General features: G+C 42.6%; 3 protein-coding genes across 10 annotated transcripts in view; 1 reads left to right on the top strand and 2 right to left on the bottom strand.

Moving 5' to 3' along the window:
* The window catches only part of LOC103105655 (L-threonine dehydratase catabolic TdcB-like), a 46654-nt gene extending 38134 nt beyond the window's left edge, over positions 1 to 8520 (bottom strand). Inside the window, exons 1-2 of one of the 4 annotated variants that reach the window (XM_056799870.1) lie at positions 8329 to 8520; positions 5257 to 5283 (exon numbers count right to left, since the gene is read on the bottom strand). In XM_056799870.1, the coding sequence (XP_056655848.1) occupies positions 5257 to 5283; positions 8329 to 8519 (218 nt within the window). In that variant the 5' untranslated portion in view covers position 8520. Of the gene's footprint in view, positions 1 to 5256; positions 5284 to 8105 lie in introns of all 4 variants that reach the window. The other 3 variants (XM_056799879.1, XM_007478470.2, XM_056799884.1) reach the window with 3 other exon arrangements.
* A 14933-nt stretch (positions 8521 to 23453) lies between these two features.
* PLAC9 (placenta associated 9) lies at positions 23454 to 51473 on the top strand. 4 transcript variants are annotated; one of them, XR_001626691.2, is made up of 5 exons: positions 23552 to 23812; positions 45681 to 45781; positions 48809 to 48929; positions 50403 to 50548; positions 51320 to 51473. XR_001626691.2 is itself a non-coding variant. In XM_007478463.3 (5 exons), coding segments are annotated over exons 1-5 (369 nt in total). In that variant the 5' UTR covers positions 23552 to 23757; the 3' UTR covers positions 51321 to 51473. The 4 variants fall into 4 exon arrangements, 3 of the variants coding, with proteins under 3 accessions (XP_007478528.1, XP_007478525.1, XP_007478526.1); XM_007478463.3 differs by having other exon boundaries at positions 50458 to 50548; XM_007478464.3 differs by lacking the exon at positions 23552 to 23812 and adding an exon at positions 43397 to 43541 and having other exon boundaries at positions 50458 to 50548.
* Positions 51474 to 58799: 7326 nt separating this feature from the next.
* ANXA11 (annexin A11) overlaps positions 58800 to 71009 on the bottom strand; it is a 33551-nt gene continuing 21341 nt past the window's right edge. For both annotated transcript variants that reach the window (XM_056799849.1, XM_056799851.1), the window contains exons 3-15: positions 70826 to 70938; positions 69998 to 70402; positions 69143 to 69230; positions 68181 to 68275; positions 66140 to 66253; positions 64742 to 64832; positions 64026 to 64105; positions 63614 to 63670; positions 63095 to 63188; positions 62734 to 62829; positions 61431 to 61489; positions 61057 to 61179; positions 58800 to 59544 (exon numbers count right to left, since the gene is read on the bottom strand). In XM_056799849.1, the coding sequence (XP_056655827.1) occupies positions 59485 to 59544; positions 61057 to 61179; positions 61431 to 61489; positions 62734 to 62829; positions 63095 to 63188; positions 63614 to 63670; positions 64026 to 64105; positions 64742 to 64832; positions 66140 to 66253; positions 68181 to 68275; positions 69143 to 69230; positions 69998 to 70402; positions 70826 to 70938 (1475 nt within the window). In that variant the 3' untranslated portion in view covers positions 58800 to 59484. The remainder of the gene's footprint in view (positions 59545 to 61056; positions 61180 to 61430; positions 61490 to 62733; positions 62830 to 63094; positions 63189 to 63613; positions 63671 to 64025; positions 64106 to 64741; positions 64833 to 66139; positions 66254 to 68180; positions 68276 to 69142; positions 69231 to 69997; positions 70403 to 70825; positions 70939 to 71009) is intronic.

Genomic DNA, 71009 nt, shown 5'->3' with positions numbered 1-71009 from the left:
AAACAAATAAACAATCTATTTTGTTCCAACTCACTCTTCCCTTGCACAGACAAACCTCATTTAAAATAAAAAAAAAACTCTATCTACTTTATTTCCTCTCATTTATGCCTCAGCCCCTTGCTATCTGACTTCCCATTCCATTAGAAGTTCACATTTTAGGATGTTGAATTTGAGATGCTATTTGATTTAAATTTCTCTCTTTTCTTTTTTTTTAATTTTCTTTTTTAAAATTTCTCTCTTTTATTTATCAAATATGATGACCTTTTCTTTTTAAAAAATTTTTAATTTAATTAAATTTTTTATTATTTAATTTTTAATTTAATTTGATTAAAATTTTTTTTTACATTTCTCTCTTTTATTTATCAAATATGATGACCTTTTCTCAGTAATCATCTCTCTGGGCCTCTCTGGGCCATCTGATAGTTTTGACCACCCTTTCCTGGTAGATAATCTCTTTTCTCTGAGTTTTCATGACAGTGTTTTCTTGGCATTTGTTTTATTTATTGGTCTCTTTTTTTTTCTCATTTTTCTTTTCTGAAACACTAATCATACTGTACTCCCTAACTATAGGTGTCATCTATGGCTTTATCTTGGCTCCCCTTTCTCTTTACACTGTCTCAATTGATCATGTCCTCAGCTTCTATAGGTCCAAGTCTCATCTCTGTGTAGGCAACTCTCAAATCTTATTAATTCAGCCCCATTATCTCCTTAGAAATCTGAGATCACCATCTGCCTACTGGACACTTCCATTTGGATGTCCTTTGGTAGCATCTCAAATTCAACAAGCTCAAAGCTGAACTTACAACTCTCTCCTACCTTTCTTTTTATGCCACTCATCTTTCAAAAAAAAAAAAAAGAAAACAACTTTTACTGCATATTATCAGTGCTCTGCAATATAACTTATTTTACACGAATCAGTATGAGATGACAAGATTTTGACAGAGATTCTTTAATCCTCTTTTCATTACTGAAACCACATATCACATGAGTTATCAAGTTAATCTTTAATGGCTAATCCATTTGTTCACATCTAGCCTTAATTATATTCTAACCATTAAAATTTTTTTAACATTCTTTTCTTTTTAAATGATGAGTTCCAGATTCTTTCTCTAACTCTCTCCCTGTCTCCCACTCTTTGAGAGGGCAGGCAACAGATCAGTTATACAAGGGAAATCGTGCAAAATCCATTTCCATATTGACCATTTTTTTCCAAAGTGAGAAGAATAAAGAATGGGAGGAAAATTATACTTCCCAACTGGCACTCAGAATTCATCAGTTCTCTCTCTGGAGGTGGATTTTTTTTTTCCATCATGAATCTTTTGTCTTGGACCACTGTATAATCAGAGTAGCCAAGTCTTTCATCATTATAACATTATAACATTGCTATATATATAACATTCTATATAACTATATAACACTCACTTCACTCTGCATCAGTTCACCTAAGATTTGAAGTGTTTTTTTAAAAAATCACTTCTCTCTCTCTCTCTCTCTCTCTCTCTCCCCCCCCCCCCCTTTCCCTCCCTCCCTCTCTTCCTTCCTTCCTTTCCTTCCTTCGGTCTTAGAATCAATATGAAGTATTAGTTCAAAGGCATAAAAGTAGTAAAGGCTAGGCAATTGGGTTTAAATGACTTGCCCAGGGTCCCACAGCTCAGAAGTATCTGAGGTCAGATTTGAACCCACAGTCTTCCATATCCAGGTTTGGCTCTGTATCCACTGAGCAATCTAGCTGCCCCCTTTATCATTTCTTACATATAATCCAATAGTATTTCTTCATTATCATATTTCATACCCTGTTCAGTCACTGCCCAATTAATGATCATCTTCTCAACTTTCAATTCTTTGCCACCACAAAAAAACATGTGATATATATATTTTTTTTTTCCTTCCTTACTCTGATGCTCAAAAATTTGATTTGAGGTATTTTTAAAGTTGTCAAAATTGTTTGAAGGGGAATGTTGAGAGAGTTCATATGGGTAGCTGCCTCTAATCTGTAATCTTGGTTTTGTCCCACCCCCTCACTTTTCTTTCAAACTGGCTAAATTCTGTTGAAGGTATCACCATCCTTATAGTCACCCATATTTGAAATCTCAAGGTCATCTTCCATAACATTTCTTAAATCTTTTTCTCCATTCACAGAACTACTATTATAGCTTAAGTTTTTATTATCTCCTATTATTATAACTTTCTTTCTTTCTTTTTTAACCTTTACCTTTTGTCTTGGAATCAATATTGGGTATTGGTTCCAAGGCAGAAGTGCAATAAGGACTAGGCAGTGAGAACTAAATGACTTGCCCAGGGTCACAGAGCTGGGAACTATTTAAGTCTAGATTTGAACCCAGAGTCTCCTCTCTCTAGGCTTGACTCTCAATCCACTGAGTCACCTAGCTGCTCCCTATTCTCTTCTCCCTGCTTTCTAATTAGTTTCTTTGCTTCCTTTCTCTCTCTTATCTAAGTAATGAGAGATTTAGAAGAAAGAATTAGAAAAGGAATTAGACAAGAAAAAGAAAAGGAACTTGAACCAAGATGTTCAGAATCTTGCCCAAGTAACAAGCTCTCTGAAAATTAGAATGGACTAAAAAGAAGCCAGTAACTTCATGAGGCAACAAAAAAATTTAAAACAAACTCAAAAAGTTGAAAAAAAAGGGAAAAAAAGGAAAGGCATTTCATAGTAAAAACAAATTACTTGGAAAACAGATTGAGGAGAAAAACTATTCAAGAATCACTAGACTATTTAAATGGCATGACCAGCCAGAATTCCAGAAGACTAATGATGAAACACATTACCTACCTCCTGATAGAGAGATAAAAAACTCAGAATGAAGAAGAAAAATAACCTTTAGGTCATGGCCAGTATGGAAATTTGTTTTGATTTACTATACATATTCAAGTGGTTAAGAAGGCACATCTGGGCAGATGAGAGAGACAGACAGACAGACAAAGCCAGAGACAGACAGAGACAGAGAGTATAGATTCTAAGGTGGAAGGTAAGGGTTTAAAAAAATTATCAAGGAGGCTTCAGTTATATCTAGAATGCCTTCTGGCTCTCACACCAAGGGCAGGCAGTCTCATATTTCTCCTGTGCCCTCAATGCACCTAGATCTAAGTGATGGAGGTGGCAGTGATAGAAGCGGGACCCTCATGTTCTGGAATCTTGTATCTTTTCCCAATTAGCACTAGTTAAGCATAAATCACAAAATCTGTATTTCTAAACTTTTAATGGATGTGTATTATTAATCATTTCTACTGGTCTTATACTGTTTTGTATTTACCTTAGCTTTGTACTGTTGTGCATTCTTAATGAACTCTGATGGTCTTATAGAATTCTGAAGTTACATTAGTTCTGTACAGTTGTGTATCATCGTCTAGCTGTCTCCCTGAGGGTGAGGGCTCGCTCTGTCTAAATGTGATGATCCAGTCAAGTAATGGAGATGAGAGACACCATGTGCTCAGACCCACATGCATAGGTGTCACACAGTGTTCTGCCATAGCATGGAGGTTCATTTCTTATATAGGGTTTCAAGTACATACTTCTTTGGCACACAATTTACTACATATGTCCAAAGTACTTAAAACAGATGTGTAGCCTAAGGAGATAGTTAACAAAACATTGTTCCTATGGATGAAAGACATAAACAGGGTGATCTAGAATTTAGTTCTCCCCGTCCTAGGAGAATCATTGTTATTTTTGGTCAGCTTTCACAATCAATCACAATTACTTAGGAGATAGGTAACAAAACATTTCATAGCTAAGTACAAGGTTAGAGGGCAATTTAATAACAAACCAGATTTGGAGTTTTTCTCAATTTACAAGTTCTATTTTTCTTATGTTACTTTAAAGCACTTGGCAATGTTGCCTGGTTTCTGTCCATAAACAAAATTCAGTGGAGTGTGTCTGGCTTGTAATGGGAGTGAATGTAACTCTGTGTTTGAATTCTGTGAATGTAATATTTTAGGGTAATAATCTGGGGGGATTAAGGTGTGATATATGTTTATTCTATGTCTTTGCTTTTATATTATTTCTTTTGTGTTGGAGAGAGAACAATAATCATCCATTATTGAAGGAAGTTAAAGAGAAAGAAGTCACAGAGGGGGATTAGTGGGGGCCTCATTCTCTTGGCGCTGCCTTGCAGACCCCATTTCCCCAGACTGTGATCTTGTCAGCTAGTGAGGGTATGATGGCCTCCAGCAATAATCACCTATAGTGGTCTCTTAAGGCTCTGTACCCTCCCTACATACTCCACCTATGTAAGGGCATTGCAGGAAGGTAGAGAGACCTCTGCTATGCTGACAAATGATGGCAAGTGGGACAATGGAGGGCACATAAGACATGTATACTAAGGATTCTGGCAGTCCAAGGGAACCCCTCAAACCTGTGCATGCCCCTTATTCATTTTTTGGTGTCCTTACGTTGTCAGCTCCAAAAGCATACCTCTTCTTGGATTTGGACCTTCCTCCTCTATGTCCATTTTCTAGGCTTTTCTACCTGGCATGCCAGGAGTGAACTCTTCTGGGAAAAGGTAGAGAATTGCATGGAATAGGGGTGACAAGCCCCCCATGCTCCCAATAAATATGCAAATCTTGATCCACAGCTTAGACCATCCCATCAGCCTAGGTTATTTCACCCCAAGTGCTAGGGTACAAGGAAAGTAAAAACCATATATGGTCCCTGCCCTCCAGGAACTCCCATTCCAACATTCTAATGAGGGAGACAAAAACCTCAGTGCCTGTGTTTATGTTCCCAACACTTAGCTCTGTGTCTTACACAAAGTAAATGCTTAATAAATGTATGTATATATGATCTATTTTTTTTCTATATATGTCATATATCTTTCTATCTATCTTTTCTTTCTCTTATCTATCTAATCTATCTCTCTATCTGTTATCTACTTATCTCTAGATTATATATCTAATCCATTTGTTATTTATCTATCCAAGCACCCTCTCTGTTCTCTAGAAAAATCTCTTTGTTATCTATCTATTTGTTATGTATCTCTGTTATATAGCTACCTCTCTATCTGTCAAATCTATTTGTTATCTATCAGTCCAGTCTCTCTACCTGTTATCTAGCAAATCTATTTGCTCTTTATCTATCCAATCAATCTGTTATTTATTGCTCTATTTCTATGCCCTTCCAGATAACTATCTTCTATGTCCTTCACACCCACTCAGTTGGTTTTCAAGGATCTCGCAGTTTTGTTAGTTACCCATATCCATGCACAAGAAGGGATGTCCGTTGTGATTCAAGAAACCTACCTCCTGGAAATCAGCTCCTCAGCATAACTGCAAAAATAGCAAAATGAGATCAGAAATGCACAGTGAGACACACTCCAGGGACTGAGGGGAAAATTTGTCAACTTGCCCCAGGGGAATAAAAGCTAGACCTGCTAAACTGTACAATAGAGTTGTCAGTTTTCATTATTACACTTATTACACTTACCAACAATTTCAGATCCTCTGTGTGTGTGTGTGTGTGTGAGAGAGAGAGAGAGAGAGACAGAGAGAGACAGAGAGACAGGGAGACAGAGACAGAGAGAGAGACAGAGAGAAAGAGAGAGGGGGAGGGAGAGAGACAGAGAAAGAGAGAGAGACAGAGAGACAGAGAGAGAGACAGAGACAGAGAGAGAGACAGGGGGGAGGAGGAGAGGGAGAGAGACAGAGACAGAGAAAGAGAGAGAGACAGAGACAGAGACAGAGAGAGAGAGAGAGAGAAAGAGAGAAAGAGGGGGGGGAGAGGGAGAGAGACAGACAGAGAGACAGAGAGAGAGAGAGAGAGAGAGAGAGAGAGAGAGAGAGAGAGAGAGAGAGAGAGAGAGGGAGAGAGATTGTACTTGATTTAGAAACATTGATATTCCCACTCACAGGGTCTTAGGGGAAACAGAACTCTTGACACACAACATTAGGACAGAAGCAGCTAATGGTTCAGTGGATAGAATGTCAAACTTGTCTGCTTGAGTTTGAATTTGACCTCAGGTATTTACTAGCTGTGTGACCCTGGGCAAATCACTTAATCCTGTTTGCCTCAGTTTCCTCATCTTCAAAATGAGCTGGAAAAGGAAATGGCAGTATTTCTTTCATGGAAACTCCAAATGGGATCATGAAGAGTTGGACACAACGGAACAATATTGTATACAGAGAACCAGCCTTGGGGCTCTGAGACCTTGCTTGCTAGTCATGCCACATCCAAACTTGCAGCAGACTGGTCAAATCACTTAGCATTTCCAAACCTCAGATTCTTCCTCTGTACAATAGGGATAATAATATTTATGCCAGCTACCCCACAGGGGTATTGTAAGGATCAAATTAGATAATGCATATAAAGGCTACAATCATGTGAGTTGCCTCTCTTTGCAATGAGAACTCAGGAAAACTCTTTTGAGCTTTAAATTGTAGATTTTAAGAAATCTCCTTCTGTACGTGCATATGAATTTAAAGGGGATTTAAGAATCGTCCTCGTGGGACTGGACCATCTCCTAAGATGACACAGATATCCTTAATCTAGTCTACCTACCCTGTGAGGACAAAACTTTTAAAATGCATGCCTTAACCAGAGTAAGCTGGTGAATGTTTAACAAAGCACTCTCTGCTAGACACACTTTGAGTTTAATATGCAGTATTAACATTTTTTCCATCACTTTTTTTAACTCTAGAAGAGGTGTCTGCCCAGTGGGTCAAATCCAGCCTAAATCTAGCCTTCTATCTGTTTTTCTTATGGCCAATGAGCTAATAATTTTTGTTTGTTTGTTTACATTTTAAAATAAAGTTTTGTTGGAACCTAAAGCATGTATACCTTAAAATATATTAAAGATTGCATTAGCCTGCCTAATGGAAAATCAGAAACAGGATATTGATGCCAGCAATTTTTATCATTATAAAAATAAATGTAATACATAAAAATATAATATATATATTATATATTTGTGTTTTTGTAAAGTGAAATACTACCTCAAAGTCAAGAAGACCTGGGTTCAAATTTAGCCTGACATTTACTATCTATGAGACCTCCCAGTACCTTCTCTGGTACCCATTTCACAGGGCTATGTTAGAGTGCAAAAAATACAATGTGCACATTTTAAATGTTTAATATGCAAACTTTAAAATTCTATTTAAGAAGGGCAGCTAGGTGACTTAATAGATAGAGAGACAGGTCTGAAAAATGGGAAGTCTTGGGTTCAAATGTGGCCTTGGACACTTCCTATCTGTGCAATCCGGGGCAAGTCACTTAACCCCCATTGCCTAGCCCCTATCTCTCTTCTCCTTTGGAACCCACACTTCATATTGATTCCAAGATGGAAGGTAAGAGTTAAAAAAAGCCCAAACCATCACCTCTAGATAAGAGCCGATTGGTGGTATATAGAGATCACAAAATTTCAGATTTGGAGGGGTCTTCGGAGTCCATCTAGTCCATTCCTTCTGGATGTACCCCAGTCTCAGAGTGATCATCTACTCCACGCTGGGAGTCCTCTAAGAACCAAAAACTCGGCAGAAAAAGCTGGAGGTTATTACAAAGATTTACCCCCCAGCTGGAGAAACACACTTCCTTCCTTCATTGCCACTTGACCTTGCTGGTGAATAGCCTCAGAATCTTGTAGAGTTTGGGGTGTATAAACCCATTATTTTCACAACAATCCTGTGGAACAGGCAGTGTAAATACTATTATTCCCAATTTATAGATGAGGAAACCAAGCATTCAATGACACAGCAAGTAACAGAGCCCAGACAAGGAGCTAGACCTGTTCCAATGCAGGAAAAGGCTAATTGGGACAAAACTGATATGTAGGAGCAATAAAGAAAGCATAGAGTCCCTCTCCCAAGCTTGTGGGCAACCAAGAAAAATAACATGAGATCCCTTTCCCCCTATTGCCCTTTGTCCCCAATCTGGTGTTTCTATGGCTTTAATTACAATATTTCTTGGCTCATAAAAGCCCCAGGAAGTCCCGAATCAAGACTGGGTGATGTCCCATAGTGGGCATTCCCAAAAGCCAGGCCACTGACAGTTTCCTGGGGTGACAGTTTGCATCCATCATTCTCCCCTTCCCACCCCTACAAACCCATCCCCTATCACACCTCCCCTGTCCAAAGTAAGGTAAAAGCTGTAGCATTACCTAAACAAAACAACAGCCACATAGACAAAGAGTTGAAGCAGGAACTTAACCCCAGCGGTGTAAGGAGGCAACCAGGGTGACCAGATTTCTGGGCGGTCGGTTCCCCTGGGTCTATTGGGTCTGTTCCTAACTGGGGGACGATCCATGAGACCCTAAAGGAAGTCAGAGGTGGGCAGGGGTGGACCCAATTCTAGTTCTAACTTAGATCCCAGCGTTCTCCAACCTTGGCCAGAAAAGGTCATAGTCTTCTTCGCCTCCAAAGGGAGCCCCAGAAGTTCGGTCCAGTGGTTCCTTCAAGTAAAGCAACCGGGCCACAAAATTCATAGTTCTGAATGCTTTCCTGTCCTCCCCACTCAGCACCAGCCCCTGTCCTTTGCTAAAGCCTCCCAGAGAGCCAGCTGACCTCCAGCACATGTCCTGGGTGACTCCAGGAGTATTTGCTGCTATTTAAAGAGCTTACTTCACTGGCCCAGGCTGTCCCCTTTGGTTTGAGGATTAGCAGTCCTCAGAGAGTTAGGGCTTTAGATATTTACAGCTTAGCCTTCAGTCTTGGAAGTCTGGGAGCAGAGAGGGGAAAGAAGGGGAATTTTTCATGTGAAAATGACAAAGGAGGACCCAGAGCATCCTTAAGGAAAAGGGTAGGCTTTAAAGCTGGAAGGGTTGGTTTTTGTTTTTGTTTTTTTAACCCTTACTTTTTGGTAACAATTTTATTATATATATATATTATATATTCAAAAGAAAAAATTCTTTGTAACAATTTTAAGACAGAAGGCAAACAAGTGACTTGCCCAGGGTCACACAGCTAGAAAATATTTAAGGTCAGATAGGGATCATATAATCTTTAAAAACAATGACAAAAAATCCTTACTTTTTGTCTTAGAATCAATATTAAATATTGGTTCCAAGGGAGAAGAGCAATAGGGCTAGGCAATGGGGGTTAAGGGACTTGCCCAGGGTCACATAGTTAGAAAGTGTCTCAGATCAGATAGGAATCAAATAAGCTTTTTTTTTTTTTAAACCCTTCCCTGTTGTCTTAGAATTAATATTAAGTATTGGTTCCAAGGCAGAAGAAAGGTAAAAGCTAGGCATTGGTGGTTAAGGAACTTGCCCAGAGTCACACAGCTGAGGCCAAATTTGAACTGAGATCTCCCATCTCCAGATCTGGTTCCCAATTCACTGAGCCATACAGCTCCTCCTAGAATCCTATAATCTTGATACAGACAGTATAGTGGAAAGAATGAAAACATCCAGATACTACTTGTTAATTGTGTGACTTCAAATAAATTACCCCCCTCTCTCAACTTCAGTTTTCTCCTTTGTAAACTATGTTATGTCTCCAGAGCTTTATTACAATTCTCTGGGGCAACACACAGATATTATTCCCATTTGACTTGTAAAAAAAACTGAGGTCCAGGGAGATAAAGAGATTTTCTTAAAATCACCCAGATAACAAGCTTTAACTTTTAACTTTACTTTGTTTATTTTTCATGTTCTTACCATCTTTGCTAGTCAATCAATCTTCAACAAGAATTTACTAAGGATAAGGAATACAAAGAAAAGCCAAAAAGAAAAGTCCCAAAGTCCCTGCCTTCGAGACATTTGCATTCTGATGAAAGAGATAACAGAAGAGATTATATTATATAGATTTTACCCACTAAATCTCATGAGCTTGCATCCTGCCTCATTGGTCTCATTATTTCAAGAAAGCTTTTCTTTACCTCCTATTCTGCAACTTTTTAATAACCTTAAAAGGTCTCCACCCATTCCTCTCTCTTTTCCCCCTGAAACTATGACTGCTTTAATTCAGCCTTTGTTCCAATCAATCTATTCCTGTTTGTCACCATTTTCCATCAGCAGCAGCTGGATGCTGGAATAGACCCAGCTAGACCTGAGTTCAAATCTTTCTTTAGATACTACTTAGCTGTGTGCCCCTGGGCAAATCACTAAACCACTGCCTGCCTCAGTTTCCTCATCTGTAAATTGGGGATTAAGAATACCTATCTCTCAGTGTGGATGTGAGGCTCAAATGAGATAGTTTGTAAAGGCAGTCAGTCATGACTATTTATCAAGTGCTTATTTTGTGTGAGGCACTATGCTTAAGGTGATATAAAAATGCTATTTATTATTTTTTTAAAATGCTAGCACTTATTATCCTTGTAATCATTCTCTCTTAGTACAGAAACTCCATTGAGGAAAGAAACTCTCCCTGGTTTTGCATTTCTTATCATCTGAATTTAGCACAAGACTAAACCTGCTTTTTCATTCATTCATTCATTCATAGCCTGGACCTTTCCTGTCTTTCTGATCATCTTGTACATTTCCCTCTGTACACTCTATGACCTATTTTCTAGTTTTCATACATTAACATCTCTCTCTTCTCTCTTGTCTTTTTTTTAAACAATATATTATTACCCCATTACATGTAAAAATAATTTTTAACATTAAGTTTTTAAAGTGTTGAGTTCCAAATTCTGTCCTTTCTTCTGATCCTCTCTTCCTCCATGCCCTACCTTCTCCCTGAAATGGTAAGAAAACTCGTATAGATTTTACATATGTAATCATGTAAATCATTTCCCAATATTAGTCATTTGTGGGAGAGATATCAAATGAAAAAAAAAGAAGAAAGAAAAGAAAGTATATTTCAGTCTGCATTCAGACACCACCAGTTCTTTCTTGAAGAGGAGAAGGTATTTTTCATTATGAGTCTCTGGGACTGTTTTGGATCACTGCAATTCTGAGTATAATTAGGACATTCACAGTAGTTCTTCAAGAAGTATTGCTGTCACTGTGAACAATGTACCTCTGGTTCTGCACATTTCACTTTGCATTAGTTCATGTAAGTCCAGATTTTTCTGAAATCATACTGCTTCTCATTTCTTACAGCACAATAGATTTCATATTTCATATTCATATAACTCTCATATGCCATGACTTGTTTTGTCATCTCTCAATTATTGGACAACCCCTTAATTTCTTATTCTTTGCTTCCACAAAAAAGAGCTGCAGCAAATATTTTTTTAATGAATAGGTCTTTTCCCCTTTAAAAAAAAATCTCTTTGGGATACAGATCAGATCTAGAATATTAGATGGATCAAAGGGTATGAACAATTTTAAAGTCTCTTGAGCATAGTTCCAAATTGTTCTCCAGAATGGTTGGATCAGATCACAACTCCACCAAAGGTGTATCAATATCCCAATTTTCCCTGCATCCCCTCCAACATTTATCATTTTCCTTTTCTGTCATATTATCCAATCTGATAGGTGTGGGGTGATACTGCAGAATTGTTGTAATTTGCATCTCTCTAATTGGGAGTGATTAAGGGCATTTTTTCATGTAACTATAGATGACTTTGATTTCATCCTCTGAAAACTGCCTGTTCACATCTTTTGACTATTTATCAACTGGAGAATGATTTTTATTTTTATAAAATTGACTTACTTCTACATATTTGAGAAATTAGTCCTTTACCAGTCTCTCCTGTCTTTGTATCTTTTTACTGGCTCTTTCTCCATCCTTGGAATGCTCTCCCTTTTCATCTGACTTATTTAGGATTGCTGGGTTCCTGAGTCTCTCTATCTTGCTTAGGCTGGATGTATATTCATCACTTCTAACACCTCCGCTGTCAGAGCTTGCCCAACTCTTTCCAGGGCTTCTCATCTACCCCTGGCAGGCATCCACCTTTCAGCCAGTTTACCTGCAACTCCAAGAAGCTGTAGCATGGACAGCAGCCATATTCTGGTAAAACTGTCTCAGCAGATGAGCTAAAGCTGGTGGAGGATAACTAATGAACCTCCCACTTGTAGGTGACTTAAGGGGTGTTGACCCCAAGCACATGAAGACTTCTAGTGGCAGAATGGGCAGATCTGTGAAGTGCTTTGAAGACTTCTAGGTCATTCACTGCATCTTGACTCATCACCTATTGCCCTGACTTTTGTCTTGCCAAGAGATTTTGATGACTGGAAGAAGAGCTTACATTTTTTTTGAAACTTTTTTTATTCACCAAACTTTAAAGAGTTTTAAAGATCAGCTTCTATATCCATATCTTATTTAAAAAAAAAAACACCCTAGAAAATATGGTGATTTTTCTCTCTGTGTCTTGTGAAAAAAGAGTAAAGCAGCTCTGGCAATTTCGCCAATGATTTAAAAAATATTGTAGTTTTTGCTTTTGCCTCCTTATTTTTTTTATTGATTAAGAAAACTTTTCCATGGTTACATGAAACACATTCTTTCCCTCCCCTCCTCCCACCCTCTCCCATAGCCAGTACTCAATTCCACTGGGTTTTACATGTGTCCTTGATCAAGACTTATTTCCATATTATTGATATTTGCACCAGGGTGATCATTTAGAGTCTACATCCCCAATCTTATCCCCATTGAATCATGTGATGAAGCAGTTGTTTTACTTCTCTGTTTCTGAGGAGCTCACATTCTAATGGGGAAGACAGTATAGAAAGAGATCTGAAAAGCAGGGGCGCCTTGGAGACAAGAAGGATAGCTGCCCTGGGTTCTTCCTCAGTATGGAGGTTCCAAGAACTCACTGGTGGAAGAAAAGGGCCGGCAGAGATGAGCCATGATGGTGAAATCTGGACATTCACCATCTCACCACATTGCCTGTCTTCTAAGAATATATGTCTGATCATTTTTGTTCCACTCAAAAGCTCCCAGGTGCTCTCCATTGCTTTGCTGAATGACATTCCACTTATCCTGGCATTCAGGGTCCTCCATAATCTGGCTTTCATCTACCTTTCCAGGTTTATCTCATAGTTTGTTTTTTTTTACACCCTTACCTTTTGTCTTAGAGTCAATACTGTGTATTGGTTCCAAGGCAGAAGAGTGGTAAGGGCTGGGCAATGGGGGTTAAGTGACTTGCCCAGGGTCACACACCTGGAAAGTGTCTGAGGTTAGATTTAAACCCAGGACCTCCCATCTCTAGGCTTGGCTCTCCATCCACTGAGCTACCCAGCTGCCCCCTTATCTCATAGTATTCTATTTTAAATATTTACTTGTCCAACTAAACTTGAATACTCCTCAAACCTTGGTGTGATCTTGCCTTTCTTATTTCTTGGTGAAAGAGGTTCTCTCTACTTTGCAGAGACAAAGTAGCATAGTAGGTAGAATTTTGGATATGGAGTCAGAAACACTTCCGTTTCAATCCCACCTAAAATATTAGCTAGTGGTGTGACATTGGACAAGTCATTTCACCCCTCTGGATCAAAGCTGCTTCACTTTAAAATGAATAGGCTGGACGAAATGGTCTCTGTGATTTTTATGAAATGATGCTGTCAGCCTAGGAAATTCTTTTCTTGCTCAAGGCGTGATTTTAGTGTCCCACCTCTATGGACGCCCCTCGGTTTCTTGTTAAAAACCCGTTTCTTCTGTCCAATCACCACATTCTCCAATGATGTCTTGTTGTACAGAAGCCTTGACTTTCTACTTGATGTCGAAGCCTCTTGACGGTAGAATTGTACATTTTCTCTAAGTTCTGTTCAGGAAGACTTAAGCCCAAACCTGGCCTCCAAACACTAGCTGGGTGACCCTGACCAGATCCTTAACCTCTGCCTGCCTCGGGTTGTTCATGGGTCAAATAGGGATACAAATAGCATCCACCTTCCAGGATTATTGTGAGCATAAAATAATCCTTGTCAAGCGACTCGTAAGCATTCAGGAACTACCCAAACGCCAGCTAGGATTATTCGATGAAATTCCGATTGAATGCCTACTATGTGAGAGGGGTGCTAAGGGTTCTGCTGCCCTCTATTGACTAACGCAGGGCTAGCACCACCCCATGGAAGTACTTCCGGTCACTTTCCATCTTTTTTTCCATCACTTTCCATCTCGTTTCCTTGGTGCTCGTATCTCCTGTGCCTTGAAACCTACTGAAGGTCTGGAGACGTTGGGTTTGAGATGTCTGTGAGGGCAGATACAAGAGTGGAAACATGGGTAGGATGTAAGATAGTCTGAGAGGGAAGAAAAAATGTCGCTATTCCTCTAGAGCCTGCCACCAGGCAGAGGACAGGCTCCCTCTGCATAGCCCCATGGCTATTGTCATTTGTATTTGAAGAAGACCAACATGACATCAAGAAGACCAACATGACCTCACTGGTGATCTTTTTTGTTTTTTTAAACCCTTACCTTCCATCTTGGAATCAATACTGTGTATTGGCTCCAAGGCAGAAGAGCGGTAAGGGCTAGCCAATGGGAGTTAAGTGGCTTGCCCAGGGTCACACAGCTGGGCAGTGTCTGAGGCCAAATTTGAACCCAGGACCACCTGTCTCTAGACCTGGCTCTCCATCCACTGACTGAGCCACCCAGCTGCCCCCCTCAACATTTCTTTTTTTTTTTAATTTATGTTATTGATGCTTTTTTGTCTATCCTAGTGATCCTTTCCTAGCTTGAACCATTCCTTGTGACAAAGAAACAACAACAAAAGCAAAAACATGGAACAAAAGACCACATTTGGCAATCTAGACAATATTCTATTTTACTTGTCCCCGAGGCAGAGTGGCACAAAGTCATCAGCCTCACTCTCTTCCAGAGTCATTAAAGTCCAGTGGCCAGACACAAGTCAGCTGGTGATGGATGGTCCAGGATGCAGTGGGTGACTTTGGCTCTAAGGGCTCCAGAGCGCCTGCTTTGGCTGCCTTTCATGGCTGCTGGGACAAATTGTTCTCCTCTGAGCCTTCTGCCAGAAACAGCCTTCCCACTCTTGGGGCAGACACCCCTCTCTCTACCTCACGGACAGGTCTGAGCACTGTTGGTTTGCCTCAATGCTGTTCAGCCCTTCTGCTAGGCAGTTTTACAGGGATGTGGCCCTGGCTTCTTGGAGCCCTAGGTGAGAGCTGGGTGGCAAGTGGACACCAAAGGAAGAAAGCAGCCCTGAAAAAGACTGGCACTGGAAAGGGGTGGACAGCATTCCTCAAGCCTTAAACTGCTTACAAGATTGCATTTGTAAAATGCAAGGATGCTTTGCCTGGATATAAGAAGGCTTTAAACATTGAGTTAACATTTACTATGCACCAGACACTGTGCTAAGCAATTTACAGATAGTAGATCCTAGAGTCAGGCCTAGAGACAGGAGGTCCTGGGTTCAAATTTGACCTCAGACACTTCCCAGCTGTGTGACCCTGGGCAAGTCACTTGACCCTCATTGCCTAGCCCTTACCTCTCTTCTGCCTTGGAACCAATACACAGTATTGATTCCAAGATGGAAGGTGAGGGTTTAAAAAAAAATACTAGATCCTCATAAACAAAGTGGTGGTGGCAGTGAGACACAGGGGAATACACTGATATTATACCCATTTTACAATCAAGGAAACTGAGGCAGCAGAGATAAAATGGCTTGCTCAGGGTCACAGAGCTAGTGCATTTCAGAAGCAGGATATAAACCCTAGTTTTCCTGATTCAAAGTCCAGCATTTTTGCCACAACTCCCCACTGGCTCCCTTTTTTTATTTATAGAAGTAAAAAAGAGAAAGCTTAACTCCCAGCTCCCAGCTCTAGACATAAGCAGAATGACTGAAGGGCTTAATGAAGAGCCTGGTTCTTGCTATTTAGAATGAGAAAGCCACTTTGCTCCCTGTCCCTTGGCTCTCAGGAAACTAATTCAGTATAAAAGGCCATAAGTTCTAGTTTTCTTTGCTTACTACATAAGACATCAAAGAAGATTATTTAATGAAGTCCCTGTACTCCCTGGACAGGCTCTTCTGGCCTCCCAGGGGTGCATGCACCCTAGTTTGGGGATGCCCACTTTAGGCGGGAAGCCAGTGTTTTTCAGCCACTAAGGCTGGCTCTTGCAAGTTTTTTTTTTTTTTTCCAGAAGCCAACTAGTGCTGCTTCTCTCTCCAACCCACCCAGCTCCTCCCTACCCCAACCCCCTCCTCCTCCTCTGTCCAGTCAAACCAAAACAAAAGGTGGTGGGGAAAGAGACAGGGAGGGAAGGGTCCCTCCTAATCCCCCACCAGGATTCCAGCCAAGCATTTGAATATAAATCCAGACCCACCTCTCCAAGTCTTCCGGGGATTGCCCAGAGAGAGCACTCCCCCTCCCCACCCGTCCCCTCCCTGAGGTCCACCCTTCCCCCCCTCCCCTGTGCCGCCCCCCCTCCCGCTCCACCTCGGTCATCGGTCTGACACAATCAAGTCCCCCTCCCCTTCCCCACCCTCCGGGGCGAAGTTCACCCAAACACCTCAACACCCATTCGATTCAATTTAGGCACCTACTATGTGCAAGACACGGTACTAAGTGCTAGGCATAAAAAAAAAAAAAAGAGTCGAAAGGCAGTTGCTGCCCTCAAAGAGTTTATAATGCTAACAAATGTATATAAAGCAAGTGGTATATAGGATAATAATGAAAATTAAACATAATGATAGACAAGGAAATAATTAAAAGCGGGAAAGCGCTGTAACGAAGAAGAGTTACGGAAGGCTTTCAGGAGAAGGCAGGACTTGAATGTGGGACCTCAAGGAAGCGGGGGTGGGGGGGAGCAGAAGTGCCTGAACTGGGTCCTGGCCCTTTCCCCTACGCAGCCACGGATGCCTGGGTAATGAGGTATCCCTTCTCCCCTGGACACTGATGCCTCGACTGGAACTCGCCTACCGCCTGCACGTTAGAGGATTTAGAGGCATCCTCTTCTCCCCACTCCCAGCACCAACATGCCATTCCTCTCTTTTTTGGCACTGACTCCCAGTCTACAAGGCACCCCCTCAGGCTGGCTCCCAGAGTCCCCTCCTCGGACAGGCATACGGTCCCCCTCCCCCTCCTAAAGAAAAGCATAAGCCCCCCCACCATGGCTCATGCCTCCAAGGGCAGAGGGGGAGGAGGAACATTCCAGGTCTGGATTGGGGGACAGACGATGCCAAGGCATGGAGGCAGAAGAGGAGACGTCCCCACCACCGCTGTTGGCTAGAAGGAAAATTGCGTGAAGAAAAGAAGAGTCAGCACGTCGTGACTATGAAAAGGCACATTGGCCAATCTCTCCCTTCATTTCCTTCCCTGTAAAATGGGGCTGGACCAGATGACCTCGAAGGTCCCCAACATCCAAGAAATTCTGTAATTCTCTGAAACCGTTATCTGGGGTTCTAGCAAGAGAGAACAGGGGGGGCATTGTGCAAGGCAGCTTCTCCAACTGTCAACAACATTTCCCATTGGCCCTGGCTCCAGCTTCAGGGGCTGGAACAGCCTGCCTGCCACACGGATGGCTCCCTCCATTTCCTGTTTTCCTTGGCCATTGGTCTTTGGAAATGGGCGGAAAGGGGCAGTCCTTCATCAGCTCAGCTTCCACAAAACCCCATTCAGTTTCCCCCTTTTGGCTTAACTGAAGTTTCCAAAGGATGGTTCTCTCCAGCTAGAATATTTTTGTTCTGTTTTTGGCATAGAAAAGGAGCTGAGGGTCTTTTGACTTGCCTTCTCTATCCCCCCCTCCCCCCAATTCTCCCTCTTTCATTAACAATAAAAATAGTAGAGATAGTTGAGTATCTTGGTAGATTGAGAGCCAGGCCTAGAGACAGACAGGAAGTCCAGGGTTCAAATTTGACCTCAGACACCTAGTTGTATGATCCTGGGCAAGTCACTTAACCCCATTGCCTGCTTTTGTGTCTTGGAACCAATATAAATGATTGATTCTAACGCAGAAAGTAAGAGATTTTTTTTTAAAAGGACAATCACTACAATTTATATAGCTCTTTAAGGTTTGCAAAGCACTTTACAAATATGATTTCATTTGAACCTAGCCTAGTTAATATTATCCTCATTCTACAGAGGAGAAAACTCTATACTCTATCTATACACAGTCTACATTTTGCAGAGGAGGTAGACAGGTGAAGTGGCCTGCTTAGTCACTAGGGCTAGTGAGTATCTGAGACTGGATTTGAACTCAGGTCATCCTGATTCCAGATTCAATGTTCTCTCCATTTCAACATCTAGCTATGATAAAAAAAGATGGTAAGGTCCAAGCATTAGCCCTACTTCAATTATGTCCAACTCTTCATAACCCCAATGGGGATTTTCTTGGCAAAGACTGGAATGATTTGCCATTTCCTTTCCCAGTTCATTTTACAGATGAGGAAAACTGAGGCAAACAGAGTGAAGTGATTTGTCCAGAGTCACACAGCTAGTAAGTATCTGAAGCTGGATTTGAACTTGGGAAGATGAGTCTTCATGAGAACATGGCCTCTAGACAGAGATGGAAATGGAGTGTAGATTGAAGAACATTTTTTCCCCAATGTGGGAATTAATTTTGATTGAATATACATGTTTGAAATGGACTTTGTTTTTCTTGCTTTCTCATGATGAAGAGGAAGAAGGATGTAGGAGGGAAAGAATCCAGAAAATAAAATTGAATAAAAATTGAATTTTAAAAATGCCCTGAGGCAGCTAAATGGCACAGAGGATGGAGAACCAGGCCTGGCAATGGAAGGACCTGGCAAGTCACTTAGCCCCCATTGCCTAGCCCTTACCACTCTGGTGCCTTGGAACCAATGATTCTAAGACGGAAGGTAAAGGTTTAAAAAAATACACTGGGTACAAACAAGCTATACATACAAGATAAAAAGGGAATAATGAACAGAGGGAAGGAACCAGAATTATGGAGAAAAGCTTCCTAAAGAAGGTAGGATTTTAGTTGGGACTTGAAGGAAGTCAGGGAAGTGAGGAGGCAGGATGAGGAGGGGAGGTATTCCAGGCATGGGAGACAGCCAGAGAAAATGCTAAAATCAAGAGGGAATGTCTTGTTTGAGGAATGGAAAGGAGTCCAGTGTTGCTATACACACATAAGGAGTGAGGGAGAAGCACTTGGTATTAAGTGTAGGAGCCTGGAAAGATGGAGGTGAGGAAGGTGGTGGATGGTTTTGAACACTGAAGAGTCAATTTGATATTTGATCCTGGAAGTGATAGGGAGCCAATGGAGTTGAGTTGGGGGTGGGAGGTGGGGAAGGACAGAGTAAAACCATGGGTGACATGGTTATACTTTTGCTCTTGGAAGATCATTTTGACAGCTAAATGGAAGATGGACTGTAATGATGAGAGACTATGGTAAAACGATGGTAATATATTAGCTGGGTGTGAGATTATGGGTATTACTGGTAGTAATACCAATAGTATTCTCCAGTAGGAGAAAGGAAGGCATGTACAAGAGATGCCAGTAAGGGAGAAATGAACATGCCTTGACAACAAAAGTGAAGAACTGAGAATTTCATACATCTAAGTTGTGAGCCAGAGTGCCAGACAAAATGGTGGTATCCTGGACAATAAGGGAAGTTAGGAAGAGGAGATAATCCTGGGAGGGGTTCTCCTAAATTAAACCATTTCTGATTGCTCTCTTCTATTTCAGGCATATCCATGACCCCATTTGGGGTTTTCTTGGCACAGATATTGGAGTGGTTTGCCATTTCCTTTTCAAGCTCATTTTACAGATGAGGAAACTGGGGCAAATAGGGTGAAGTGACTTGCCCAAGGTTACTCAGTAAGTGTCTGAGGTCAGATTTGAACTCAGGGAGTTGACTCTGAACTCAGTGCTCAGATCCACTGCGCCACCTAGCTGCTTTAAATATAGAAAACACTTAATACATTATTCATCTACTCACTCCTTGTGGGCTTCATGAGGCTGACTATCATTTCTTTTTCTTTCTAAACCTTTGCCTTCTGTCTCAGAATGAAAGATTCCAAGGTAGAAGAGTAGTAAAGTCTAGGCAAGGAGGATTAAGTGACTTACCCAGAGTCACAAAGCTAGGAAGTGTTTGAAGCCAAATCAACATTTTTTTTAACCATTAGCTTTCATCTTGGAGTCAATACTGTGTATTGGCTCCAAGGCAGAAGAGTGGTAAGGGCTAGGCAATGGGGGTTAAGTGACTTGCCCAGGGTCACACAGCTAGGAAGTGTCTGAGGCTAGATTTGAACCTAGGACTTCCCATCTCTAGGCTTGACTCTCAATCCACTGAGCTACCCAGCTGCCCCCTCAACATTTCTTTTTAAAAATTTATGTTATTGATACTTTTTTGCCTATCCTAGTGATCCTTTCCTAGGCTGAACCATTCCTTGTGACAAAGAAACATAACAAAAGCAAAAACATAGAACAAAAAGACCACATTTGGCAATCTAGACAATATTCTATTTTACTTGTCCCCTCCCTCTCCACCACTATGTTTCAAGATTGCTTCTCTGAGAGTCTCATTGGCTTTTGGATTTCTCAGAATCTTCTTTCTTCTTCTTCTTCTTCTTCTTCTTCTTCTTCTTCTTCTTCTTCTTCTTCTTCTTCTTCTTCTTCTTCTTCTTCTTCTTCTTCTTCTTCTTCTTCTTCTTCTTCTTCTTCTTCTTCTTCTTCTTCTTCTTCTTCTTCTTCTCCTCCTCCTCCTCCTCCTCCTCTTCCTTCCTTCTTTCTTTCTTTCTTTCTTTCTTTCTTTCTTTCTTTCTTTCTTTCTTTCTTTCTTTCTTTCTTTCTTTCTTTCTTTCTTTCTTTCTTTCTTTCTTTCTTTCTTTCTTTCTTTCTTTCTTTCTTTCTTTCTTTCTTTCTTCTTCTTCTTCTTCTTCTTCCTCTTTCTTCTTCTTCTTCTTCTTCTTCTTCCTCTTCTTCCTCCTCTTCTTCTTCCTCTTCTTCTTTCTCTTCTTCTTCCTCCTCTTCTTCTTCCTCTTCTTCTTTCATTCTAGAATTATACTGTGTATTGGTTCCAAGGCAGATGCGTGTTAAGACTTAGGTAATGGGGGTCAAGAGACTTGTCCAAGGTCACACAGCTAAGAAGTATCTGAAATTTGAAACCAGGACCTCCTGTCTCTAGGCTTAGTTCTCAGTCCACTAAGCCACCTAGCTGCCCCCCAACAAGTTCTTTTAAATGACTTTTCCCCTCATATTGACCTAGTCCTTGTGCATGCTGTTCTCTGACAGTTGGAATATCGCTGCTGGCCTTATTCTCCTCAGTGACTCCTCAGTAGGTCCCTTTTCTTTTGAAAGAATGTCCTCTACCGCTTGTGCCAAATTCTGCCTTCTCTGGTCTGGTCTAAGAAATGAAGGAGCTTATCTCTTGGTGGAGCTTGCTTTTAGTTTTTCTTCTGTCTGTACATATTGATTCAAACACACAATGTATGGATCCCATATATTAATGTACATGGAATGAATGAAATAAAAGCTGAGTTCTTATATACTTATATATCCCAAGACAGATATTATTATTTATTTTTTCCTTTTCTGTCCTCAATTTTCTGTATAGGGAAATCCCTACACTTGAAAGAGACCCGTAGAGAATGGAAAAACTGGAAGGACTGATGTCCCTAGAACAAAAAACTGTAGATGAAAGAAAAAGGAAGAGATTTAGTCCCCAGCTAGTTGCTGTAGAAAAATTTGTTGTTTGATGCCTAACTCTTTGAGACTTCACATGGGGTTTTCTTGGCAAAGATACATTGAATGTTTACCATTTCCTTCTCCAACTTATTTTACAGATGGGGAAACTGAAGTAAACGGGATAAAAGGACTTGCCCAGGGTGATTTAGCTAGTAAGTGTCTGAAGCTGGATTTGAATTCAGGTCTTCTTGACTCCAAGCCCAGCACTCCACCCACTGTGCCACCTAGCTGCTCTATTGTATAAGAATAGAAGATAGTCAAAGACATACAACAGAAGTAATGAGTCATGAACTGTGTCACAAGTAAGCAAGACTAATATCTTTTATGAACATCATACTGGATCAGAAGGAGCAGCTGCTACTGGCTGGGCTCAAAGTTAACCCAGCTTTGGAGAGCTTTAAATTGCTAAGCTCTAGAAATAAGTGCATTATGAGGAAGTTCAAGTCAGTCCAGGCTATGATCCCTTTGGGTTTTGAGGGGTGGGAGGAGGGAATTTCTCTCTCCTCCCCTCCCCAAGGACCATGCCATCTAATTCACCCAGAAAAAGTCAATCCATCCAAAAAGGAATTGTCCAACCTAAAGTGAGTCTCTGCTTCCTCTTTTGCTTTTTAAACACCACCTCTAGACTATTCTCTTCAGTTTGCACTTTAATTAATCAATACAAATGTATTAAGGACCTATGTGCCAGGCACTGTGCCAAGTCCTGGGGATTCAAAAAGAGGCAAAAGGCAGTCCTTGGTCTAAGAAGTTTGCAATCTAACCAAGGAACTTCCAGTCTAGCGGCACTTGCAAGTGCGCTCCAATTTGGGTCATGTCTCCTAAAGTTGGCTGCTTCTCTGAGGTTCTACAATGTAGTCTGAGAGTCCAGGCTTCTACTGCTAGATTTCAGGAGCCCCCACCCACCTGCTTCCTCTTAGCAATAAGTGAGTAGATAAACTTAGCTGAGGCATTTTTTAAGACGGTATGGTAAGAATAGTAGCTACAAAATATTTGCCCTTCCTGTAAACCTGGAGTACATTCTCCCAAAATAAACACAGCATCTAAAAGTAGGGATGAACTTAGGGTAATGATAGTGAGGAACACACAGAGGGATGCTTGTGGCCAACTAAGGCAGGTCACAGTTCTGGTACCAAAGAGCCTCAGTGTTGCATCCCTTTCTCTTGTGGGATCATCACAAAACTCTTTGAACTCACTGCTGATCCCCTCTCAATCATTTCAGGGTTTATGGGAACTTCAGAAAGCAAAGAAAGCAAACCCAAATTCCCATGAGTTACAAATGATTCACATCACCAGAGTTAATTTTCTTTTGTAAACTCGGGTGGACTAGATGATTTCTCAGGTCCCTTTGCAGTTAAAGTACTTGAAGAATCCCCCCTCTCCTGCAAGAAGCCCCAGAGGGATGCTTCTGAAGCCCCAGAGGATTTCCTAGGATCCAGGAGAAGTCCTGGGTCGTACATGGCAAAGGAGTTCAGTCACATCTATTTAAGTTGTCCCATTAAAACCAGTCCACTGAAGACTGATGTAAGGGAACCGTAGTCAGTAGAGGTGTAGTTTTTAATGAATTGAAATAAAGAGTTTTGAGGACCTGGATGATGAGTGCCTTCAGATGGGAAAGTTAAAAAACTGCTTCTTAAGTGAAAGGGAACAAATGCATACTCAATGTCTCAGGAAATATATAGAGAGGACAGGTCTGGACACAGAAGGTCCTGGGATCAAATCTGGCCTCAGACACTTCCTAGCTGTGTGACCCTGGGCAAGTCACTTAACCCCAGTTGCCTAGCCCTTATTGCTCTTCTGCTTTAGAATCAAACATAGTGTTGATTCTAAGATGGAAGGTAAGAGGGTTTTTTTGCTTTTTTTAAAAAAAGAAATGAAAAGAAACTATAGAGAGGACCCACTAGTCCCCCTCCTACCCCCCTCACACAACTGGCTTAGCCGGGTACCCCATTCTCTCTGAGGCCACCCAGTGTCACTCAGACTGGGTCCAGATGGACAAAAGCCTTCCAAGTTTCAGCAGCTTTGGCTCTCTGACAGGCTGCCTGCCTCTCTGGAACTCCAAGGGCGTGTGTGAATGTGTGTATGTGTTCGTGCTTGCATGAGTTTGTCCTGGGAACAAGGCAAGGCGGGGGAACGAACGGAGCAGCAGCAGAATGTTGGCTGCGCCACGGAGCATTCTCTCCCTCTGCTCTGGCTGGACCTCTTCTTAAAAGCCAGGGAGGAGGAGGTGGAGATTCCCCAGCTGAAGGGGGAGGGTTTCCTGCGGCTCTCTGACGGGGGCACACCTCTGCACTGGGGAGCAGGAGCGGCTCCGGGGGACGGGACACCATGCTCTTCATCTGGGCTCTGCAACTGGCCTTAGTGTTCCAGGGGGGCTTCTCCGGTGAGTGCGCTCAGTGTGGGGGGTGGGGAAGGGCTGAGTAGTGGGAACGGAGCCCCGAGGAGGAAGGGCACAAGGGGAGGGGATGCCTGCCTGGGGGGAGGAGGCGGTAATTGGGGATGGTTTGGAAATGTGGTCATTTTGAACTTTCTCTCTCCCTCCCCCCCCTCCTCCATCTCTCCCCCCTATATCCACCTCTCTCCATCTCTCTCTCTCTCTCTCTCTCTCTCTCTCTCTCTCTCTCTCTCTCTCTCTCTCTCTCTCTCTCTCTCTCTCTCTCTCTCTCTCTCTCTCTCTCTCTCTCCCTCTCTCCCTCTCTCTCTTTCCCTCTCTCATCTCCCTCTCTCTCTCTTTCTCTCCCCCCATCCCCTCTTTCTCTCTCTCCCTCTCTCCCCTCTTTCCCTCTCTCCCCCTCTGTGTGTGTGTGTGTGTGTGTGTGAGAGACAAAAGTCCAGCTGTGGGAAAACCTCAAACTTCAGGTCCTGTTTTGAAATGTTACTACAACACAAATTAAGAACTGGCCTGGCCGATGGAGCCAACATTTGTATAAATGACTGGTAGTGGGGCAATGGAAACAGAACTGACTTTGGAGTCAGAGGGCTTGGGTTCAAATCTTGACCCTGTGCAGCCTAGGCAAGACACTTAACCTTGATAGTCCTCAGTTTCTTCAACTGTAAAACAAAGGGTTCAAACTCAATGATTCTTCCAGTTCTAAATCCAGAATTTCATAGTATACCACAGTTTGAAAATTTCATTTTGAGGCTCCCAAGAGAAAATTTGCCTTTGTGAATTGAAGGATGAGGTGATAAGTTTTCCCATAAACCCACACCCATGGCCAAACTTGCGGCCATACAAGGGCTTGGGGAAGTTAATATCCAGTTTGTTCTCTTCCAGATGCTCTCCATCCTATCAAGGGTCTCCCTGATCTGTGGTACCCAGAACAGATGCCATATTTGTGATGTAGTCTGACCAGGGCCATTCCCTTGTACCTAGACACTTCTCTTTTAATGCAGCCTCCTTGGCTGCTATGTCACACTCTTGACCCTTATTAAACTAGCAGTTCTAGAAATTTCTCAGATTTCCTTCCTTCCTTCCTTCCTTCCTTCCTCCCTTCCTTCCTCCCTTCCTCCCTCCCTCCCTCCCTTCCTTCCTTCCTTCCTTCCTTCCTTCCTTCCTTCCTTCCTTCCTTCCTTCCTTCCTTCCTTCCTTCCTTCCTTCCTTCCTTCCTTCCTTCCTTCCTTCCTTCCTTCCTTCCTTCTTCCTTCTTCCTTCCTTCCTCCCTCCCTTCCTCTCTTTCTTTCTCTCTTTCTCTCTTCCCCCCCCCTTCCTCCCTTCCACCTTAGACTCAATACTATGTATTGGTTCCCAGGCAGAAGAGTGGTAAGGGCTAGGCAAATAAGATTAAGTGACTTGCCCAGGGTCACACAGCTAGGAAGTGTCTGAGGTCAGATTTGAACCCAGGATCTTCCTTCTCCAGACCTGCCTATCTATCCACTAAGCCACCTAGTTACCTCCCTCAGATCTTTTTCAAACAAACTGATGCCTAGTTATTCCTATTCTGATTTTGTACCTGTGAAGGTGAGCTTTTACATATTTTCTGGGCAAATTTGATCTTACTCAATTCATCCTGATACTAAAATCTTTCAGCCGACCAGTCTTTTCCTGAATCTTGACTTAACTGTGAGTCTGAACTTCTGTTCATCACCTGTGAAATGGAGATAATACCAGTAGTATTCTTTTCACGGAACCATCAGGACCAAATGGGATTTTGTATGCATGTGCACACTGACATGCATGTATATATGCACACACGACATGTATAGACACACTATAGGTATGAGCTATATTAATAAATACATGTGTATAATTATCATTTATAATGTATAAAACATTACATATTATAATTACATGTGTGTTGTATGTACCCACCCACAGAGATTCCATTGCCAGTTTCACATACTATATAAAGATGAGTCATTTATTAACAGAACCCCATAATCTGGGAGTTGGAAGGGACCTCAGTGGCCCCCTAGTCCACCTCATACACAAAGGAATTCCACTATAACATACATGACAAGTAACCCTAACAAGTCTCCGCTTCACAACCACCAAGAAAGAGGGAACTCACCACCTGTGGGAAGCAGGAAACCCAGTCAATTTGGGGCCACTTAAATTGTTAAGAAGTTTTTCTTGACATCAGTCCTAAATTGGCCCTTTGCAACATCCAAGCATCGTATCCAGTTCTGTTCTCCGGGGCCAGATGGAAAAAGTCTCATCTCTCCTCTCCCGACAGCTTTTCACATACTTGGACATAACTGTTGTATCTCCCTGAGTCTTTTCATCGCCACACTAAGTGTGCCCAGATCTTTCCACTGATCCTTCTGGGCTGTGAACTCCATCCTGGCTACCCTCTTTCAGACAATCTTTAGCTTAGCAATGACCTTTTTTAAAACAAAAAATTCTACACCTTCCATCTAGGAATCAATACTGTGCATTAGTTCCAAGGCAGAAGGGCTAGGCAATGGGGGTTAAGTGACTCACCCAAGGTTCCACAGCTAGGAAGTGTCAGAGATCACATTTGAACTCGGGACGTCTCATCTCTCTAGACTTGGCTCTATCCACTGAGCCACCTTGCTGCCCCCTTAACAGCAACGTTTTAAACCTTAGTGACCAGACCAGAAAATAATATTCAAGATGTGGTCCGAGGAAGGCAGAATACAGTGGGACGACCACCTCCCTTTCCCTGGAAGTTTTACAACTACTAAAACAGCTCCAGATTGCTTTTACTTTCTTGCCTGTCATATCAAGCTGCCTTCTCCAGTGGAGCTAGAATTCCCCCAAAACCTTCATTTCTAATGAGATGGTGTTTGTAAAGCACATAGGATACACCTGACATGTAGTAGGCACCATATAAATGTTGACTATTATTATTATTTAAATAAGAAGGAATTATTATTATTTTATAAATGGGGATTACATCCTCTTCTTTTCACTCCATCCTTTTAAAAACAAATGCTGTCTAACCATATCTGGAGGCACAGTCTAATATTTGTGAAATCAAGTTTTTGGTACCCAAGTGCAATACTTTACATTTATCTAAAAACAAGAACAGACTGCCCTAAATATCTGCTGGCTAAAACCCAGGAGCCACATTGGAAATACTAACCCCACCCTGTCAGGGATACCTTAGCAGGAATTTGTGCTTTAGATTGGATTTGTACCAGATTCTTTCCGACTCCTGGGATTCTGCAATTCTGAGATTCTGACTCCTGCCTGGGCCAGTCCCAACTACGATCAGCCAACTGATCAGTCAACAAATTTTCCAGGCACTGTCCTAGGCACCGAGAATGCAAATCTACGAATGTCATGATCTCTGTTCTCAATAAAGCCTATATTCAAATGGAAAAGCTAGAGATAGAGGACTTTATTGAGGAATCATTAAGCCAGGGCACCTAGGTGGCTCAGTGTTATAGAGAGCCAAGTCTGGAGATGGGAGGTCTGGGGTTCAAATACTTCCTAGTTGTGTGACCCTGGGCAAGTCACTTAACTCCCATCGCCTGCTTTTGTGACTTGGAACCAATATATAATATTGATTCTAAGACGAAGGGTTAAAATAAAAAAAGGAATCCTTAAGCCCAATGTCTTATTTATTTGGGTCCCATCCCAAAGACAGAATTCATTTTCTCTCCAGAGATGTTACAAGAACCCAGTTGCCTGCCCAAAATCTCAGTTGTTTTAACTGGAGGGTTGGAATCAGATGAAGATTTTTAAAAGTCCAGCTGTGGCTCCCTTGCCTCCAACAGCAAGGAAGTAACACATGCTTTCCATTTGACTGGTTTAGGTTATTTATTCCTGTTGCTCCTTGGGTCCACAGTTTATGAACTGGGTGTGGATTTTACTTTGCCCGACATGTATTCAACATCAAGTCCGTTCAAACCATTCACATCAGGCTTTGATCATAGGGTCCTCTAGTATTCCGACTCAGTTGTCACAGGCAAGAGCTCCACAAAGCTGGCTCAGAGAGCCATATTAAATTCTAATTATGCTAAATTGTAATTATGATTAAATATTAATATTCAACATAAACATTAAATAACACCCCCCCCCCATTGGTCTCCTTGCTTTCCTATAAAGAAAACATTCTATTTCTGGACTTTTTCTCTGACTGTCCCACATGCCTGGAAGGCTCTCCTTCATCTTTGCCTCCTGGCTTCCTGCAGGTCCCAACTAAAATGCTGCTGTCTACAGGAAGCCTTTTCCAATCCCTCTTAATTCTAGTGCCTTTCCTCTGTTTATCCGGGACTTAGCTTGTTTGTATGGACTTTTTTGCATGTTTTCTCCCCTTGTCTATCATCTACATATATATGTATATATACATATATATTCATACACACACATATACACACTACCTCATTGGGTTGTTGTGAATGGCAGAAGAAGCTGGCATTATACGAAGAGAGGATTCCTCTGGAATACATCACATTTATACTTCTACACATTGTTTCTTCATTAAAATGTAAGCTCTTGGAAGGCAGAGAGTCTTTTCCTTTTGTTTTTGTATTTGTACATAATAAGCACTTAATAAATGTTTGTTGATTGATAGAAACGTGCTTCATAAGCCTTATAGTTTTATATTAAAATATTTTTAAAATACTAAAAATATACGAAATATACGAAAATTAAAATATACTAAAAATATTTTTAAAATACCAGAAATGTACATGATAGCTAGCTGGAGAGAAAAATGGACATTCTTAGATTAAATCCACATGGGGCCAAGCAGGCAAGTCAAAATGAATGGAGGTCGTGCAGGTGGGGATCTGTGGAAAGGGTGACACTGGGCAGAAAGAACACTCAAATTGCCAGTTCTTGAGATCACCAGTTTCTCACTTTTGTGCTCCACCCTGTTTATCTTAGCAGAGATCAGCAGGAAGGCCTCTGGCTTTTAGAAGGCAAAACATGACTAAGGAGCAGAGATCTGAATGGAGCTGCCCCTGTGTGGATTTTCAAAAGTCTATCACTTTTATTTTACATCTACATTTCCCAGTGTAACCCTTTCCCCAAACCCTCCTAGAGAACCATCTGTTATAATAGAGAAGGCATGTAAAATATTTCAGCAAAATAACCAAGTTATTGAAGAAAAACTATGCCAGTGTGTATGTATGTATATCTATCTCCTTCCTTCCTTCCTTCCTTCCTTCCTTCCTTCCTTCCTTCCTTCCTTCCTTCCTTCCTTCCTCCCTCCCTCCCTCCCTCCTTCTCTCTCTCTCTTTTTCTTTCTTTCTTAATTTCTTTCTTTCTTTCTTTCTTTCTTTCTTTCTTTCTTTCTTTCTTTCTTTCTTTCTTTCTTTCTTTCTTTCTTTCTTTCTTTCTTTCTTTCTTTCTTTCTTTCTTTCTTTCTTTCTTTCTTTCTTTCTTCTTCTTTCTTTCTTTCTCTCTCTCTCTCTCTTTCCTCCCTCCCTCCCTTCCTTCCTTCCTTCCTTCCTTCCTTCCTTCCTTCCTTCCTTCCTTCCTCCCTCCCTCCCTCCCTTCCTTCCTTCCTTCCTTCCTTCCTTCCTTCCTTCCTTCCTTCCTTCCTTCCTTCCTTCCTTCCTTCCTTCCTTCCTTCCTTCCTTCCTTCCTTCCTTCCTTCCTTCCTTCCTTCCTTCCTTTGTTTCTTTTTATCTCTTAACTTCTGTCTTAAAATCAATACTAAGTATTGGTTCCAAGGCATGAGCCAGGCAATAGAAGTTGTGACTTGCCTAGGGTTGCACAGATAGAAAGTATCTAAGGCCATATTTGAACCAAGGACTTCACATTTCTAAGCCTGGCTCTTTATATACTGAACCACCTACCGGCTCCCCTCTATAGTTATTATTATCAAGCTGGTTATTCTTAAGGTCTCTTATAGTAGACTATTCCAGCTTTCCAATTCCAGACCCTGCTGGAGTCTGTTTCTGACAGCATAGTTCTCAGTCTCTGGGATGTGGCTCTTATTTGGCCCCAAGCTTGGGAGTCTGCTTCCTCTCAGGATGTGGCTTTCATTTCTTTTGGCTTCCACTACAGCCCTATTCTGGTGCCACATCATGGCATGGAAGGGATAGTGGGTTCTGGAAGTCTAGGCCAGGGGAGCACGAGTTTTGGCAGGTCCTTCAGAGCCAGAAAGAGTTCTCCTTCCAGCCTGCCAAGAGACTCTTGTTGGGTCTCTGGTTGTGGAGCAGCATAGCTATGGTCAGAGCTCGTCAACAGTGGTTTGGCCACCGAGGACTAATTTCTCTGATCACAGTAACTCATGAAGAACAGGCACTAAATTGAGATGTCAAAGGATGAGAAGTCGAGCTCAGTAATGAAAATTCCTACGGCACAGGACATCGTGCATCCAAATCTATATCTATATCTAGATCAAACTCTGACCTTCCATCTTAGAATCAATACTATGTCATGCACAACACTCTTCCACCTTGGTCATTGTTTTAGAGAAAAGTCATACATAACCAAAACCCTAAAATAAAACCATAAATACGCTGATGTGAAAGACGACTTCCTTCTCTGGAGGTGGATAGCATTCCCCAGCATAAGTCTTTCAGGATTGTCCCAGTTCATTGCACTACTGAAAGTAGACAAGTTTTCGCAGATAATCATCATATTCAATGTTGCTGTTACTGTGTTCAATGTTCTCCCAGATCTGTTTATTTCTCTCTGTATCAGTTCTTTTGGATCTTTCCAACTTCTGAAATCATCTTGCTTATCATTTCTTATAGTACAATAACATTCCATTACCAACATAGACCCCAATTTGTTCAGCCATTTCCTAATTGATGGCCATCTTCTCAATTTCCAATTCTTTGCTATAAGATGGCTGCTATAAATATTTTTGGTACAGATGAGTCCTCTCCCCCTTTTTAAAATTATTTCTTTGGAATACTTTTGGAATACTACAATTACTAGATCAAAGAGTATGCACAGCTTTATAGCCCTTAGGGCAAAAGTCCAAACTGCCCTCTAGAATGGTTGGATCAGTTCACAATTCTACCAATGATGCATTAGTGTCCCAATTTTGCTACATCCCCTCCAACATTTATCACTTTTCTTTACTACCATATTGGCCAATCTGATAGGTGTGAGGTGGTACCTCAGTGTTGTTTTAATTTGCATTTCTCTAATCAAGAGTGATTTAGAACATTTTTCCATATGATTATTGATGGCTTTGATTTCTTCATCTGAAAATTGATTATTCCTATCCTTTGATCATTTGTCAATTGGTGGATGGCTTGTATTTTTATAAATTTGACTTAGTTCTCTATAAATTTGAGAAATTAGACCTTTATCAGGGATATCTACTATAAAAAATTCCCCCACTTTATTGTTTCCCTTCTAGTCTTGGTTACATTAGTTTTGTTTGTATAAAAGCTTTTAAATTTAATAAAATCAAAATTAACACTTTAAATAAAATAAATAAAAATTATATTTATCTAATAAAATAACAAAATAAATAAATAATAATTTTATTGATTTAATTAAAATAAATAAAGTAAAATAAAAAATAAAACAAAATTTTACATCTTATAATACTCTATCTCTTGTTTGGTCATAATTTTTTTCCCTTCTCCAAAGATCTGCCAAGTAAACTATTCTGTGTTCCTTTAATTAAGTTATGGTATCACTCTTTATATTTAAATCATATATCCATTTTGACCTTATCTTGGTATAGGATGTGAGACATTGGTCTATACCTAGTTTCTACCATTCCTTTTCCAATTTTCCCAGCAATTTTTTGTTAAATAATGAGTTCTTATTCCAAAAGCTGGGATCTTTGAGTTTATCAAACACTCAGTTGCTAAGGTCATTTGCCCCTGTATATTGTGTAGCTAATCTACTCCATTCCACCCTTCTATTTCTTAGCCAATATCAGATTGTTTTGATGATTGAAGCTTTATAGTACAGTTTGAGATCTGTTACTGCTAGGCCACCTTCACTTTTTTTTTTCATTAGTTTCCTGGATATTCTTGACCTTTTGTTCTTCCAGATAAATTTTTGTTATTATTTTTTCTAGTTCTATAAAATAATGATTTGGTAGTTTGGTTGGTATCACACTGAATACATAAATTTAATTTAGGTAGAATTGAAAACTGACCGATACATCAAAAGAGCCTATAACACTTTATACCCATAGCCCCCATCTTCTGAATAGAGGAGGGAAGAAGGAGAGCTTTAGAATCTCTTCTTTGGGTCTAAGTTTGGCCTTCTAATTACATTGTGTTTTAAATTAAATTAATTTAAACAATCTAATTACACTACGATGCTAAATTACACAGGTTTTTTCCCCATTTACATTTAGATATAATTTTTCTAGTTCTACTTAATTCTCTCTTGATCAATTCATATAAATCTTCTCATGCTTCTCTGAATTCTTCCTAATAGAACAATAACATTTCATGGTATTCATGTGTTTAGTCATTCCTCACTTGGTGGGAGTCTACTTTGCTTTCATTTTCTTGCTACCACAAAAGACACTGAGCAGATGACGTCTCTTTCAAGTGTGCAGAGAGTGTGTCTCTCTATAGCTCTGTGATGTAGGTAGTGTAATTATGACTCTCCTCATTTTAGAGCTGGGCAAATGGAGTCACAAAGAGGCTAAATAACTCCTCCGAGTTTACCCGGTAACCGCTGGAGCTGAGGGTTGGACTGAGGTCTCTTGGGTCTAGATTTGGCACTTTTTTCAGAAAACTCTACTGCTATGATGACTTCATTTGCATAGAATTAGGATTAGCCAATGTTTGTAGACCTGGAGACTCCAGAGGTCATCATCCTCACTCTTCAAGGACTCACTCACAAGTTTTTGGTTTGGTATTTTTTTTTAATCCTTACCTTCTGTCTTCAACAAGACAGAAGAGCAGTAAGTGTTGGGCATTTGGGGTCAAGTGACTTGCCCAGGGTCACACAGCTAGGAAGTATCTGAGGCTATATTTGAATCCAGGCCCCCCTGATTTGATTCTGTTTTGAAATGCACTGCCTATGCCTGTGGTCCTCTTTTAACCAGGGATGTAGGTGATATGAGGTGGCTTGGACAGTCTCTAAGCCTCCATCTAGGTCTTCCTCCTTTAATTCCAATGGTCATCTTTCCTACTCTCAGGGATGTTGTCAGTATTAAATGATATAATATGCATGGAAGCCCTTGGCCAAGTACTAAACACACAGGAGGTTTGGTTATTTGTGGATTTTTCTTTGATAATTCAAAACGTACCTTAGAATCACCAAACCCCAAAGGCCATCCTTGTGATATCCTGGATATTTATGCAGGGCTTCCAAAAGCATCCTGATTGTTAGAGGGTGATTTGACTCTGTTTAAAAGGGCTTAAATAGAGTGTAGTCTGGCTGACAGGAGCAGAGATGATTCTGGGAAAGTTCCTGGGATCATTATTACTGAATAAAGTCTCCCCTTCCAGGGAGAGCTTGTCCATCAAGTCAGAGTAAGAATCTATTTCTTTAAGTGGAAGTAGCCAATGAGAAAATGATGGCAGGCTGCAGTCTTGGCCTCTGTCTTTCCCTTTTGCCAGAACAACAGGGTGCCCCACCCATGGCAACCATCCAATCTGAATGTTAAGCAAGTTATGTGAAACCAAGGAATCAGCCCCCAGAGCCCAGAGGAGGCAACTTCTCAAGTGGCCAGCAAGCTGGAGGGGAAAAGGAAAATCAGAGAGCCACAGCTTGGGCTAACGGTGCCTGGGACAGGAAGGAACTCCATCCTTGTCAACAGTTGCCATCTCCACTTGAAGCCCAGTGGGACACTCATTCAGAAAGGAGTCTCCTAGTTTATCCAAGGGATGGGAATTGACCTCCAACCCTAGCTCTGAACTTTTTAGGGAATTTCCTGGGTTTCCCTAGTTCTTTCACACATCTCCATCTCCCACTGCCCTTCATGTCCGGTATGCGCCCCCCCCCCCTTACTTTTACATCAGAGAATCCCTGGTTTCTTTCTTTTTTTTTTAAGATGATTTTATTACTTTTTTTAACATTACATTTACAGATTATCATCACCTTGGGAGAAGTCTCTTTAACAAAGTAGAACTACTAATAATTATTTCATCTCAAAGTGCATGCCACGCTTCACAGCAACCTTATCCCTAGATCTCTTGCTCTTTTTTTTTTTTTTTAATTTTAAACATTATTTTATTTGGTCATTTCCAAACATTATTCACTGGAAACAAAGATCATTTTCTTTTCCTCCCCGCCCCACCTCCCACCACCTTTCCCTCTCCCATAGCCGACCCATGATTCCACTGGTTATCACATGTGTTCTTGACTCGAGCCCATTTCCCTGTTGTTGGTATTTGCATTATAGTGTTCATTTAGAGTCTCTCCTCAGTCTTATCTCCTCCAACCCTGTAGTCAAGCAGTTGCCTTTTCTTGGTGTTTTTACTCCCACCATTTGTCCTCTGCTTGTGGGTAGTGTTTTTTCTCCTAGATCTCTGCAGATTGTTCAGGGACATTGCATTGCCACTAATGGAGAAGTCCATCACCTTCGATTGTACCACAGTGTATCAGTCTCTGTTTACAGTGTTTTCCTGGTTCTGCTCCTTTCGCTCTGCATCACTTCCTAGAGGTTGTTCCAATCTCTTGCTCTTTTATTTATTTATGATTACTTTTTCAGCTGGGTAGCTAAGTGGATTGAGAGTCAGGCTTAGAGATGGGAGGTCCTGGGTTCAAATTTGACCTCAGACACTTCCCAACTGTGTGATCCTGGACAAGTCACTTAACCTCCATTGCCTAGCCCTTACCGCTCTTCTGCCTTGGAACCAATACACCATATTGATTCCAAGATGGAAAGTAAGGATCCTTACCCTCTGTCTTAGAATCAATACTGGATATTTGAATTCCAACCTATATCTAAATTTTTCTGGGCTAGTCTCATCTGTTAAATGAGGGGTTAGGACTTGATGATTGGAAAGGCCCCTTCCCACTCCAAATCCAAGATGATGTATGATTTCTTCTAGACCTAAGCTGAATTTAAGAATATAACCAAAAGAAAGAAGCCCTGGTGCTTGGACTCAGGGAACTCTGGTTCTAATCTTACCTCTGACACTATAGCTGGGAATAATATGATAATAATAATAATAATAATAATAATAATAATAATCCCTTCCCTTCCCTTCCCTTCCCTTCCCTTCCCTTCCCTTCCCTTCCCTTCCCTTCCCTTCCCTTCCCTTCCCTTCCCTTCCCTTCCCTTCCCTTCCCTTCCCTTCCCTTCCCTTCCCTTCCCTTCCCTTCCCTTCCCTTCCCTTCCCTTCCCTTCCCTTCCCTTCCCTTCCCTTCCCTTCCCTTCCCTTCCCTTCCCTTCTTCCCTTTCTTCCCAATGGCATGGTATATGTGGCAATATTTTGAGAAGGATAAGAACACTCCAGAGCTCAGGGATTAGTGTTGTTAGTAGGTGGAAAGAGGACCTTTAGCCCCAGATTTTCCCCTTGAGGAGGATTTGGGCTAAGCTAGCTGTGGTCTCAGACATGCAAAGAACAGGGTGTTTTTAGGCAAAGATGAGAGGGTCAGACAGAAGTTAAAAAACAAACACAAACCCCATCTTGGCGTATTTTCTTGTGTTCTTTTCCCATTTGTGGAGTCTTTACAGGCAGCAGAAAGATGGGAAAAGGGAGGGAGCAAGAGAAGCAAGGGTGAAGGGAGTATAGGTCCAGGAAAAATGAGCTGTCCCAAGTCTGGTCTTTTTTTTTTTTGCTTCATCTGGCTCCTGGGCCCCTTCATCAGTGAGTCATCAAGGCCTTCCAGGGCCACAGGGGACTTGTGAGAGTTGGATGAGGAATGGGAGTTGGAGGGAATGGGAGGGAAGTGTGCTGTAGCATCTATCCAAGCCAGATGCTTAAACCAGTTTATGGCCAACTCCTATCTCTGCTGGGTGGGGGTTTGGGCTCGGAGTGGGGAAAAGACAGATTATTGTTAGAGGGCCCATCCTTCCTCTGAGCTCACTTGATTAGAGCAACTCTGGCAGTCGGGGAGTTTCTGGGAATGAGCTCCAACCATTTACAGCGAGGAACAACCAAGTACTATTCACTCCTTCCCCATCCTCTGTGCCTTCCTCTCTCAGGCTCAGCTCTTTCTAGCCCCCAGGTTGCCCTCTGGCAATTGAGAAGCAGATATTAATTGGTAGATATTCAAAAAGAAAAATCCAGTTCTGCCTTCAAGGAGTTTACATTCTACTAAAGACATACACACACGAATACAGAGTAAATACTAGATAAGCTGAAGAGAGACATTTATATGGGAGGGGAGACAAGTGGTTAGTGAAGTCAAGGGGATGAGGTTCAGGAAGGCTATAGCATCAAGCTAAGGCTTGAAAGAAGATGAAGACCGACTCTAAAAGGCAAAGAAAAGGAGCAAATATGGTCCAAGGCCACGAGTACCTTGTCTGCCTGCATAGAGACAAAAGAGAGAATCAATTTTAAATGGAATATAAAATGCATAAAGGGGCGTAGCATGAGTTTAGGATCAAGTGTAATTGGAGCCTGATCGCAGAGCTCCTAAAACGCCAGGTATGAAGTTCTCGTTTCTGTCTAAGAGGCAATGAAAAGTCATTGCTTTTAACATTCACTTTTTAAAACTTTTGAGTTCCAAATACTCTCTATCCCTTCACGCCCTCACCCACCCGCTGAGAAGACAAGCAATATGAGATCAATTATGCATGTGAAGTCATGCAAAATATATTTCCTGAATAATATGGAAATAGGTATCAAGTGACAACATTTGTACAACCCAATGAAATTGCTTGTCGGCTCTGGGAGTGGGGAGGGAAGATGGGAGGGAAAAAATGAATCATGGAAACATGGAAAAATATTCTAAAAATAAATAAATAAAATAAAAAACACATTTCCATATTAATTATGTTGCAAAGCAAAAGAAAAAGTGGAAAAAGTCTGCCTCAATCTGTATACAGAGATCATCAGTTCTCTCTTGAGTTCTTCTGTATCATCTTGTATCATTGTCTTGATCTGAGCAGATGTCTTTCACAGTTGACCTTTAATTATAATATTTGCATTATAAATATTACATATTGTATTATATTTATAATATTGCTCTTGTTTTGTACAACATTCTCCTGGTTCTGTTCACTTCACTTTGCATCAGTTCATATAGGTCTTCCCAGGCTTTTCTGGAACCAATACTCTCATCATTTCTTATGGCACATTAGTATTATATCACAGTCCTGTGCCACAAACTTGTTTGATCTTTCCTTAGTTGATGGACAACCCCTCAATTTCCAATGCTTTACCACCACAAAAAATTTTATATAAATAGTTTTATATAAATAAGTTATTTTCTTTTTCCTTCAATCTCTTTCAGGTATAGACCTGATAGTGATATTGCTGGGTTAAAGGGTATAACCCTTTGGGTATAGTTCCATACTGTTCTCCAAGAATGGTTGGACCAGTGGGCAGTTCTGCCAACAGGCATTAGTATCTCTATTTTTCCACATCTCCTCTAGCATTTGTCATTTTCCTTTTCTATAATATCAACCCATCTTAGGTGTGAAGTCGTACCTCAGAGTTGTTTTAATTTGATTTCTCTACTCAGTAAGGATTTAGACTAGCTGTATGACCCTGGGCAAATCACTTAACTACAGTTGCCTAACCCTGGCTGCTCTTCTGTCTTAGAACTGATATTATGATAGAAGTTAAGTTTTTAAAAATAATGATTTAGGGCATTTTAAAAAATATAACTATAGAGAACTTTGATTTCTTTTTCTGAAAACTGTTTATATCTTTTGACCATTTATCAATTGGAGAATGGCTTGTATTTTCATACATTTGACTCAATTCCCTAGATATTTGAGAAATGATACCTTTATCTGAGAAACTTGATATAAATCTACACACACACACACATACACACAGTTTCTTGCTTTCCTTTTAATTTTGGCTGCAATGATTTTGCTTAGGCAAAACCTTTATAATTTAATTTAATCCAAATTATCCATTTTATTTCCTGTGATCCTTTCTACCTCTTATTTGTTTATAAAATCTTCCCCTATCCATAAATTGACTGGTAAAATTTTCCAAGCTTACTTATTTATAATGTCATCCTTTATGCCTAAATCATGAACCCCTTTTCACCTTATCTTGATATGCAGTGTGAGATATTGGTTTATGCCTAGCTTCTTCCAAATTGCTTTCCAATTTTCCCAGCAATTTTTGTCAAATGGTGACTCCTTGCCCCCAGAGCTTGAATATTTTGGTTTATTTCTTATTTCTTAAGCCCCTACCTTCTGTCTTAGAATCAATACTACCTATTGGTTCCAAAGCAAAAGAACAATCAGGATAGGCAATGGAGATTAAGTGACTTGCCCAGGGTCACACAGCTAGGAAAGTGTCTGAGATCGGATTTTAACCCAGAACCTCCCTTCTCCAGACATGGCTCTGTATCCTCTGAGCTGCTAGCTGCCTACTAATCTTTGGATTTATTCAACCCTAGGTTACTATCATCATTAAATAAGTATTGCATATCCAGTTCATTCCATTGATCCACCATTGTATTGCTTAGTAAGTACCAGATTGTTTTGATGATAACTGCTTTGCAACATAGTTTGAAATCCAGTACTTTTAGGTCTCCTTCCTTCACATTTATTTTCATTTATTTGATTCCAACCGGGAGTTATTGAAGGTTTTTGAGTATTAGAATAACAACATAACTAACCTGGGATGAGCAATGTAAGAAAGAAGAGGGAGAACATATTTAATTCCCTATATCTTATGTAGTTAGACTGGGTCAAGCCTCCTGATGCCTCTGAGTTTTTAGTGACTTATCTGTAAAATGTGAACTGATGCCCCTACGAGGTCAAGGATGGAGAGTTTGGATGTTAAAGTTACAGTATTTAGAGGGCATCTAGTAGCACTCCATAATTTTTACAACTGAAGAAAACTGAGGTCCAGAGAAGTTTGTGTGTCAAAGTCCACAAAGCTAGTAAGAAGCATATTTGAACCCAGGTCTTTAGACTACATTTTCAGGGTTCTAGGCTCCCGGGATAAAGCTGATTTCCTTGAACAATGAATCTGGATGATCCAGCAAAGAGAAAAGAGGATATAAAGGCAAATAAAGAGAGAAGCATCAGACTAGTTCAACAGTGTTCAAGTTATTACACAACAGACTTTTTCTTGTGCCTGAAAAGTTCAGGGACTTGTATGGAGACACAGATCCTGGATAGAGCAGGATGCTGGGAAGTGGGGCAAAGTGATGGAGGATGTTAACTGCCCATCATTTGCTTCCACTATGTCAGTCAACTAGAGCAAGGATTACTGGGGACTGTGATCCCAATGCCTTTTAGATAAAATAAAACTCCTCTAATTTTGAGTTTGAAACCTTCCATAATCGAATTCTGAATTACCTTCTCAGATTTATATTGCATCATTCTCCTTCAGGCATTCTACATTTCAGTCAAACTTGTCTACTTGTTAGATCAATTCTCTGAACTCTGCAATTCATCTCCTGCCCTCATTCCTTGGCAGAGGTTGTGCCAAATGCCTGGAATGTTCTCTGTTCTCACTTCCAACTCTTAAGAATATTTCATCCCCTTCAAGGTTTAGTTCCAGGTGTCTCCTCCACAGACCTCATTCTCTGATCACTCCAGTTATCTCTTTCTCCCTCCTTAAAATTATCTTGCATATCAATTTCTATTTCTATGCGCTATTTACTGGTAGAATGAAAACTTCTCAAGGAAAAGGGCTGTGTGTGTCAGATCTTGGTATTCCTATTGTCTAGCACAGTGCCTGGCATGTAGCAAATACTTAATAAATATTTGTTGTATTGAATTCCCACACAGGAGTATGGGAGGGTCAGAGAAGACGATGGATTTGAAAATGCTAGAAAATAGGACTAGGCAGGATCTGCTAATAAATCTTTAATCACTCGCTTTTCCCCCAAAAGTGGTAAGACATATTTTTAACTTTAATTTGTATTATTAAAATTGTCTCACTTTCTTAAGTCTGCGGTTGTTGCTGTTCAGTCACACCAACTCTTTTTTGGAGTTTTCTTCTTGGCAAAGATACTGGAGTGTTCCTATTTCCTTCTTCTGTTTATTTTATTTTATTTTATTTATTTATTTTTTAAACCCTTACCTTCCATCTTGGAGTCAATACTGTGTATTGGCTCCAAGGCAGAAGAGTGGTAAGGGCTAGGCAATGGGGGTCAAGTGACTTGCCTAGGGTCACACAGCTGGGAAGTGTCTGAGGTCAGATTTGAACCTAGGACCTCCCATCTCTAGGCCTGGCTCTCAATCCACTGAGCTACCCAGCTGCCCCCTCTTCTGTTCATTTTATAGCTGAGGAAACTGAGGCAAACAGGATGAAGTGACTTGACCCGGTCACACAGGTTTTTGTTATTTAGTTGAGGCTGAATCTCCATGACCTCCTTTGGGATTTTCTTAACAAAGATACTGGAATGCTCTGCCATTTCCTTCTCCAGTTCATTTTACAGATGAGGAAATTGAGGCAAACAGGATTAAATGACTTGTCCAGGGTCACATAAGGTTTTGTTATTCAGTTGTATCTGACTCTTCATGACACCATTTGGGATTTTCTTAGCAAAGATACTGGAATAGTCTGCCATTTCCTTCTCCAATTCATTTTACAGATGAGAAAACTGAGGCAGACAAGGGCAAGTGATCTGCTCAGTGTCATACAGCTAATATCTAAGGACATACTTGAACTCAGGAAGATGAGTCTTCCTGGCACTAAACCTAGCACTATCTCCTGCCCAAGTCTAGAGAATCCATAAATCATACCCTGATTTGTAGCATTTGCAATTTTCTGATGTTTCAATGTTCACACTGAACATTTAATGATAGGCTCCTTAGCTGCCTTAGCCTACTCCTGGGGCTAGGAGTCAGGGAACCTGGGCTCTTAGGTTAGTCATCAGCTCATTCTGGGCCTCAGAGTCTTCATCTGTCAAATAAATTAGTTGATTTTTCTAAGCTATATTCCAGTGTGATGAATCCTTAACATTTAAGTGGAAGGACTCGTAAACAGAAATCATCAAAGGGGCAGTCACCTCCCAGTGATGCTAGCAGATTGCGGGGACCATCTCCTCTGAAGACTTTTTGGATAGTCAACAAAGGGACCTTTTGGGAGGGTTGATGAAGGATGAAAACTCATCCTTCCTCTAAGACCCTTCATACCTAGTGAGATCATGCATGTTAAAGCATTTTGCAAACCTTAAAGCCTCAGATAAACATCACTTATTATTGTAGTTTCTAGCAGGGTATGGGGGTAGAAATGCTTACCCCTTGGATACTTTGGATGTGAAGTTGCCAGCATTATTTAGAAGGCCGATGGAGACAGATAAATGATGACAGCCATTACTCTAGTCCATGTAATAGCTTAAGTCCCCCCTCTGCACTTCAAGATTTTCTGGGAATGATTTTAGGACCTCTTAGGGGGAGTATTCTAGAGTATCCTATGCTAAAGGCAATACTGACAGATCTCAAGGGCAGATCTTCCCCTCTCCTTTAGAGTCTACTTGGAGTATATAAAGGGAAGACTAGTAGTTCTGGTGTGAGACTTTCTAGCATATTTCACACCCCAGTAAACCATCTTGGCAGTTAGGCTGAACCAGATTGAAGTCAACTGATGGACCATAGACCCATTGGTGAGTTAGTGGGGTGTCTACCCTAGGTATGTGAAGACTTCCCCAGGTGAATGGGCAGATGAGAACACTTTGTTCCAATGACTTTGGAAGTGGCTAAAGCAGGCACTGTGGAGCAATTAGTGACTGGTCAGACAATGAGGAAACCAAAGTCATCCATTGCACTTGGAGCCATCTTTGGTCTTGCCACTGGACTTGGATGATTCTGGAACAGTGAGGCTGACAACAACTTTATGTAACTCTACCTTACTCAAATCCAATGTATGTGTAGGTCAAAAGACATCGCCAGTGACCATTTTGGTCCTTTTCAAGTATGGAGGACAGCAACCAACCAGCCAACCAACTTGGGTAGTAGCTATGGGTTACATAGTAGGGCATAATGGAGACATCACTGAATGGGGAATGAGGAGATCTGGGTTCTAGGTCTGATTCAACCACTGAGATTTTAATTCAATGTCTCTGGCTTCATGCTCCTGATCTGCCAAATGAAGATAATTTATCCTGCTTCCCTTATGAGATCTAATGAGATAATGGATGTGAAGATTCTGACAAATATGAATCAACCTAGAGATATAAAGTAGTGATGCCAAAAGAGCTAATGCAATCTTTTCCTTCCTCCCTTCCTTCTATTCTTCCTTCCTTCCTTCCTTCCTTCCTTTCTCTCTCTCACTCTCTCTCTCTTTCTTGATATCTCCTTACCATCTGTCTTGGAATCAATACTGTGTTTTAAGTCCAAGGCAGAAATGCAGTAAGGGTTAGTTAGGCAATGGGGGTTAAGTGACTTGCCCAGAGTCACACAGAAAGTATCTGAGGTCAAATATGAACCCAGGATCTCCTAACTCTAGGCCTAGGTCTCAATCCACTGAACCATCTAGGTGCCCCATTTAAGAAAAAATTAAATACAGAATCATTTGATTTTGAGAAGGGAGGGAACATAGTTAGACCTATGCTTCAGGAAAATTATTTTCTTGGCCCTACGAAAAATAGAGTGGAGTGAAAAGAAACTTGGGGCAGGTAGACAATTAATTTACATTGGGAGAAGACATTGATAGTTATGGGATGTGGAAGTCATTTACACCTTGATGCATTTGCCCTGGATCACGAATGTTCCCTGTATATGCATCACTTAACCCAGATGCCCTGACCTGTGTTCTCTGTCTCTGGATGGCCCTGCTAAAGTTGGGAACATCAGTTTATAAATGATCCATTTCAGTTGTGGCTCTCTCCAGCTCCTTTCAGTCTTATGGGAATAGGAATGGAGGAACTGAATAGTGAAATCATCCAGGGTTGGGGTTTGGCAAGGAATGCATAGAAACAGGCAAAGAGGTTGAGTACGGGACATGGGGGCACTGAATTGGGTAATTATATGGCAGAGATCAGAAAGGGAAGAAAAGGAAGCCAGAGAGGAGGCAGTGGCTTAGGAAATTACTTGAGGGGACAGATGAGAAACCATGATGAGGGCAGAGTAAGGTTAGGAGATGACAGATTTTGTGCTCGGATTAAAATATGTTACAACTTCTTACCTCTTTTTCCACTTTTAAAAAAACTCTTTACCATCTGTCTTAGTGTCAATTTTTAGACAGAAAAATGGTAAGGGCTAGGCAACTGAGGTCAAGTGACTTGCCCAGGGTCACACAGATAGGAAGTACCTGAGATCAAATTTGAACCCAGGACCTCTTGTCTCCTGGTCTGGTCCTCTACCCATTGAGCCACCTACTTGCCCCTTCTCTTTCACTCTTAAAATGAACCATACTGCCTTCTCCTAGGCTTATCAATTTAATGGTTCCTTAATGTGTTCAGAAACCATTTATAGACTTTTCTTACCCTACTAGTTGAAGGAAATATCCTGTAAAGTCTATTTCCTTAAACAAAAACGGGTTTGAAAGTTACTGGTAAGGAACAACATTTTAACCTCTTCCCAGCAGCCCCGTGGTTCTATGCTAAATAGCAATTGTTCTGCAAGCTAAAGAATTCTAAAAGCCTGTTCTGTGTCAATAGCAACTGGTTACAGAATTCTGAATAAAATAGTGACATTTCTATTACATCCTGAACAGCAAGTAGGAAACCCAGTCTCTTTCTCTGACCACTCTGCGCATGAAACAAGAAAAGAAAGGTACAAGGCACTCCACGGTCAAGTGTAAAATCATGGGGCATTGATTGAAGTAGGAAGTTGGCATTATTTAATAGATTGAAGGCTGGGCTTGGAATCGGGAAGTCTAGGGAGCAAATATCTCCTTTGGTACTTACTTGGGTAACATTGAACAAGTCACTGAATAAGTAACCACTCTCAGGCTCAGATTCCTAACTTGTAAAAGGGGATGATATGATCGCACGTGTATAATAACCTGGATCCAATTGCGTACCCTCTCAGGGAAGGGAGGGAGAGAGGGAGGGAGGGAGGGAAAGAATTTGGAACTCAAACTTTTAGAAAATGAATGTTAAAAATTATTACATATAACTGGGAAAATGAAAATATTACATTTTAATAAGGGGAAGGATGACAATAATATCTGCCTTACAAGGTTCTTTGGACTGACTGGATGATGTAAATAAAAATGATTTGTTAAACTTTAAAGTATAATCTCAATATAAGTACAGTATATACGATAAAATGAGATACAAAAAGGTACAATGTAAATGTGAATACAATATATAGACAATAAAATAAGATACAAAAGTACAATATAAATGTAAATAAAGATACAGAAAGTACAGTTGTCCCTCGCTATATCATGGTTCGCTTATTATGGCTTCACTGTAGTGAAGGTTTTTTAAAAATATGTATCTAATTTGGTATCACAGAGTTTTATGGATAAATACCATACTGTGCACAATGTACAAGTTTGCTAATATGAAATTGTACATGCACACTATTGGCTGATGGAATGAAAGGCGACCAATCACAGTGCTGTGTTCTGTATCCTGGGCACTGATTAGCTCAGTGACTGTAGCATCGGTCTGCTTGCTCTCCCTCACTGTGCCCAGACCTTCAGCATCTCTCCTCTTCCACTTTACATTGATGTCTGATCACTGCGCGTAGTGTTGCTCTGCAGTGTTGTGTGTTGGTGAAGCTTTCATAAAAGTTTGGAATTATGTATATATAAATAATAAAATAAATATAACGTCGCTACTTTGCAGATTTTCACCTATCCCCCGGGGTCTCTAGAATGTAACTCCCATGATAAGTGAGGGATCACTGTACAATGTAAATGTGAATACAGTATCAATATACAATACAATACAAAAAGTACAACGTAAATGTGAATACATATAAATAGACAATAAGGTAAGATACCAAAAGTACAACGTAAATGTGAATACAATATAAATATACAGTACAATGCAAAAAGTACAACATAAATGTGAATGCAATATCAATATATAATACAATACAAAAAGTACAATATAAATATGAATACAGTATAAATAGACAATAAAATAAGATATCAAAAGTACAACATAAATGTGAATACAATATAAATATACGGTACAATGCAAAAGGTACAATATAAATTTGAGTATTAGTATAAATAAACAATAAAATAAGATACAAAAAGTACAATGTAAATGTGAATACAATATAAATACACAATAAAATAAAATATAGGAAGTACAATATAAATTTGAATACAGTATAAATAGACACTAAAGTAAGATACAAAAATATGTAAATGTGAATTCAATATAAATATAAAATACAATACAATACAATATAAATATGAGAATATTATTATTCTCTGTATATATAAGACTTCCAGAGAAAGGAGATACCCTTCAGTCATCTTGGGTTAAAGGGTCTTAGAAAACTTCAGGAAGGGGTGCAGCTAGATAGCTCAGTGGATTAAGAGCCAGGCCTAGAGACACGAGGTCCTGGGTTCAAATTTGACCTCAGACACTTCCCAGCTGTGTGACACTGGGCAAGTCAATTAACCCCCATTACCTAGCCCTTATCACTCTTCTGCCTTGGAGCCAATACCCAGTATTGACTCCAAGACAGAAGGTAAGGGTTTAAAAAAAAAAAGAAAACTTCAGGAAGGGTGGGTCATAATGTGAGCCTTGAATGATAAGTTAGGAATATGGAGATGCCAGAGAACACTCACACCTATTGACTTTGTTTCTCCTTTGCTTCAAGAATCAGTGTTCTACCTTCTTAGAGCCCAGGTGTTCTCCTTGTTTGTTTTCTCAGATTATAGGGAAGCTGACAGTTGGGTGGAGGGAACTCAGCCTTAAACCAAGTTTGTGTCTCCTACAGCTGGACAATCATTTAAGCCCTCCAATGGGCAGGCAGACCTTTGGAAGAAGTGGTGTGATGAACATAAAGCTCTCCATAATCGCCTAGACGTCGTAGAAGAGGTACCAGCAGCTGTGGGCTGGGGAGGGACAAGATGGAGGGATGATGGGGAGGTGATGGGGATGGTGAGAGCAGAGGTGGAACAGTTAGAGAAAGAGCTCATTTGAGCCTCGTATGTGTCCAGCTCTGGGCCAAGTGCTGAGAAAAACAAGAAAACAGGTTCATGGCCATGTCTCCCCCAGTAGAGGAAACCAGACTAATGGGAAGTGATGAGAAAACAATATATGACAAGAGGGAATCAAGTCCTAAATTGTATACCAGCCTGCCTTGGGGTATCAGAAAAAACAAGGGTCACTGTAGACTAGAAGGAGCAGCAAAAGTTTCCTGTAGGAAGTGGGCTTTGAAAGATCAGTAGCATTGGGGTAGACCAAGAAGATCAAGGGGGACATTCTAGGTAAGAGGACCAATGCTAGCACCTCCATTGGAGACCTTTCTCAGGAGTGGAAGAGAGGTTCAGTATAGACCACCTGGTAACTTTAGAAGGTCCTAGAAACCAAAGTTTATAGGAATACAGGCTGATAACAGGACCTTAAAGGCCATCTAATCCAACATCCTCATTTTATACATGAAAAATCAGAGAACTAGAGAGATGGAACAATTTTGTCCAAAGTATTATGGGTAGTAAGTGACTGTGCTGGGATTTGAATTCAGATCCTCTGTCTCCAGTATTCTTTCCACAGTGTCCTGCTTGTTGCTTCTTGGTAGTTGTACTTTTCATCTTTATGTCCCTGGTACTAACACAGTGCCAAGCATATAATAGGTACTCATTATTATTGAACTGAGAAGTGATGATGATAACAAACAATAATAATAGTGTAAAATATCTTTGAATGAAATAAAAAAAAGCAATTGCTTGCCCTTTGGGGGGGTAAGAAAGGAAGGGAGGCAATTTGGATCTTATAATTTCGGGAACATGTTGAAAATTGTTATTATATTTGTAATTGAGAAAATAAAATATCTTTAAATAATAATAATAATAGTGCATGGTAGCTTTTTTTTAGTCTAGACTTGTGACTTCATCAGTATTGAGAGTTCTTCCTTAAGGAAATTTCCTCTCTAATCCAGATTGGGAGAGAAAAAAAAAATTTAAACCCCTTCCTTCCATCTTAGAATCAATATTTTGTATGGGTTCTAAGGCAAAAGAGCAATATAGGGTTAGGAGTGAGGGGTTAAAAGACATGCCTAGGAAGTGTCTGAGACCAAATTTGAACCCACGGCCTCCAACTCTAAGCCTGGCTCTCAATCCACTGAGCCACCTTACTGCCCCTTGAAAATTGTTTTTAGAGTTGTCGGGAGAACTATGACTTGCCCAAGGTCACACAGACAGGATGTATGAGAGTTAGAACTGGAACTCATGCCATCCTAATTTAGAGGTATACCCTCTGCATTGTACTGCTTCTCCTAATGGCCATATTAAGGGATTATTGTCATCACCATGATTGTTCTTCTTAGGGGAAACACGATAAACCCAAATACTTGTTTTTTCTAAAATGGCCAAATGTGCCACACATTTTTTTTGTTTAACAAATGGTTAATATGATAATAGATATTGACAAATATATGATATACAAAATTAAATTTAGAAAGTTTACAAAACAATGAATTTTTTACAACTTTTCAAATTCGAAACTCATTATTTTCCTAGAAGGCCACTAGAGGGAAGCATGACAAAAGTAATGTGAGCAGGCATCCAGGACTTTCTTTTGAAGGATGAAGACTAGCCTTTATTTTGTTGTTAGCAATTTATTTTGTGATTATTGGTCCCTTTTGACATCACCTTTATTTTTAAATATATCCCTCCTTCCTTTCCCACCCAATAAGTCTTTCCTTATAACAAGATGGAAAAAAGCAGCCCAGTCAAGCTAACCAACCTATCAAGGACATCCAAAATATTGGCTATACACCAGCTCAAACCAAAGAAGGGAAGGAGGGAGATTTGCCATTCACTTTATACTAGGTCTTATAAGTGCAAAATCAGAATCCAAAGGTTCTTGCTTTTCTGTTCAATCTTATTAAAAGCTCTCTTCCTTTTTTAAATTAAGGAAAATCCCCCAAAACAAACAAATAAATAAAGGAAATGTTGAGACTCCTAGACACAAGTACATAAGCATAGATAAGGGAAAGAATAAACATTTATAGAGTGCTAGGCACTTGTGCTATGCACTTTACAAATATTATTTCACTCACAATCAACCTGTTAAATTGGTGCTAGTAATAGCCCCATTTTACAGCTGAGGAAATCAGAAATTAAATGACTTGCCCAGAGTTATACAGTTAAAGGATTTGAACCCAGGTCTTCCTGACTTCCAGACTGGTGCTCAATCTATTGCCAGAGAAGTAGAGTAATGTAAGATTAAAAATTAATATCCAGGTAATACTCCAACTATTATATTTTTACAAAGTTTATTAATAATAACTTGAAGGGAAGCAAAGCCTCAGTAAAGAAAGAAAGTTCCCAGATCACACAGCAGAGGGGAGAGAGAGAGAGAGAGAGAGAGAGAGAGAGAGAGAGAGAGAGAGAGAGAGAGAGATAAAGAGAGAGAGAGAGAACGAGAGAGAGAATGAGAGAGAGAGAGAGAGAGAGAGAGAATGAGAGAGAGAGAGAGAGAGAGAGAGAGAGAGAGAGAGAGAGAGAGAGAGAGAAGGGATACAAATGACCATATAAAAAAATGTGAGCATGCCACATGGTGGAGAGGGGAAATGAAATCTGGGGAACAGGAAATCTTGGGGTACAACATTCTAATTACCCAGCAGATATGACATGATCCACAATATCACCATGATACAGATGATACATTCATGATACATGATACCACTATGATATCTCTCCCCCTAATATAGGTTTGACTCCATTATCCATTACATAATGTTCCCAGAACCTACCTATGATCAATAACATTAAATCTAGCAATGGTGTGGGAGCTGGTCTCCTCCAGACCAGTCTATAGAATCTGATCCTGATACAACTCACATTTCTGAGCTCTTCTTTTCTATCCCTTGCCCTGATTTTTTCCCTGTTTCCTTATCAGACTCTAGACAAGACTGTGGAGCACCTAGAATCTGAAGTAAAGAATCTCCTTAACCTGATGGATGGGATAGCATGGCACTTAGCCTCAGAGCTCGAGAATCCTGATAACCTCTTTGGAGATGGTGTGTATCCCCCAAATGGCCCCCAGTGCCCTGGCTTCAGCTTATCCTCCTGTTTTTGTCCCAAGCACAGCTCCAGCTGGAATTTAATGGCTCTCAAGCACTCTGGGGGTAAAAAGTGAGAGGGATTATAATAATAATAGCTAGCATTTACTCAGCACCTACTGTGTTCCAGAAATTGTGCTGAGTACTTTATAAATATTATCTCCTTTATCCTCATAACTGTGTGAAATAGGTGCTATTATTATCCCCATTTTACAGTGGAGGAAACTGAGGCAAACTAAAATTAAGTGATTTACCCAGGGTTGCACAGCTAGAAAGTGTTTGAGGTATGTTTTGGACTTGAATTTTCTTGAGTCCAGGGCCAGTGTTCTACCCACTGCATCACCTTGAAAAGAAGGAAGTAGTGTAGTTTGGGTGTCATTTCTTTCCTTTTCTTTCTTTCTTTCTTTCTTTCTTTCTTTCTTTCTTTCTTTCTTTCTTTCTTTCTTTCTTTCTTTCTTTCTTTCTTTCTTTCTTTCTTTCTTTCTTTCTTTCTTCCTCCCCTCCCCTCCTTCCTTCCTTCCTTCCTTCCTTCCTTCCTTCCTTCCTTCCTTCCTTCCTTTCTTTTTTTAACCCTTACCTTCAGTCTTAGTATCAGTTCTAAGGCAGGAGAGTGGCAAGAGCTAGGCAGAGTTCAGGGACTTGCCCAGGGTTGGGCATCTAAAAAAACACCTGAGGCTAGATTTGAATCTGGAGCCTCTTGACTCCAGGCCTGGTGTTCTGTAGGAAGTGATTCTCCTCTTTTCCTCTTAAAGCTAATCCATGAAATTTACTCTATCCCTTACTTCCTACAGCTCCATCCACTGTGCCACCCAGCTGCCCCTTGGGTGTCTTTCAATAGGAGAATAAAGGGGCAGGATCCATGGGTACAGACAAGGCTAAAGACCTCCCGTGTGGTCCTCTCAGCATTCCCCTCTTCCCTTTCATTCTCAGTAGGGATGAGTACCCAAAGACAAAAGCTGGATCAGACAAGAGATTGCAGCTTTGGGGAGAAAATGTTCTCAGACTGGGAGCTCTTTAGAGGTCTTGCTCGGTGTTGGGCTAAGCTGTAGCGGGATCTGCAGGAGATTCCTAACCTGGGCAAGAAGGATGAACAAAGCGGATCTTCTATGTCTTAGAGAGACATCTATATCCCTCTCTGTTTCACATGGCTGCTTTAGACTCAAGGCGTGTGAATAAAGGCACATATTTGGGGGTTGCTTTGGACCAGGTTCTGTGACTTCATAGGGATAGCTAGTTCCTCAGCATAGAAAACTCCCTTTACAAAGGAAGACGGACACTCCGTCTGCCATTTCTAGTCTGGGGCTCTGAGGGTCCCCAGAGTTGGCCCAGATCAGAAGCAGAACTCTCACCCGGGTCTCCTTGGCACAATAACTCCAGTTGTGCCCACTCTGCCAAACTGCCTTTCTTCAATTGCACTTTTGGACACACTAGCTCTAGCTCAAGGGCTGGAAAAACGCTAAAGCACCACCGTTCCTGCTATCAACAGGAGGAAAAATAGAGATGGCTGAATCTTGCCCTCTTCAGGGAGGAGAGCTCCCCACAGACAAGGAAGAGGATGCTGGGGGAGGGGATTTGTGGTAAGCCTCAGTGGAGATCTCAGTTAGCACTGGGGGCAGGTCCTGCTCTCCCCAACTGTACCCCTTCATGCATCCCCCTTCCCCCCAATTCCCTGAAGCCTTAACCACTCTTCCATCCTTGAACTCCTGTAGACAAGGGGTGAGCCCAAAGCCATTTCCCAGAAGAGTTTGGAGAGGCAAAATCTGTTGCCCCTTCCACTCTGGACTTCCTCCTAGCAGGCTTGAGGATCCAGAACGTGCCTGAAGAAGCAGCTGGGTTTCCCATATAGAGCATCAGGACAAAGGACAAGGGCTAGGCAGAATGTCAGCAAGCCTGAGACATGGCCAATGGGTTTTGGCATCATCAGCTTCCTAGTACCATAGACATGTCCATTCCTCTTTTTTTCTCTTCCCTCCTACTTAACAAAATCTCTCTTGGGGAGGGACTGCATTAGTACCTTATCCACTGGAGGGAATGTTAAGTCTTAGGGGTTTGCATTGTAAACCTGTCTTTGATACTGAGGAAAAAAAAAAAGCTTTGAGCCCAGGGGGAAGAGTACCATTTGGACACTGGTGGGGGACGGGGCCAGGGGATTCCTTGGCAGTTTCCACTTTTAGAGACAAGGTAGTCACTCATTTTAGCCCCACAATACACAGGAGTTGGAAGGGGTCCTTCCCCATGGAAAAGTTTCCCCATCATTGAGAATCTAGATCCCTACTACCCTCCCACCTCCAGGCATTCCTTTTGTAGCTGATGTGTCCACCAACCATGAGACTTCCCATTTCTTACAGAATCCATTTGAAGGCTAAGAGGACCTGGGGCTGAGGGCAGCAGGGGCTCCCCAGCTTTTTGGATATTTCATCCTGAAGGTGGCTGTTCTTTTGGATTCACTTGGATATGTGTTGGGAAAGGCTGTCTTGTAATAAATGTCACTCATCCTGTAAACAGTGGCTTGAAGACTTTTGTACTCACAAGTTTGATCAGCCAGATTCATTGTTTAAGGAAATCAGCTTCATCCCAGGAGCCTAGAACCCTGAAAATGTGTTCTAAAGACCTGGGTTCAAATCTGCTACTTTTGTGGACTTTGACACACAAAATTCTCCTGACCTATTTTTTCTCAGCTGTAAAAATTATGGGGTGGTGCTAGATGCCCTCTAAATCCTAGGACTTTAATGTCCAAATTCTCCATCCTCGGCATTGGTGGGGGCAGCCCACATCGACAGAAGGGTAACTAAAACCTCAGAGGCATTTAGAGAAAATGGAAAGGGGAAGGTTTGAAAAGGCAGTATCAGACCCCTGATTTACCATGGTACTCTGGGGACATTCTTGGGTAAATATCTCTGGGCACATTTCCCCATTTGTGAAACAAGGTGCTTGACTCCCGCTGATCCTTAAAGCTTGACTATAGTTAATTTACTCTCATAGGCCAGTGATTCCCAACATTTTTTGGTTCTTCAGTCATTTTACAATAACAACAACAAAATGGGTTGTGAACCCCCTGAATAATTTAATATTATACTTATAATATTCTTTTACTGCAATAACAATGATAACTTTTGTTCCTAAAAGTTTCACACTAGAATGTATGTTACACAATTCTATAATTAGGAAACTCAAATTAAACTATATTAAACCATAATTATGGAAATGTAAAATTATTAAGCTGTAAATTATGCAATATTTACATTTTGTAAGAATTAAAGGTAACCCAGCAAGACCATTTGTGCTTACTATTTTCTGCAAGACTTTTTAATAAACTAAATTACAGCTTGGAAGATATTATATACAATATGTATGTATAATTATAATACATAATATTATAATCACACATAAACTTAAATTCAATGTTTTGCTTTTTTATTTGAACAAAAATTTTCATTATTTAGCTCAACACCAGACACAATTTTTAAAGTCCTCACCTGTCTTAGAATCAACACTACATATCAGTTGTAAGGCAGAAGAGCAGTAAGGGCTAAGAAAACTAAGGTTAAGTGACTTGCCCGAGGTCACAGAGGTAGGGTGTATCTCTTATCTCTTATCATTGAACTTCCTCTAGGCACAATCTTAAATCTCTTTCCACATTAAGTTTATTTCTGAATTTTAAAAAATGTCCTTTTAGGGGGCAGCTGGGTAGCTCAGAGGGTTGATAGAGTCAGGCCTAGATTTGGGGGGTCCTGGGTTCAAATTTGACCTCAGATACTTCCCAGTTGTGTGACCCTAGGCAAGTCACTTGACTCTTATTGCCTCGCCCATACCACTCTTCTGCCTTGGAAACAATACTCAGTATTAATTCCAAGACGGAAGGTAAGGGTTTAAAAAAAATGTTCTTTTAATATTCATAGCTGCTCTCTTTGTGGTGGCAAAAAATTGGAAAATGAGGTGTCCCTCTATTGGGGAATGGCTGAAGAAATTGTGATATCTGATGGTGATGGAATACTACTGTGCTGTAAGGAATGATGAACTGGAGGATTTCTATATGAACATGAATCATGTATCCATGGAAAAATATTCTAATAAAATTTTAAAACGTTCTTTTGTTTTTTCCTCAATTACATGTAAAAATAGTTTACGACATTCATTTCAAAAAGAATTTTGAGTCTCAAATTCTCTTCCTTTCCCATCCCCATTTCCTGCTGAGATGATAAGGATTCTAATACAAGATTTCACATGTGCAATCATGTAAAACATTTTCCCCATAATATAATAAAAATTATTCCTTTTTTATTAATCCTTTTGTAAAAAGAAATTTGAACACAAAGAAAATTAAGGAAGTGAAAAAAAATTAGTTTTGGTCTAGATTCAGACTCCATCAATTCTTTCTCTGGAAGCCAATGGCATTTCTTAGCATGAGTCCCCTAGGATTGTTTTAGATCATTGCATTGCTGCTTATTTGGGCTTTTTGATTTAAATCAATAAAGTGGAAATGTTCATTCACACAAATACATAGGGGAAATGATAGGGGAATTTTACAAGCTCTCTCGGCGGAGAGATAGCAATGAATTTTTATCCTTGTAGCCAAAAATGTACAATGATATCATTTTAAAGCAAAATTTGTAGTCCAAGAGCCATTGATATGTCAATGAAGCGTTCTTTTCCACCCATTGTTATCAATCACATAAAAGACTTATGAAATGTATAATGAATCCAATTTCATTTGTAGGAAATTCTAGGAAAATATTCATTGAAAGTCGCTTTTCTTACTTTGTCTTGAACATCAAAGATCTTTCCATTTCCACCCTGTAACATTGCATTGTCGGTTACATTTTTAAAAGGTTTCTCCTAAATATGCCCGTACTTGTAGCTGTGACCTACAGCACATATACTCTGGTGAAAAGGATGATGAGTGAAGACAACGAACTCTTCTCTCGATTCAAATAGATGAAAAAGAACTCGGACATGGAATAATCACCTAACTGCTATGTGTGTTAGAAGAGTATCGTGCTCATTGTTCAGCTCTTTTTAGCCTGAACTGCGGGAATCTAATCTGCAACATAATTGGGTATTTGCTGCTTACGGCTCCATTAAAGCAGTTATTTATTATTTTAAAATATAATTTTATTTTTAAAAATATTATTTGATGGTACATGATTCTTGTCTCCCTCTCAGAGCTGATAAACAATTCCGCTGGGCTATACATTATTATAATATATATATATGTCATCACTCAAAACCTATTTCCATATTATTCATTTTTGTAATCGAGTAATCTTTTAAAACCAAAACCCAAATCCTCTGCCCATATGAATAAGAGATAAATCATGATTTTCTTCTGTGTTTCTATTCCCACAGTTCTTTCTCCAGATGTGGATAGTGTTCTTTCTCATAAGTCTCTCAGGATTGTTCTCTATTGTTGCATTGGTAGTAGTAGTCTCTCGGTAACCAAGGATGACAATTGTCTTTGTGCGTTTTCATCTATGGTGTATAGATGAGTGTGCACAAAGACACTTGTGTGAGAAGATTTAAGTGGAAACGTCTTGCACAGAGACAGTCCCACTCTCTCTGCGTTGGAAGCCTGGGTCCAGTGGCACGAAAGATCATTACACCTGGAGACTTCCTCAGCTGCATTGGGTGGCTGTGTTGTCCTTTGTGTTTCAACATGCCCTAAGCACTCCACAGTGCCTTGCTGCGTTGCCATCTCAGCCGTTGAACCTTCTTGTTGGTTTCATCCGTCTGTTCAGCCGAAGCAGTCTTCACATGCTGAGTGAGCAAAGCCTTATTCCACCATTGTTGCATTGGTATTGGTAGCAAAATCTATTACATTTGATTATCCCACAATGTTTCAGTTACTATATACAATGTTCTCCTGGCTCTGCTTATTTCACTGCACATCGGTTCATGGAGGTCTTTCCAACTGTTATAGAAATCAAGTTAGTCATTATTCCTTATAGCATAACAGTATTCCATCACCATCATATGCCACAATTTGTTCCTCCAGTCCCCAATCGAGGGGCATCCTCTTATTTTCCAATTTTTTGCCACCACAAAAAGCAGAGCTATAAATATTTTTGTACAACAGAGTCTTTCCCATTTTTAACAATCTCTTTGGGATACAGACCTAGTAGTGTAGTGGTAAGGCTGGATCAAAGGGCAGGCATTCTTTTAGTGCCCTTTGGGCTTAATTCCAAATTGCCTCCAAGATTGGTTGGATCAATTCACAACTCCACCAATAATGCTTCAGTGTCCCAATTTTGCCACATCCCCTCCAACATTTATCACTTTCCTTTACTGTCATATTGGTCAATCTGCTAAGTGTGAAGTGGCCTCTCAGAGTTGTTTTGATTTGCATTTCTCTAATCAAGAGGGATTTAGAATATTTTTTTCATATGATTATTGATAGTTTTGATTTCTTCATCCGAAAACCGCCTATTCAAATCCCTTGACTATTTGTCATTTGAGGAATGGCTTGATTTCTTATAAATTTGACTTAGTTCCTTATAAATTTTTACATCGTATAATGTTCTCTCTCTTGCTTGGTCTTAAATTCCTTTCCCCATAGATCGTTAAAACAGGTCTACATCTACATTCACCTAATTTACTTTTATCACTTTTTTGTCATCTCCCTATTTTGAATTTTCTTGGTACAGGGTGTGAGGTATTGATCTAAACCTAATTTTTGCCATACCATTAAAGCACTTTTACCACAACCCTTGAACTTCCACGGGAGTTTGTGAAATACTAAATGAGTATGGAGTCAGGTCAACGTGGCCTGTTGGCCTGGGTCTCCATGGTCAAACGAGCTGAAGAAGGAAATGGCAAACCATTCCAGCATCTTTGCCAAGAAAACCTCAAATGGGACTCATGAAGAGTTAGACATGACTGAAGAACAAATGGTAATGTCCAACCTCTAATAGATGAGGACTCAGTTTCCTCATCTGTCAAATGAGCTGGAGAAGGAAGTGATAAACCACTCCGGCATCTTTGCCAAGAAAACCCCAGATGGGGTCACAAACTGAAAAACCACAAAATGAGAATTGTTGATATAATTGGTTTAAATACCATCTTGAAGTGAAAAAAAAACTGGGTTCTCTTAGCGACTAGCCGAAGGACCACGATCTAGTTTAAACTCTTTTAACTGTTAACATTCAACCTTTTTGTTGAGTTTCATCCTCTCATAGTCACTGAGATGTCACTCTTGCTTCCTTGACAAACTCCTAACTCACCAGACATGAGTATCGCAAAGAAGGCTGCCATGTTCAACATCATTAATCCATTGTAACAAAATCTAACTGTAAAGTAGATTAAATCTTAATGCAACATCATTTAGTCAATGACTCATTCTTTCTAGGGAACTGTCTTACGAGGCTTTTTTTTCTGGTCTGACAATGTTGGTCTTTTTCTTAAGCAATTCCTGGGTTTGTAAGATAATCTTGAAACGAGGTGGCCCGGTGGATTGCACAACTCTTAAGATTGGCCTTGAGACAGACCAGTCCAGCCACCGAGAGCTGGACGTCCCGACTCCTTGGCTTTATTTCCCAGCTTTCTCAGTCCAGGGCTCTGCCACAGGTCTTCTAGCAATTGATGTGGTTTAGGATTTGCCGACTTCAAATCCCAACTCGTGACTTGGAAAATCACCCGTTAACATTGCGTTCTATCGTACTAGATTAATGTGATTGGGTATTTCCCAACGGATTTTTACAAGGTTCTTTGTCTGTGTTTGATCTCTCTGCACTAGAAGAGAGTCCTCAGGCCTTCCCTCCCTGAATTCTAGGATAAAAGCTTGGAGTTTACGGAGCACTTTCCTGACAACGGCCCTGGGAGAAAAGTTAATAAAAGCACGATTCTCAATTCACAGATGGGAAAACGGAGGGTTGGAGAGTTTAAGTGACTTGCTGATGGTCGCACGATGAAGCGTAGGAGTCAAGACTTTAGGGGAAGTGACCTGGCTTTGAAGCCCAGGCTATAACTGGTAGGAAGCAGAAAAGGATCTGATTGTCGCTGGGGCCCCAATTCAACCGAACACAACATTCCCCACGTGCTCTGGCTGCGGAATAGCATCCAGACAACTCTTGGTTATTCATTCATTTTTTTTTAAACTCTTAGCTTTAGAGTCGCTATTAAGCATTAGTTTCAAGGCAGAAAGGCAGTGTGGGCTAGGCAATGGGGTGAAGGGACTTCACCAGGGTCACACAGCTAGGACTATCTGAACCCAGATCTCTTGTCTCTACACTTGGTTCTCAATCCACTGAGCCACCCAAGTTGCCCCCATCTATGTTTAAGACTCAAATTCAGACAGTTAGATAGGGAAATCTACTGTGGAGTCAGGAAAACATGAGTTCAAATCCAGCCTCAAATCCTGGATCACTTGGCCCCCATTGCCTAGCCCTTACCGCTCTCTTCTGCCTTGGAATCAATCATACTAATCCCACCCCCCCAATACATAATATTGATTCTAAGAAGCTAGGGATTTAAAAAGAACCCAAAACATTATTCTGAGAAGAGATCCATAAGCTTCACTAGCCATTGCTAAAAGGAAAGAGATGTCTATGTGTGGGGAGGGGGAGTCCAAAATGCTAAATAAGTGAAGAACCCTTGACTTAGACAAAAAGATGGAAGCCAAACAGGGGTCTAGTGGCTCCCTGTTTGTGGGCATTTCCCCACCAGTCTTGGTTTTCTTCCTGAGTTGTTGATGTATGGATCTTAGCCTCAGACTCCCTCTTCCCGGGCCACCCCTTCTAGAGGATGCTCTTGAGCTCTCAGCTTTGCTCTGTCTGTTCCCCCGTCTCAGCACCTGGGCTCTGGCCTCCCCCGACAGGCCCCTCGTTGCCTGGGGCACTTCAGTCTTGATCCCCTGGTTGCTGGTCATTTAGGAAGGCAGACCCTGGTCGTCAGGGGAAGAGTAACCAAGTAACAAAGCCCCAGGGTGCAGCAGACTCTCCGCCCCATGAAGGCGGGCTTCTACTGTGGCACTGACGGCTACCCTTTTTCTGAAAAGATGGAGGCCTGTGGCTGTGCCCCCCACTCCAAAGCAGACCGCATGCAGTGTGAAGATTGGATTTAGCTATTTCCTGATTGTAACAATGAAGATAGTTTAACAAAATCAGGAATGTCTTGGGAACTCTAAATTACTCCACCCTACTTAGACCATACTTTAGGGGAAGATAAAGTTGTAATCTCCTGATTGAACAATGAAGGTACTTAATTCTTACCTTATAGTGAAGCTAGAACTTTAAGTCTATTTTAAGATCATAATACAAAAAGGTGTTAAGTAACTATAAAGGTTAATCACAAAAAAGTTAAGTAACTCACAAAAGGTGAACTTAGCAAAGTGTTAAGTAACTCTAATCAAAGAAGATGAGAATTCTAAAAGAATGGGCATTTAGAGGAGGGGACACAAGGGTGAAAGGTCTATATATTGGCTCATTTCCTCTCTCCAGTCCTTTTGCGGTAGACAGTTAGCTGATAGCAGCATGCTGGGCCTTTCGGCATCTTTTGGCATTTTTCGGCAAGCTATTGTCCAGTTTGGTGGTGAGTTCTGGCTGAATTTTCCTCCTTTACTTTCTAACTTTATCCTCTTAGAAGCCTCTAATCTTCTTCAGAGATCTAGAGGCCGGGATTTTAAAACTCCCCCAGCACGGGCCAGGCAGGAGAAATCCTATATCCTCTTCCCTCCTCCTTAAATTCCTTCCCTCTGTATTAATTAAATTACCATGAATTTCCAGACTGACTTGGGTATTTTGTTTGGGATTTTCCCTGGCGACCAATTAAATCTAGATTTTAAGTCACAACCCTAAAATTATCTTGATAGCGGCGGCAGAGAGATGTCTCCAGAAGTTTTAGAAGAGAGATGGCTTTAATCTGAAATAACGGTCAACTACAGACATTCGGGTTTAAGGCAAATATCAAAAAACAAAGGTGCTTCTGTCATTGGCAAGCAGCGGCTGCTACATTCTCTTGGTTCGTGCACTAAAGGCACGGAATATAAACAATATCTAAATATCTATTTTTAAAGTGTTTGGCAATGACCGTTCTTACAATCCAGTCTCTCCAGACTCATGAAAGTACATGGAAATGCCTTCCCGCTCCCTTCTGGGAGAACCAGTCATTCTTTGCACCAGAAATGTTTATGGTTAAAAAAATAAGACATGCGGATGGCAATGGCTGTTGAAAAAAAATTAAACATTGCTTCAAGACACAAAAAAGTCTAAATGAAGCTAACTATCTGAGAAGGAAGATGGGAGTGCGTGAGACTACGGGAGGAAAGAGCCAATTATCTACTTCAGCGGCAGGAAGCGGGTGGCCGTGTGAGGGACGATTGGGGAAAAAATGTCCTGAGAAAGTCCTAACGTGTCTATCAAAGTCCTTCACTGATATGCCATTAGGGAAGGGATAGAGATGGGAATCTACAAAGGTCTGGGGTGGGGTGGGGGAGAGGCTGAAGGGTGGGTGGGTGGGGGGGGGGGGGATCAGCTTCTTTTCTTTCCCTCTTCTTGGTCGGAAAGCGATCGGGCGCACGGGCTCAGTCGTTGCCTCCACATATTTTCAGCAAAGTTTTCCGGTAATCTCCAGAGGTGTCTCCCTAGCCACAGAAATCAAAGGCACGGATTAGGGGAAAGAAGAGGGGCCCCATCTCCTGATTTCCTCTTCCCACAAGGGCCCTAAATCCAAGGGGCCATCTCCATCCACCCCCCAAAAGGATGCTGCATGGGCCCTATGGAGCCAAGTGCCATGTGCAGGGGATCAGGGAGACAGCGCTGGAGTTGTCAGGAGCTGCCAAAGTTCCAATGCTTGAGGAGCTGGAGGCTTTCTAGGGCCCCCTGCCCATCCGCTAGAACTAGTCCTCCCAGCTCTCCCTGCCCCAAATTCAAATCCTTTGGGATCCCAGTAGTACATCTGAACTAAGTATCCTGAGAACTTTTTTTTTCCCCCTTCAATTACACGTAGAAACAATTTTAAACAATTATTTTCTGACATTCTGGGATTCCGTTTCTTTCCCTTCCTTCCCATAACAGTCAACAGCCAGAGAATTTTTTTTCTAAATTACAAACTATAGGGCAGCGGGGGTGGCTCAATGGAGAGAGGGCCAGGCTTGGAAATGGGGAGGTCTTGAGTTCAAATCTGTCCTCGGACACTTCCTAGTGGTGTGACCGTGGGCAAGTTACTTATCTTCATTTGCCTAGTCCTTAACACTCTGCTAACACAGAAAGTAAGGGCTTCAAAAAATATGGCCTGGAGAGTTTAAATCTAGTCTCAGACACTTCCTAACTGGGTGACCCTAGGCAAGTCACTTCACCCCAACTGCCTAGCCTTTATCTTTCTTCTGCCTTAGAACTGATACAGAGCATTGATTCTAGGATGGAAGGGCTTAAAATTTTTTTTTAGATAAAATAAAATTATAAGTCACATATTCTCTGATTTTTTAAAAAAATTAACCCTTACCTTCTGGCTTAGGATCAATATTAGGTATAGTTCCAAGGCAGAAGAGTGGTAAGGGCTAAGTGACTTGCCCAGCAAGGAAGTGTCTGAGGTCTGGCTTTGAACCAATACTGTGTATCAGTTCATCAGTTCCGAGGCAAATGGGATGAAGCGACTTGCTCAGGGTCCCCCCGCTGGGCAGCGTCTGAGGGCGGATGTGAAAGCAGGGCCTCCGCCTCCAGGCCTGCCTCTCTATTCCCTGATCTGGTCAGGCACTTCCTGCGTACGCTGGACCCGGGGTTCCCGGCCCTCTCATGGGGGAAGACTCCTTTGAGGCCAGAATGGATCCCAGGGAAGCATCTCTAGCACCGGCCAACACTACAGGACGTCTCGCTTCACCGGCATGAGAACCCCTGGACGCACGGACCGGACACGGCGCGTCTAGACTTTCTAGTTTTAGAGGGTCTCAGCCTGAGAAATTGTGATGCAGCCCTACTAAGCGGGGCGTCCCTGGGTAAGGATAGACACGGAGAAGACCGAGAAACAGGGGAACCCATGAACTGATGCAAAGGGAAGCTGACAGAGCAGGGAACAAGGCACAGGACGGCACCATGTGGACAGGGAGGACACACGGGCGCACACACACTGGAATGCCCCAGCTGAGAAGCCCCCTTACCGTAATGTCATGGTACAGACTCTTGCCGTAGAGCCTCTTGTACTCAGCCCGGATGTCGAGCAGGTCAATCTCGCTCCGAGACACCATGATCCGGATGAGAGTTCTGTCCTTCGTTCCCGCGCCCTGTAGAACCCCAAGAAAACATGCCTCAGGAGCTGCTCTTCTGCCCCCCTACACAGAGCGGGAACCCTGGGCGGTGGAGGGGCGCCTTCCGAGGCACCGATTGGGGGAGGGTCTCGTTTCTGGCCCAGCTCCTTCCCGGGGTCTCTCCGGGCCCCGCTATGAACTAACGAGCCGTGTGCCCAACACCTAACAGGGCTGCTGGGAGCCAAGCGATGGCCAAGTACCCCCTCCTTCCCCCTGCGCCTACGTACCCTCATGGCTCTGTTGAGTCTCTCGGCAAAGAAGGCTGGAGTGTTTTTGAGGCACTTGACTGCAAGAGAGAGACACGGCGTAGTTAGACGAGCAGAGCCGGCCGGCGCGGGCAGGGCCGAGAAGCGGCGGGGCCCGAGGCCACTGGCCCCTCCTCCATCCCACCAGCCCAGCGCGTAGCTTCCGGAAATGGTGCCCCCCGGATGAAGGCAAAGGGAAGCGAGCGCCCGAGGCGGGGCTCACGGATGGACGTGAAAACCCCACAGGGGAAACACAATGGGAAGCCACGAGGCAAATGACGGCCACACAGAAAAAGGCAGCGAAGCACGGCAGGGAGGGCGCCCGCACGTGCGAGGCACACAGACGGGATTACCCTGCCGGGGATCCAGGAGGCTTTGAAAAGAGCACACTGAACACACAGACGTTACTCTCCCAAGGAAGCTGGAAGGGGCCGCGCAGAGCCGCGAGGTAGACCGTAAGCACGGAGGAGGCTGCAGACGGGCCAGAGGAGGGCGTCAGACCCGCCACGGCAGGGCCGGTCCTTCCGCTGACCAGTAACATAAGGGAGGTACTGAGAAGCCGAGAAGGACGCGCGCGCCTGCATTTCCTCTGGAAGATGAGCCCAGGGATCGCCCGTCCTCACCGCCCAACGCCAAGCACACACGCTGAACTGCACGTGTCCAGAACTGGCCACACGTACAACAAGAACACAGCCGCAAAGGACACACAGAGAAAAGGAACCAAACTCCCCTAAGTTGGGGGCAAACCCCGGCCTTCTGTCTTACTCTCTGTTCTTGCCCTGACTGGCAAGGGATTTGGGGGTGAAGAGACTTTCCCAGGGTCACGCAGCCAGGACGTATCGGAGGCCACATTTGAACCCGGGACCTCCCGTCTCTAGGCCTGGCTCTCCGCCCACTTAGCTGTCTCCAAGCGGTGACATGTCTAATGATGAAACTCTTAAGAGGGCCGTCCCTGCCACAGACGAGATCAGTTCAGAAACGGGTTATTACTTGGGGATGCACAGCAGCCATTCTGCGCATAGTAGGGTCCTAGGAGGAATGACCCGCTCCGAGACCTTTGAATGCCCAGGCTGGGCGTGGGTTTCCCATCTCCCCTCTTCCCAAAGCCCAGACCGAACGTTTCCTGCTTTGGAAAGGCTCTCTGCTGCCTGCCTGGGAAACCCCGACCGAGAGGACACTGAAGCCCGAGGGCCGAGGCTGGATCAGCTGAAGAGTCTCCCAGCATCCCTGGGAGTACAGTCGAGTTTAGCCTTGAGCGGCCAACCCAAGCCCCCGGGGTACCTACCCACGGCCAGCATGCCCTGTTCCAAGTCCCCGGACATCTCTCGGCAGATGCTCTTCTCAATATCCCGGTTGGTCAGTCTCTGGTACTCATTGAAAACTAGGGGAAGCAGAGGACGTGCGGGGATGAGCCCGAGACGGACTCCCTGGGTTTCTTCCACCCATTTCTGCCCTCAGAAACGGCCTGCCGTAACCACTCCGCCCTGATCTGCCTCTTTTTCTAAGGGCCTCCCTTTTCCTCAGGCCAACGTCCCCCCGTCCACGAATACGACCCCTCCAGCCTCCCCCTCTCGTCCACACTGTCCCCCCTCCGATGTTCCACCAGATCTGTGAATCCGTCTCCACTTGGCTCTGGGCTCCTTTACCTGCTGCCAGGTGAGCTCGGCTCCTTGCGCACAGGATGGCATTGAACTTGGATTCGTCGGTGCCCAGGCGGTTCTCTCCAGCGGCATACAGTTCCTGGCCAGAGGAGAAAAAAGGAAGACGGGCAGCTGTTGTTTGGCAGCTATTCAGGGTCAGCTTCCTCCCAGGGAGGGGATCTTAAAACGGCGAATGAGAATAGTATTTCCGGGGACTGAGGAAGGTACACAAAACAACTTGACTTTCACTGTGTGGCTTTTCCTTTTTAAATTAGCCCAGTCTTTCCTAAATGGCACTAAAGCTAGCAAAAAAAAAAAATTCCCCCCGACTCCCTGCCTTGGAAAAGCAGAGTTGTCCTTTACAGAACATAGAAAAGAGATGAGTCAACATGTATTTGTGACAAGAGTTTTTTCTTTCTTCCTCCTCAGGAGGGGTAGCAAGGAGGCCAGAGTGTAAATAAAGTAAATAAAAACTTAACTTAAAAAAAAAAGGATGAGTCATCCTTAGTGTGGCTTCGTACTAACCTGGGCATCTCTCTGAGCCAGGGACAAATCCACATTTGTGTTTTCATCTCGGTTTCCCTGGAAGAAAAGTCCATTTGTTATGTGCACAACTTAGTGGGCTCCACTATGAGGGTCCAGGGAGAACTGAAGACTTCATGATTTCTTTGGAAAGAAGTGCCCCTGTCATGCCTGTTCTGTCTTAGAACCCAGAGACGGGACTCTTGAAAGGATCCCCGACGGGGGCAGCTGGGTGGCTCAGTGGATGGAGGGCCAGGCCTAGAGACAGGAGGTCCTGGGTTTCAATTTGGCCTTAGACATTTCCCAGCTGTGTGGCCCTAGACAAGTCACTTACCCCCATTGCCTTCTGCCTTAGAACCAATACATCAAAGTGATTCTAAGACAGAAAGGAGGGGTTAAAAAAAAAGAATGTTACCTGAGCAAGTGAGATCAGGAGTCTCTGGAAATGCCCTGAGGTGTCGCTTCTAATGGCCTCCTCCAATGTCTTCTTGAATTCTGCAAATAGAAAGAAAGATGTTGAGCAAGTCTGCCCGGCCCAAGATGGGGCTGTCCTGCCAACGGACAGAAACGCTTAGGGGGACGCGGCAGCTTTCAGGGGGCTGCTATGGAATCATGAAAGTGACCGGCTATGTTACATGTGATATAGGTCTTATAATATAGCGAATGGCACGATGCATGGAGGGATGAATGGACGGATGGAGGGAGGGATGGACGGATGGAGGGATGAATGGATGGATGGAGGGACAGATGAATGGACAGAAGGATGGATGGATGAATAGAGGGATGGATGACTGGAGGGATGGATGGATGGAGGAATGACTGGAGGGATGGATGGATGGATGAATGGAGGGATGGAGGGAGAGACAGATGAATGGAGGGATGGATGGAGAGACAGATGAATAGATGAATGGAGGGATGGATGGAGGGACGGATGGACAGATGAATGAACAGACGGATGGATGGATGAATAGAGGGATGGAGGGAGGGATGGATGAAGGGAGGATGGATAGATTTGGGAGCAGGAGAAGAAGCCCAGAAGGGAATAAGGGGAAGGGAAAGGGTTATATTAGGAGGTATAAAAGGCTCCCGGGGTCAGTACACCAAAGAAAATCCCTGCCAAGCTGGCCTAACCTGTTTTGTAGGCTCTGCTGATTTCTCGGATGTGCTCGTTACTGCGCGAGGCCAGGATCTCGATGAGGCAGGCTTCATCGGTGCCAGCTCCCTGTGTCAGAGGGGGGATAAAGACAACCACACACCACTTACCATCCATCCCCTTTTTCAAGAAAAGCTCAGGAAGGTGGGGTACAGTAACTACTCCCTGGCTCCCTGGGACATAAAAGATGCAGCAATTACGACATCTTTATTGTTCCAGGAAGAAAAACTGAAGCGTTTTCGCAAAGACCTTTCAGAGATACAAGGATGACTGGATCAAGCTAAGCTTCCTTTCCATAACCTGAGGACCTACCTAAGGGCAAGAGAGATCTAAGTGAGACATAAGGAAGAACAGGATAAAAGCTGATAAACTGGCTATCGACTCCCCCTCCTTCTTTTCTCTCGAACCTTTATTTTCCTCTTAGTAACAACTCTAGGACACCAGGACGAGAAGCTAGACAAAATGCATTAAATGACTTGCTCGAGGTCATCCACATGGGAAGTGCTGGAGGCCAGATTTGAAGCTAAGCCCTCTAGACTCTGCTGTCTCTCCACTGGGCCCCCCTCGCAGCTCCTTCCAAGTCTACGGTTCTAGGACTCTTTAATTCTGCGACTCTAAAGCTGCTGGGCCCCCACATGCCCTTGTCCTCTTTCTCGGTGCGGGCCGAGGATCGTCTCTTCCTCCCCATCCAGGCAGGAGATGCCAGTTTCCAGTCACCCGGCAGAGTGATCAATGTCGGATCATCTCACAGCCAGTCTCATGCTGTTCTGTGCTGGCTCAGTCGGGGAAGGCTGGCTCTCCTCGCCTCATTCCCAGACCAGTGACTGCTAGAAAGGGAGCGAGATGGGCCAGTCGGACGGCGCAGGGGATGGAGCGCCGGGTCAAGTCTAGCCTCAGACTGCCCCAGAAGGGCGACCCTGTTTTTTGTTTTTTTTTTTTTAACCCTTACCTTCCATCTTGGAATCAATACTGGGTATTGGCTCCAAGGCAGAAGAGTGGTAAGGGCTAGGCAATGGGGGTCAAGCGATTTGCCCAGGGTCACACAGCTGGGAAGTGTCTGAGGCCAAATTTGAACCTAGGACCTCCTGGCTCTCCATCCACTAAGCTACCCAGCTTCCCCGTCTGTTTGGTTTTTGTCCTTCTGTTTTCAGAGTTGTTATTAAGACAGAAAGTAAGGGTTAAGGAAAGAAGGAAGGCAGATAATTGCCCTCTTCTCTACATGGACACAAGCTGCTGCTTCTGGACTGTTTCAGCCTCTGACCCTGACCCTGGCCTGTTCCCTTCCATGACTCATCCACCCAAACCCCAACTCTCCATCTCAGGCTGTCAAGGAGCTCCAGGACTCCAGTCCCAGGCTGGGACCCCTGACCACCAACCTTGATGGCTTCCTTTATTTCATAGACATCATAAAGGACAGGAGTCTTCATCAAAGCCAGGATGGTCTTCTCAAAATTCCCTGAGAGTTCTGATTTGAGATCTTTGATCAGGTCCTGGTTGGAGAGGAAGGACAGACAAACAAGAGGTCAGAAACACAGTATTAGAAAAACATCCCCAATCTGGAGTCGGAAGGAACACTGTTGGAATCTGAGCCCACAGATGAAGAAACCCGAGAAATGGTCAAAAGGAGGATTTGAATCCAGATCCTTTAGCCAGTGCTTCTTCCATGACAAACACTGCCTTTCTACCCTGGTTCCTCCTCTAAAGAATCAGCTGCAGATATGCCTTCAGTCCTGACACGGGGAATATGGAAATATGTAGGCAAAATAAAGAGAGAAGCACCAAATTTGTGACTACAAAAGTCTTCAAGCTACTATTTACAGGATGAGTGACATTTATTACATGAAAGCACTGGAATAACTGAAATCAGACTACTTACTGCCCCAGGGAGTGGGGGGAGAAGAGAATCTCAACAGCAAAACATCAAAAAAGAATGGTCAAAAATTGTTTCTACATTTAATTAAAAAAATAAAATTGAATACAAAATTAAAAACAAAACCAACAAGAATCAATGACCTAAAGGTTGAAAATAATAATAAGAGGCAGCTAGATGGCTCAGTGGATCTCAAGAGAGCCACGTCCAGAGAAAGGAGGTCCTGGGTTCAAATCTGAACTCAGCCATTTCTGAGCTCTGTGACCCTGGACAAATCACTTGACCCCCATTGCCTAGCTCTTACTGCTCTTCTGCCTTGGAATTGGTACTCAGTAGTGATTCTAAGACAGAAGGTAAGGGTTTAAAAAATAGTAACAACTTGAATGTGGATGTGTTCTGTTCTTCAAAAGCTTTTACATGTTTTTTCCTAGTGCAAACATCAACATGGAAATAGGTTCTGATCAAGGACACAAGTAATACCCAATGAAATTATGCATCGGCTGCGGAAAGGGTGGGTGGAGGGGAGGGAAGGAAATAAAGTGATTATTGTAACAACAACAACAAAAAAGCTTTTACATGTTTTGTATCCAGTTGTCATAAAAGGAATATCCAGTTTTCAGACAAAGTATAAGGGGGACAAGCTAGGTGGCACAGGGCAAATTTCTTTTGTCAAAGGGGCAGATCACTTCACCCTATTTATCTAGCTTGTTCCCTTCTATCTTAAGAATTATGACCAAGACAGAATATAGGGATCATATAAATGGGTTTTTTTAAGTCTATACGGTCATATTTGTACAAAAATATTTATAGCTACACTTGTGGTGGCAAAAAATTGAGAACTGGGGTGGGGGGTGTCCCTTGATGGGGAGGGGGGTGGCTGAATAAATCGTGGTACACGACAGTGATGGCACACTACTGTGCTACAAGGCATGACGAATCACTTGATTCCCATAAGAACTGGAAGGACCTGCAGGAACTGATGCAGAGTGAAATAAGCAAAACCAGACATTACACACAGTGACTGCAATACTGTGGGACAACTTTGCTACTAACAATAACAGTGATCCAGGCCAGTTCTGAGGGACTTCTAAGAAAGATGCTATCCACAGTTAGTTAGAGAAAGAACTGTGGGAGGAGAAATCAAGAAGAAAACATGGTTTATTACTGGTTATTTGGGTTTATGATTAGGGGCTGGGGTCTTATTATAAAAGTGAACACTATGAAAACAGGTTGAGTGATACTCTATGTATATCCCCGTGGAATTGCTTGTCAACTCTAGGAGAGAGGACGGAAGAAGGGAAGGAGCCAACATGAATCATGTAGCCTTGGAAAACTTATGTGTAGATTTGTTACTGGAATAAAATAAAGAAACAAATTTTAAAAGGTATATATGGTCAGTAAGGCAGATATTAATAGCCCAATATTACAGATGAGAAAACGGAGGCCCAGAGAGATAAATAGACCTTAGTCTGCGGAGATGGTAAACCTCATCTGGGCATCCAGCCTGTGGGGAGGCCCCCGGGCCAAACGGCTTTTTCCACACTTACCTTCCCATAGGCTGTTTTGAAGGAAAGAAGAATCTGCTGCCTCTGCTTGTTGGAGCGCCTTGTAAGGCATTCAATGATGGCGTCTTCATCGGTCCCTACGAGAGGAAGAAAGGGCGTGAGAGGGGTAGGGCGCGCGCCCTTCATGCACACACACACATGAACGACCCAGAGTCGGATTCTTCAAGTGTGACTTTACTCTGGCCCCTCAACACTCTAGGCCCAAGAGCAACCCAAGGGAATCCGAACCATCTTTTTCTTTGTCAATCCTAGCCCGTGTTTTCATCACCAGAAAGGATAGAATGTCAAAAAGAATGGGAAGGAGGGAAGGAAATAAGGGAGGAGGAAATGAAGGAAGGAAGGAAGGAAGGAAGGGAGGAAGGGAGGGAGGGAAGAAGAAAGAAAGGAAGGAAGGAAGGAAGGGAGGGAGGGAGGAAGAAAGAAAGGAAGGAAGGAAGGAGGAAATGAAGGAAGGAAGGAAGGGAGGGAGGGAGGAGAGGAAGGAAGGAAGGAAGGAAGGAGGGAAGGAAGGAAGGGAGGGAGGAAGGAAGGAGGAAAGGAGAGGAGAGGAGAGAAGAAAGGAAGGAAGGAGGAAAGGAAGGAAGGAAGGAAGGAAGGAAGGAAGGAAGGAGAGAAGAAAGGAAGGAAGAATAAAGGAAGGAAAGAAGGAAAGAAGGAAGGAAGGAAGGAAGGAAGGAAGGAAGGAAGGAAGGAAGGGAGGGAGGGAGGGAGGGAGGGAGGGAGGAAAGAAGAAAGGAAGAAAGGAAGGAAGGAAGGAGAAGGAAGGAAGGAAGGAAGGAGAGAGAAGAAAGGAAGGAAGGAAGAATAAAGGAAGGAAAGAAGGAAAGAAGGAAGGAAGGAGTCTTTATGCTGCTAAACTCAATTCAAAGCCAGCGGCAAGAGGGGAGGTTTGGACGTTGAGCTCCCCCACAATGCCACCACCCAGGGCCTTCCAGGAGACTCACCAAACCCTTTCATGGCTTTCCGCAGGACTTCAGCATCCCTCAGGGGATCAAAGCCTGGAGCATCTGTGATGGTGCCACGATTCCCAAACTAACCAAATGGAGAGAAACAGGTTAAGAGGCAAATCAGGCCTCTGACCACATCAGCTGGACACAGTTGCCACGAACACCCAAGACAGAGCTTTACCATCAGTGAATGCTATGGGAGTAGAAAGTTTTGCTTTGGAGTCCAGGGACCTCAGTTCAAATTCTACCTCTGTGTTCCTGTGGCAGCCATGTTGACAGCTTCCTCATCTGTCAATGGGGGTGTCGGACTAGACGGCCGCCCCTCCAACTCGGACCTACATGCCACTGGTCCAGAACCAAAGCTCTGAGCATCTCCACAGAGAACAAGGAAAGCGGCTAAAGCCAGGACCAAGGTGGGGGCTTTAGGAGTCCCTTCTCTGGAGAGCCACGACTGAACTGTGCATACGCTGCCCAGGCTCAGAGTTCGGGAGGCCCTGCCTAGCCGGGTCCCGCTCACGTCTAAGACGTGCACCCCTCTGATTCCAGGTCTGAGGAAGGAAAACTCTGTTCTCTGTCCATAGTTCATAGATATATAGAGCTGGAAGGGACGTCAGAGGGTCAAGATCCTCATTTGACAGATGAGGAAACCAAGGCCTAGGGAGGACAAGTCACACCAGGCGAGGTCAGTCAAGATTTGAACTCAGGTCTCCTGACTCTAACTCCATTTCTTTCCATCGCATTGCTCTAAGAGCTGAGCTTTCAGAAAAGGACCACCAGAAGGGGAATTGCCTGGAAACCCCGTTCTGTGGAGCAGAGCCAAGGAGGCCTGCCCAACGAGGCTCCAAATATCACCTTGGCTGGAGGGATGGCCGGGGTGACGGAGCCCGAGTATGCAGGGTAGCTGGGCATTGGCTGCTGTTGCCCAGGAGGTGGCATTGGCTGCTGGCACGGCGGTGGCATCGGCTGTTGGCCCGGATAGGTCATGGGTGGCTGGCCGGGATAGGCCCCCGGAGCCGGCTGTGTAGGAGGAGGCATGGGCTGGCCTGGCATTGGGCCTCCGGGGTACCCCGGGTACGCTGGCATTCCTGAAGGCGGGTTTCCTCCCGGAGGCGGGTACATTCCATAAGGGGGGACTGGCTGCTGGGCGGGAGGGGGCTGCCCAAAGCTCCCGGGAGGAATGGGAGGAAAACCTCCAGGGGCTCCAGGATACATATTTGGCATGTTTGCGCCTCCAAATGTCCCGGCCATGTTTGAAGCCTGAAAAATCACACACAAAAAATCATCACAAAGAAAGGAGTGACTTCAAGTCACGCACAAACTAGAGGCCGCCGGGGGGCCCGAGGATGGAGAGCCAGAGGGAGGTCCTGGGTTCCAATCCGGCCTCAGACACTTCCTCGCCGGCTGACCCTGGGCCAGTCCCTTCAGCCCCTTCTGCCTTGGAGCCAACCCGCCGCCTCAAACACCACCCATTCCCCGAAAAAGCTCCAACCACGGCCGGAGAGAACAAGCCCAGAGAAGGATCCGCAAGTAGCCCCCTTCTCCGAGGGGGTGCTCACAGGCTCCCGCTTGATCATCGGGGAGAGGCCGTGTCCTCCCGAAGCTCGGCCGCAGGGGCATCACCCCGCTCCCCTCCCCCTCCCCCCATCACAGACACCCCCCCCCCCCCCCCGCAGGGCGTACCATCCCCGAAAGATAGTCCTGGTTGAACTGCCCGGCGTAGTTGGCCACGTTGTCCAGCCCGATCGGGGGCATGTTGGTGGGGGGGTATGGGCTGCCCCCCCAGGCATTACCACCTGAAACACAACCACCAACAGTCAGAGCCGGGTCTGCCCCCGGCGGTTCTTCTACTTACCGACAGAATAGG

The sequence above is a fragment of the Monodelphis domestica genome, chromosome 1, assembly GCF_027887165.1.
Source record: "Monodelphis domestica isolate mMonDom1 chromosome 1, mMonDom1.pri, whole genome shotgun sequence".
In the NCBI taxonomy this organism is placed as follows: Eukaryota; Metazoa; Chordata; class Mammalia; order Didelphimorphia; family Didelphidae; genus Monodelphis; species Monodelphis domestica.
The sequence above is the reverse complement of the archived record's forward strand: the minus strand, read 5'-3'. Positions and strand labels throughout refer to the sequence as shown.

Bases quoted from the DNA above. Each gene is read 5' to 3' on its own strand.
- PLAC9 (XM_007478463.3), top strand. From the start codon at position 23,758: ATGCTCTTCATCTGGGCTCTGCAACTGGCCTTAGTGTTCCAGGGGGGC. The intron at 23,813-45,680 runs GTGAGTGCGCTC...TGTCTCCTACAG, and splicing joins GTTCCAGGGGGGCTTCTCCG to CTGGACAATCATTTAAGCCC. The intron at 45,782-48,808 runs GTACCAGCAGCT...TTTCCTTATCAG, and splicing joins GCCTAGACGTCGTAGAAGAG to ACTCTAGACAAGACTGTGGA.